Source organism: Gymnoscopelus braueri (genome assembly GCF_963280865.1).
Source record: "Gymnoscopelus braueri genome assembly, chromosome: 11".
Taxonomy (NCBI): Eukaryota; Metazoa; Chordata; class Actinopteri; order Myctophiformes; family Myctophidae; genus Gymnoscopelus; species Gymnoscopelus braueri.
The window spans coordinates 50,304,839-50,376,927 of NC_137613.1; the positions used below are offsets into that span (position 1 = coordinate 50,304,839).

General features: G+C 41.3%; 2 protein-coding genes across 2 annotated transcripts in view; one reads left to right on the forward strand and one right to left on the reverse strand.

Moving 5' to 3' along the window:
* Positions 1-15,399: 15,399 nt before the first annotated feature.
* pkib (protein kinase (cAMP-dependent, catalytic) inhibitor beta) lies at positions 15,400-46,080 on the reverse strand. The gene is made up of 3 exons (XM_080443295.1): positions 45,897-46,080; positions 19,702-19,863; positions 15,400-18,040 (listed from the first exon to the last, which is right to left on the reverse strand). The coding sequence occupies exons 2-3, from the start codon at positions 19,841-19,843 to the stop codon at positions 17,949-17,951; spliced, it is 234 nt and encodes a 77-aa protein (XP_080299421.1). The 5' UTR covers positions 19,844-19,863; positions 45,897-46,080; the 3' UTR covers positions 15,400-17,948.
* A 7,135-nt stretch (positions 46,081-53,215) lies between these two features.
* LOC308094562 (serine incorporator 1-like) overlaps positions 53,216-72,089 on the forward strand; it is a 21,481-nt gene continuing 2,607 nt past the window's right edge. The window contains exons 1-9 of the mRNA XM_080441299.1: positions 53,216-53,378; positions 58,734-58,895; positions 61,095-61,285; positions 62,458-62,537; positions 63,456-63,593; positions 66,920-67,089; positions 69,365-69,455; positions 70,457-70,604; positions 71,173-71,388. Of these exons, the coding sequence (XP_080297425.1) occupies positions 53,340-53,378; positions 58,734-58,895; positions 61,095-61,285; positions 62,458-62,537; positions 63,456-63,593; positions 66,920-67,089; positions 69,365-69,455; positions 70,457-70,604; positions 71,173-71,388 (1,235 nt within the window). The 5' untranslated portion in view covers positions 53,216-53,339. The remainder of the gene's footprint in view (positions 53,379-58,733; positions 58,896-61,094; positions 61,286-62,457; positions 62,538-63,455; positions 63,594-66,919; positions 67,090-69,364; positions 69,456-70,456; positions 70,605-71,172; positions 71,389-72,089) is intronic.

The following is a 72,089-nucleotide window of genomic DNA, read 5'->3' on the forward strand; positions in this document are numbered from 1 at the left end:
ATCTACCTAACTGAGTGTGACCAGGAATATCATCCTCACATTACTGCATGGAACATACCACTGTCATGGATCCCCGAGAGGGGTGTATGGAACATACCACTGTCATGGATCCCCGAGAGGGGTGTATGGAACATACCACTGTCATGGACGAGAGAGGGGGAGTGGTTGTCAAACATTGTCATATCAAGGATCCCCAAATTGAAACGTATTTGGCCGCGCGGACCACCATCTGAGAAGATTTTGTGCCAGGTACCCCCAGAAGAGAATAGTCGTGTTAAAAATATTTCTAAATTATTCAATAAAAAAAAAAAATGTAAGGTTAAAAACATCAAAGAACGTAAAAATAGCAAGTCTGCAAGTTGTGAGCTTATTGATCAACTATTTTTTAACATCCCATGTACTCGTAAAAAAGGGCAATTTTAACTAATTTTGCGGGGTAACCCCTGGAACCCCCTCAAGGACCCCTCTGGGGGTCTCCGTACCCCACTTTGAGAACCATTGCTTTAACCAATTGAACCCCAGCATCTATGTTGTGGGGAAGGCTTTTGCTGAAAATAGCAGATCAACAAGCTCACAAGCTTGTCGATCTGCTATTTTCAGCAAAAGCTTTCCTCACAATAACAGAAAACAGAAAAGATAGATAAGCTAAGATAAGATGTTTATTGTCACGGTATGGAACATACAACGAAATGTTGTTTAGTGCATCCACTCAAACCAAATAGCAGCATCAACAAAGATATACAGATGGAGTAACATTATGCCATAAACTGTTAGTCCGTCATAGTCAAGTCATCATAGTCTGTTGTCAAATAAAAACATCCATAGCACATACAATACATCTTAAGAGACAACATCTTGAAATATCAAAATAAGGGGAACCATCCACTAGGTACAATATTGCACTTGACATCATAAACAAATAGAACAGAGTTTGTGCGTGTGTGTGTGTGTGTGTGTGTGTGTGTGTGTGTGTGTGTGTGTGTGTGTGTGTGTGTGTGTGTGTGTGTGTGTGTGTGTGTGTGTGTGTGTGTGTGTGTGTGTGTGTGTGTGTGTGTGTGTGTGTACATGTCTGTATTTGGAAGAGAATGAGGTTATGAGTCCATCCACGCAGGCAGAGCCCTGAGGGTTTTAAGTGGTTGAGAATGGCAGTAGAACAGAATGCGCTGAATGCTATAGGTTCTTATGTGATGTGTTTTATATCAAACATCAGATGAATAAACTGCCGTGTACGAGTGTCTGTACTATTATGTATTACTGATGAACTGAGTACAAAGGACCACAATGGAAACAAGGCCCCTGTGTTGCTTCCTTTTTGCGTTATCCTCTGAGCATAACATTTAGACTGTACTGCCTGTACTGTTAATAAGCATGCTAATGAAGTATTCAATCAATCAGAAAACATCTTATCAACAATACATCAAACGTGAATTTGTCGCTGTCGGGTAGAGACACCTTGTATGTTTTTTTTTATTATTATTATTTTATAATAAAACAGTGAAAATAGCAGATCAAAGATCTGCTATTTTCACTACTTTTGAGCGACACTCTTGTGTGAAGAAGGCATTCATTTACAGAAAAATATTTAAAAAGTTGAAATATTATACAGTTTCTATGGAGATACAAGGTTTGTGCCCCTGACATCAATCGTGTATTTGTTGATGTCTCCTCTTTGCTCCCATGTCTGGCCCTGACTCCATGCTTTGTCCACCAGATGAATCACAAGGCTGAAAATACTCTTCTACACACACACACACACACACACACACACACACACACACACACACACACACACACACACACACACACACACACACACACACACACACACACACACACACACACACAGGCACACACTCAGGCACACACAGGCACACACACACAGACAGACAGAAGTGACATCACCCAACCGCCGATTGGGGGCGGATACACTGGCATGGGCAGCGAGAGGCTGGCATCAAAACACCATCAAAACATAAGCCATAAGCCCCTCCCCCCCTGTCACACAGCTCAGCCTGGCATCAACTGGGCATCTCTCTCTCTCTCTCTCTCTCTCTCTCTCTCTCTCTCTTTTCTTTTAATCCAATGGTTCTCAAAGTGGGGTCCAGGGACCCCCACGGGTACCTCGAGGGGTTTCCAGGGGGTCCCCAGCCAAATACTATAGCATGAAAATCAGTTGAACAACTTTATCCCTATTATGCATCGGCAACACAATAACAACAGCATAGTGGCTGACATCATAAACGTCTCCTCTCCTCTCCTCTCCTCTCCTCTCCTCTCCTCTCCTCTCCTCTCCTCTCCTCTCCTCTCCTCTCCTCTCCTCTCCTCTCCTCTCCTCTCCTCTCCTCTCCTCTCTCCCCTCCCCTCTCCTCTCCTCTCCTCTCCCTCCCCTCCCCTCCCCTCCCCTCTCCTCTCCTCTCCTCTCCTCTCCTCTCCTCTCCTCTCCTCTCCTCTCTCACATGGACTTCCACGTGAAGGAAGGCCGCCTCGTTCAGCTCACTCCACTGTGCCCGACTCAGCCATCATGGTTCCATGGTCCCAGAGCCAGTCTCATCACCGCCTTTCTCTCTCTTTTTTTTGTTGTATCTCTCTCTCCCTCGCTCTCTCTCGCCCTCTCTCTCTGTCTTTGTTGTAACTCTCTCTCTTTCTTTCTCTCTCTATCCATCTCTGTCTCTCTCTCTGTGTGTGTGTGTGTCTCTCTCTCTCTCTGCCTCTCTGTCTCCCCCCCTCTCTCTCATTCACAGGCCTGGTTGTGGGGGCGAGAGACACAGACAGACTGAAGTAGAGAGAGCAGTGGAGTGCATCAGTATCTTGCTGGTCATTCAGTTAAGTTGGACTGTTAGCAGACGGTCATGGCCTCTAATCCGTCTGTAATTGAAGTGCAGTACATTTATGGTGGCCAATTATACATCACTTTCACTGGTGGAAGAAGTACTCCGATTATCTTTACTCAAGTAAAAGTAGAAATACCACAATCTAGAAATACACAAAGTAAAAGTCCTGTTGGCTATTCAAGATGTTACGTGAGTAAAAGTGCAAAAGTGTTGGCATCAAAATAAACTTACTGTACCAATGTACACATGTTTTTCAAGACATAACAATCTTTTCTTTTTTTTTTTTTTTAAAGACTTTATTTTTCTTTTTTTTTACCTTTGTCATGTGGACAGCAATTGATAGTGCTGTCCTCAATCTACAACCCCACCTCCCCCCGCCCACCCCCACCAAGGCACAGTACAGGGGCTTGGCACATCCATCTACCAAAAAACAAAAGTAAGCCGAGAAAAAAAAACAAAGGGAAGGGAAGGAAATAAAATAAAATAATAATAGTGAATAATAATAATGAAAAAAAAACACACATAAGAGGCACAACACCGACCGTGTTACACATACAGTAGAGCCAATATCAGTCTCCGTACTAAACGGCCACAGTCACATACATTTATATATATACATATATATAAGTAAAAATAATTAGGTAGTAAACCCAACCTCCTGGCACTGTCGCTGGCCCAAGATCCCATCATAGGCCACCTAGATCTGTTTATGTCAGGTGAACGTCAGGTTTGTGACATAATTTATAAATGGAGACCAAATGAGATTAAATTTAGTTAATGACCCATATGTAGTATATCTAATCTTCTCCAATGGTAATAGTTTCATCATCTCCTCAATCCAAACAAGGAATGAAGGTGATGTTGTAGATTTCCAATTCAAAAGAATGAGACGTCGCATCACTAGTGAGGCAAAGGCAATAACATTTGATTCATGCTTTGAGGACTTATATTCAATGGGGAGTACTCCAAAGATGGCAATATATGGATTGGGGTTAATAGTTTTCTTGAAAATATATGAGAATGTTTTAAAGAAATTGTTCCAAATGTTTGTCAACGATTGACAGGACCAGAACATATGTCCTACGGTTGCGGGGCTGTGGCTACATCTTGGGCACTTAGAGTCTATGTTTGGATACATTTTAGCCAGTTTCTCCTTTGAGTAATGTAATCGGTGAAAGACCTTGAACTGGATGAGACAATGTCTTATACAAAACGATGAGGAGTGAATACGTTCAATACTATGGTTCCATACAGCATCTGGGATCTCTATACCTATGTCCTGCTCCCATGCCAACTTTGCACCCACCCAGGATAAGGGGTTCAAATTTTGAATCGTATTATATAGCCTTGAGATGGTGCCTTTCTGTGAGGGATTCCGAATTAAACATTCATCAAACTTTGACTTGGCCGTAAGGTGTGGAAATGAGGGAAGGTGTTGTATCGCAAAACTACGAATCTGAAGATATCTGAAAAAATGAGTATTAGGGATATTATAATTTTCTGAAAGTGTAGAGAAGGCAACAAAAGTATTATCCAGGAAAAGGTCACATAAAAAGTTCAAGCCATTTCTCCTCCAAAGCTGGAATGCAAAGTCAGACTGTGATGCAGGAAAAAGATGATTGGAAACCAATGGGAAGAGATAGCTTATCTGAGTGAGATTAAAATGTTTCCTAAATTGGAACCAAATTTTTATGGACTGTTTAACAATGGTATTGAGGATTTGGGTGCCAGGACCAGAGGGAGAACATAATAGGGACACCGGGGAAATTGTTCTATCTGATTGGAGTTCCATACGAGCCCACGTTGGAGCGTTTCTACTATTTTTAGAAGTAGAAATCCAATATATGCATTTATGTATGTTTGCTGACCAATAATAGAAAAGAAAATTGGGGAGGCCCAGTCCACCGTCGTTTTTGCGTCTTTCTAAAAATGACTTTCTAATTCTTGGATGGGTATTATTCCAGATGAAAGAGGAGATATAAGAATCTAATTGTTTGAACCATGATTTTGGTATAAAGACCGGAATCATCTGAAATAGATAAAGAAATCTTGGTAACACTGACATCTTAATAGAGTTTATACGGCCGGCTAGTGAAATGGGAAGGGATGACCATCTTGTTAGATCTAGCTAATAGTACCTTAAAATTAGCTTGGAACAGATCCTTAAAGGAACGAGTGATTTTAATACCTAGGTACGTGAAAGCCGTTTTTTCTATTTTAAAAGATGATTGTTCCAATTGAGCATCATCTACAAACTGGGTAATAGGGAAAAGCACGCTTTTCTTCAGGTTAAGCTTATAGCCGGAAATTTTACTAAAAGACTGTAGTATCTCTAAAAGGGGGGGTATAGATTGTAATGGTTCAGCTAGATACAGTAGGAGGTCGTCGGCATATAAGGAGACTTTATGGATGATTTCCCCTCTGGTTACGCCCCTAATTCTCTCCTCAGCCCGTAAGGCAATAGCGAGGGGTTCTATAGCTAAGTTAAATAGTAGAGGTGAAAGGCTGCAGCCTTGTCTAACCCCCCTATGCAGACGGAAGTAGTCTGACGTGTTGCTATTGGTGCGTACCGCAGCCACTGGGGTAGAATATAAAGTCTTAATCCATGAAAGAAAGTTTGGACCAAATCCAAAACGTTCTAGCACCGCAAATAGATAGCTCCACTCAATCCGGTCGAAGGCCTTCTCCGCATCGAGCGAGATAATGACCTCCGGAACCGGGATTGAGTGTGCAGAATAAAGAATATTAAACAGTCTGCGCATATTATAGAAAGACTGTCTATTGGGAATGAAACCAGTCTGATCAGGATTTACTATGCCAGAGATCACCGACTCTAATCTGCGTGACAACATTTTTGTGAGAATTTTATAGTCGCACCCTAACAGGCTTATGGGGCGATATGACCCACAGTCTAATGGGTTTTTCTCTTTCTTTAATAAGACAGAAATAGTTGCCTGAGTCAATGTCTGGGGTAATTTCTGGTTTGACAGTGTTTCGCTAAATACTAAGTGAAGACATGGGGCTAGTTTAGAGGAGAAAGCTTTGTAGAAATCAATGGGGAAACCATCAGGTCCTGGAGCTTTACCGCTCTGCATTGATTGGATGGCCTGTGTTATTTCCGCTAGGCTAATTGGGGCATCAATGGAGACCTGGAGTTCCGGTGTCAAGCTAGGAATAGTTAGCCCCTCCAAAAAGCCCTGGATCCTAGATAGATCAGGAGATAACTCAGATGAGTATAAAGAAGAATAAAATAATTTAAACTGATTATTAATTTCTATTGGGTTAGTAGTAGTGGACCCAGATAGAGTACTAATTTTTTGTATTGTACTATCGGCGGAAGATTGGCGCAGTTGGTGTGATAGCAGTCTGCTAGCTTTCTCCCCATGTTCATAATGCGTTTGTCTTGACTTAAATATAAGTTGTTCTGCCCTTTTGGTTGAGAGCATATTAAATTCTGATTGTAGTAGAAGTCTCTCTTTATAAAGAACGGGAGATGGGTTAGCCGCATGTCTACCATCTATCTCTAGAATAAGCTGAGCCAATTCTTTTAACCGTTTATTACGAACTTTATTTTTATGTGCGACAAATGAGATAATTTGGCCTCTTAAATATGCCTTCAGTGATTCCCAGACTGTAGTGTGGGATACTTCAGGTGTCTGGTTAATCTCTAGGAACATGTCAATTTGTGTTGATATATACTGTTTGAATATAAAAACAATCTTTTCTTAACAATCTTTTGAAAATAGCGGATCTACAAGCTCACAAGAGCTTGTAGATCTGCTAGTGTTGTGAAAAATATTTTGACTGTCAATCACCGCCTCTGCGGTATCCATTCCCAAAGGAATGGATAGGGGAGGGGCGGAGAGTAGAGGGGGCGGGATTAATGGACTGTGACATCAAAATCCAGGGGCCAATCACAGATACTTTTCAGCCTAATTATTCAGAAAACCCCAGACCACAGAAAATCCACTGAATGTTCAAAGTTCAGGTTTTTGGGGTCTAATTGAGGTCATAAAACCCCAAAAAAAATAAATAAAAAAAGTGAAAATGAAAGTCATAGAACCTTTAAGACAAAGGACCATCTAACAAAGCAAAAAAAACACATACAAATAAATATGAAAAGAAGGAACTAACAGTATCCAGCCATGAACGAGAAGGTTTAATGGATGGGTAATACAATAGGGCTTAAGTAGTTAATGTATGTTTTGTGTTAATAATCTAAATATGAAAGGTAACTCGAGACAGATTATACCACTGCCTTAAACATGTAGTGTTGTTGTTAATAGGAATAAACACAGAAGCACCCGGGAGGAAGTGGACTAAGAAAGGGGAGGAGCCAAACCGAGTTCCTGTTTTCCCCCTTTTTTTAAAAACCGAATGGGTTCCCAGATTGATACTGTAGTAACTAAAGCTGTCAAATAATTGTAGTGGAGTAAAAAGTACAATATTTGCATCTGAGAAAGCATCTCTAGTGGAAGAAATAATATATTATTAAACAAAAAGCCCTCCATTAAAGTCAAAGTACCTCAAAATTCTACTTCAGTAGAGTACTTGAGTAAATGTACGTAGTTACTTTACACCACTGGCCAATTATACATCACTTTGCTCCATGGAAATCTAACCCGACCGCTTCTGACCAGTCTACTTCAATTATGCAGCCAGACAAGACAGCTCTCCTCTCTCCTCTCCTCTCCTCTCCTCTCCTCTCCTCTCCCGTCCATTAATATTGATAGAAGAAGCTCTTCCGACATGAGTTGTCATCATTTGGGTTTTTGGAAAACCAAAAATAGCCTCGCAGCATCGCCGCTCCAGTCTCATGTCTGTCTGTCTGTGTGTGTCTGTCATCACGTCTCTTAGAACTACTTTTGCTTTTAGACTGCAATCAATGGTGGATGAAGTGCTCAGTGGTTTTACTTTCTAGGATGGCTCAGGGTAGAAGACAGAGTGCAACATCTCTCTGTGGGCCTTGTCTTTAAGATACTCAGAGGACTGGTGTCCAAATTCCTGTCAAACTACTTCACGAGAGTGAGTGACGTACATCAGCATAACACCAGGTCACTATGCTGCCACCAAAATGTGGAATGACCTACCATAAGGTTTGCGACTCCCTACCCAAATTCAAAACTAACCTAAAATAATCCCTTTCGTCAAAATACGTGTAAGTGGACATACAACTCCTTGAACACCTTGATAATAGAGTCCCCTGACCCCCACGTTCTCTGTAAATATAAAATATGATTCTACTTACTGTCGCTTCATTCCAATATGTTTTGTAGTATATTTTGTATTGTATTGCATTGTCTAAATTATATGTATTACTGATGAATTGAGTACAAAGGACAACAATGGGAACAAGCGCCCAGGTTTTTTTATTTAGCATAACCGTATACCTGTACTGTTAATAATCATGTTAATAAAGTAATGAATGAATGAAATGTCAGGCCTGCCAAGCCAAGGGCATTGTTTATCACTGCTGTCGGACAGAAGACTTGTATCTGCATAATTCAACTTTTCAGTTTTTTTTGTAAATTAATGCCCTACTTTGTCATACTAGTTTCACACACAAAATAGCAAAAAAAATAGAAGATCTACAAGCTTACAATGCAACTGAGCTTGTAGATCAGCTATTTGTGCTATTTTTGACATTTTCCTCATCAGGTCAACAAAGGGTAAAACAAAAAAGGATTTTGAAATGGGTAAAAAAAAAAAAAAAACGATTTGTGACATGTTATCCTCAGAGTGGAAAAGTACACGATTGCACACACACACGCACACGCACGCACGCACGCACGCACGCACACACACACACACACACACACACACACACACACACACACACACACACACACACACACACACACACACACACACACACACACACACGCACACACACACACACACACACAAAGCTTTCTCTCAAGGCTGCGTCGCCCTAGCAACAAGTTACGTAGCAACGGTGCAGTGGTGTAGCTCATGAGGAGGGTTGAAGATTGGAGGTTGAGACTGATAATAATAATAATGATAATGATGATAATAATACTATCCATCCCATAATAACCACCCCCCTAAGGCAGGCAAAGGGGACATGGGATGGCATGTTTTTTTCTTTCCTTTTTTTAAATGACCCACATTGGGGGAAAAGGAATAAAACAATTATGAATTGTAATGTTAGTGGCAATGAACATACTAAACAAGACAAAACAAAACAAAACAGTGATTCTCAATGTTTGGAATGTCAAGGACATTCATGTAAAACATGAATATAAAATGGACTCCATATCACTCTCATACATAATCTGTTTTTATATGATTTTGTCCATAACATGACTGACAGACAGACAGACAGACAGACAGACAGACAGTGAGACAGACAGACACTGAAGTGAACACACAGGCTCTTGTTTTGTTTTTTTTACACAGAAATATTCAATTTGTCGTTATCAAGAAAGCCTTACACAGGCAAGAACTATTATTAGGGAGGATTTAACGCAAGATTAGGCTTATAGCAGTCTTAATCAGTGGAGTCTTATTCAAACATTTTCATGTCAAGGACCCCCCAAATTGATACGTAGTAATCCGGCGGACCCTCCATATGACAATATTTTGTGCCAGGGAGGGACCCACCATCAGCACCATGTACTGTAAGAGAAGAAAGAAAAACAAAATCAAAAATAGCAGATCTACAAGCTCAGAATCGCAACCATTCTGAGCTTGTAAATTGGTTATTTTCGAATAGCCGAAATACTAAATAGGGCTTAAGTCCCCTCAAGGACAGCACTTTGAGAACCATGCAGCTGTTTTAATGGTCTATGGGGAGGGGGGGGGGCATGTTCACTCTCTACTAGCACTGGGTGTGTCCATGTCAACACCATCAAAAGCTTTTATATCGTCGCACACGAGGAGAAATCTAATCTCCAACTAATAACCCTTTGAATTATGTGAAATATGACATTCATAACATGGATGTCAAGAGTGGCATTTGTGTCACAGGTGTGGTTAAATCTTCCTGCCAGAGGTTTTTGTTTTTTGTATCTTTCTTTGTGCCAGACAAAACAAAGAGATGCTCCTCCAGACCAGACAGCATGACAGCATGGCGTGGCCATGAAGGAAAACTGAGTACATGTCTCCACCTGGTGTTTGGTTAGAGGAACTGCGTTCTGGAATGTTCCATTATATCAGGCGTCTTCAACGTTTTTCAGGCCCTTAGCTGCAAGGACCCCCTTAGCTGAGAGAGAGATGAAGCAGACACCCCCGCTACAAATTGTATAACACTGCAGAAGATTCAACTTTTTCATAGATTTCATATAGCTTCAATGCTGCATCAGGCTTGTTTGACAGCAACATCAGTGTTGTGTGAATTGATTACAATTAGCAATTTAAGCATTTAGCAGCAAACACTTGTACCCAGAGTGACTTGCAGTGGTGTAAAGTAACTAAGTACTCAAGTACTGTACTTGAGTAACATTTTTAGGTATTTGTTTAGGTATTTGTACTTTAATTGAGTATTTCCAATTTCCAATACTTTTACTTCTACTCCTCTACATCTCAGAGTTAAATTTTGTACTTTTACTCCACCACAATTATTTGAAAACTTAAGTTACTACAGTAGTTACTTTGTAGATTTTGATTGTTATTACAATACAAAACAGTCATTAACCACTTCAGCCCTATGTTTCGGCCATTTGAAAATAGCCGATCTACAAGCTCACAATGCCTCGCGATGCTACGCATTGTGAGCTTGTAGATCTGCTAAACTGAAAACTTGAAATGGGACATTCTGCATAATGAGTACTTTCTACTTTTGATACTTTAAGTACATTTTGATACCAAAACGTTTGTGCCAGACTTTTAACAGAGTATTTCTACATTGCAGTATTGATTACTTAGTAAAACATTTGAGTACTTTTTCCACCACTGGACTTACAATAAGCAAGGTAAATGCAGAGAGACAGTATGCCTCAGTAAACTAGGATCATATGTAAGCCAGGAACCTAGCAAAAACAAATGACCAATGTCTGACTGCATGGTTAAACAATGTTGTTTTTTTTGGTTTACATTATCTTTTCAATTAATAGTTGGATTCATGTTAATGTGTATTTTCAAACATTTAACCACTTAAACCCTCAATACTTAGTAAACTTGACCTCTGTACTTTGTCTGCTCTTTTTTTGGCAGGGGGTTGGCAAATGTTCCCACTAGAATAGGGCTGCTAGGGTTCAAGTGGTTAATGTAGAAACAAAAACAGAACTTCCTTTCCCAAAGAATATTTGGTGGCCCCCCTGTAGTAGTAACTCTGAGGGCCCCTTGTTGAAGACCCATGCTCTATAAAGCGAGAGTACAATTTTGAGGTACTTTTACTTTACTTGAGTATTTCCACCTTTTCAATCATTTATACTTCAACTCCGCATGATCAAGACAGTATCATGGTCAGTATCATGGTCAGTAAAAAGAAAACATTTTTAAAATATATTTTTTCCCGTTATTGGAATATGTCTGCCTGTTCATGACTGTTGTTGAAGTCTGACACTTTCAAAACACATCTTAAATACCTCAGAATCACTAGATCTCATCATTTAGGTTGATTGATTGTGCAGTAATCCTGAACTTAATCCGTAGCTTAGTGGGCACCAGCTCATCTGGTAATCAGAACTAAGGTCACCGGATCAACTACCCACTCGCCCAGTGACCAGGGCACACATTGCCTTGGCCATATTTATTTTTTGGTTCTCTGCCTTTATTTATAGTGTATAGTAGAGACAGACAGGAAACAGGGAGAGAGAGAGAGATGGGAAGAGCCATGCAGCAAAGATCATCAGGAACGGGACTCGAACCCGCAATGCGGTCAGGCTACATTCGAGCCTAAGTGCCCGGACCGCTGGGCTATACCTCCATATTTCAAAAAAGAAAAAATCGTAAATGAATGCCCTACTTCATCATACCAGTGTCACATAAAAGTAGCAAAAATAGCAAATCTACAAGCTCACGTGTCACAATGCGACATGTTGTGAGCTTGTAGATCGGCTGTTTTTGCAATTTTTGAACAACTTTTAAGGAAAAGTGGTCAAGTGTGTCTGTTGGGTTTATAAATATTGGACCAATGAAAAGTATTAAGAGCTTGTGACTAAAAACATCAGCTACTTTAAAAACAACAAAAGAAGAATAGGCAGATATATCTATATACCAAAAAAAACTGTTCTGAGGAATGAAGTAAGAGAGACAAAGGACCCACATGTTAAAAAGTTTGGAATGCTCCTTTAATAACAACATACTATGTACAGCAGCAGCGATAAAACGTGGTGCGATTGTGTTACGTATGCTTCTGTCTCTCTCTCCTTGTTCCCTACTCTGGTACAAGTGTTGATGAGGAGAGAGAACATACTTCATACTTCTCTCCTGAGTCCTGGCTGGGTGTGTGTGGGTATACATTACCAGGCGGGCAGACGGGCCAGCATGCTGTTATTTTTCAGCACTTGAAACCATCGATGGCTAGGGATGTCACGATTACACATTTAAGTTGACGATTAATTGTCACTCAAGTAATTGCAATTAACGATTTAATTGTATGTTTGGCATTGAACATTGGAACATATGAATACAAAAAAAAATCAGCTTGCGTTCTAGGCTTTGTAATCAAAGATTGCACAGGGTAGATATGACAACATAAATACACAAATAAATTATTGACATTCAATAATTTTATACATGTAAGAATAGCAGAAATAGCTGATCTACAAGCTTACAGCTTGTAGATCAGCTATTTCTGCTTTTTCAATATTTGAACACGTGTTAACATTTTTTAACATGGAAACGATTATGCAAAAATAATTGTGATTATCTCAAATAATTGCGATTAGACGATTATGTAATAATTGTGACACTCCTATCGATGGCACACGATGGCAGTGTGAGTGGATGCCCATTAGCGTGCCCAGTCTGCAGTGGGCATATGCTGCTTAACAACCACATGTAAGTATAGCAGCTAACAGCGAAAAGCCAACTAAATGTTACAACTAGTAGACTGCAGCATATCTAATGGGTGCTGTAAGTGATATTGGTGGTTCAAAAATAAAAATATAAATGTTATCCCCTATATCAGGGGAGGGAAGCTTTTTTTGACCAGAGGGCCATACCGACTTTGTTAAGTGAGTGAAGGAAGGGCCACATATTGGACTATTGAAATGAAACGTGAAACACATAGTGTTGAATTGTGTTAAAACAGCAATATTACAATACAAAAGTAGCAAAAATAGCCAATCTACAAGCTCAAAACATGTCTTGAGCTATTTTTGAATTTAAATTAAAAAAAATGTGTTGCTATTTTTCAATTGGAATCCTGAAAAGTAACATTTGTATTTAATTTCAAATGCATTTCGTTATACTTATATTAACTTTTTGAACTTAAATACAAATACATTGGACATAAAAAAGACACTAGCATTTTAATACTAGCCATTAAGCTACTAATATAGACTAGTAAGTAATTAAAGCGGGTCATGTTTGCATGTTTGGAATTGTAACAGCTGAAATCAATAATACATCAGTATTCCGATATTAACCTGCGGGCCGCATTAAGTGAAGGTGGGGGCCGCCAGTTGCCCATGTATGCAATAGACTATTTCCCAGGCCAGAAGGCCTGGGTCCTTGCTTCACAACACAAGAATCGTCTGTTACAAAATGACTTTTTTACAGCTTTGTGTCACTCTAGTGTACTCTGAGGTTACAATGAAAATATTACTTACATGAAACAATCCACTTCAATGCATAATCAACTTTTAAATAAGCCTACTCATTTATATCTTGCCAGCTGTCACTTCATAGGTCACTAGGGGGGGGGGGGTGTTTTGTTTTCCCTTTGAGGACACCGTCGGCCGGATTGAGATGGTCCACAGACCATGCTCTATATTGTGATAGTAACACTTTGTTCAGTAACAGGGGTCTCCCCAGCTCTTTCACTAAACAGAAAATACATTTTCAGGTGGGTTGCCAATTTCATCCAATCAGGAGAGAACCCCACAAAGCTCATTTATCAGCTTGTGTCCCAATATCAATGTTGTATCCCTGTGAGTTCTCTCTCCTGATTGGATGAAAATGATATTCCGACCTGAAAATTTATTTTCTGTTTACTAAAGAGCTGGAGAGGCCCCTGTTACAGAACAAACACTCTGATCAGAATACAGAGCTAGCACTTATCTTAACAAGAATAACAATATCACTTACAGGCAGCTCTTAAAATGGTTGATGAATGTATGTTTCACAAGTGTATTTGTTTCAATCAATGTGCAGTTTATCAATAAACATGTAGTGTGGTACTGTATCAGATACAGTGTATCTGATTTTGAAACTGAAGAAAAAACAGGCTCCTTGCACAGCAGCCATATTGGAAAGAAATTGGGCCTCTTCCTTACTTCCTTCACAGGTCTTACAAATTATACTAATTGGTCCCTACCCGGGGTTGTGCGAACTCAAATGAGCTCTGTTCATTTCATGTGGGACAAAAACTGTTCAATAAATCCTTGATGCCTATTGAAAGGCAAAATTCCATAGAAGGTTTGTTGCGGTGTTGTGTGTTAACGGCATTGATTGAGCACAGCTGGTGAGACAGACAGTGTGGGGAAGCGAGTTGTTAAGAGTGATGATCGTAGGCCAGGTGCTGATGGAGCTCCAGGATCATGTTGAGAGACATATGACCTAACTCTTAACTTCAATCTCCCTCTGCCAAATCCCACTGTCACTAAACCATATCATTTTTGTGAGGCAGGTCGTCACGGTCACACCTGGGGTCCGCAAAGCATTCTGCAAAGCATTTGCGGACCCCAGGTGTAACCGGTGTGCATGTCTGTGACAACCCGGTCATTTACGACCCGGCGTGGAATCGTAGCTACCCACACACAACCGTTGAGTTGATGATTAAGCTGTTTGAGCTAAACTATGTGTGCTAATAACAGAACCTGGATTTAAACAGTGCACATGTTAGTCTGCGTGCTAGTGCAATAAAGATGATATCCAAAGCACCCTCCCGCTCATAAAATGCTATGTGTGTGGACACAGGCTGTAAATGAAAGTCCTTTATAAGTTCTACTGTTCTGTTCTTTCCAGTATGGCTGCTGTGGATAAAGCCTATAGAGCACCGAAGTCCTGACGTGACTCGTTCATCCCCAGGTTTGCGGAAGTAATTTCTCTATGGAGAATAACATTGGGTCATCTTAGAATCGTCTCATATAAGAATTGTGGTCCAAAAATAAACACAGCGTGTCGGCGTTATTGTCAGGGAGGAGGTTCTGTATCGTTTATGATAGTCAGTCACTTATATTTGATACAGTCTGTTTCTGGCGAAAATGTAACTAATTCGGCGGAAGTAACATTAGCGTTTTCTCACCGTCAGTTGATGCTTCATATCCATAAGAGTCAACACGCCGGGGTCATTTGTTTATTTTTGGAACACAGTTCTTATTTGACGCGATATTAAATACGTCTATGGGATTCAGAACGGGGGTGGAAAACTGCGAACCAGGTAGACAAACAAAGGATGTGTAAATTACGTCAGACTTCGGCGGTCTATAGGAGTATATTATCAGTAGCCCAGAATTATTGTAACACAACACACATTGCTCCATTGTAAACGGCCGGCAGACGCATTTTCACAGGAGATAAAGAAAGAAAATAAAGAGCTTTTTAAAAGGCAGCTTTGAGCTGTAGAGAATCTGCAAATACTTGACTTTAGCAACACAATGTAGCAATGTAGGTATAAGCAACTGGCAGTGCCACACAATGTGCTTTGTGTGGAATGTATAAAGATATTCTGAACGGTGCTATCCTGGAGTACTGTTGTCTTGCAAAAAAAAAGGTTGCACAGCACGGACACCAATCCCTGTTCAGCATTATTATTATTATTATTATTATTATCGAAACAGTCTTATGGCAAAGAATCTAAACGGTACATTTACAAAAGCAGGCCTAGATTGCACCATCTGCGCCGCAGGACTCTCAAATATGTCACACAGATCTTCAGCTACTGGCGATTAACCACTTAAACCCTATATGGTTGACCGGCGTCCCTCAGGGCTCTATACTAGCGTGCTTTCTGTTATTGTGGGCAAAGCTTTCGCTGAGAATAGCCGATTGACAAGCTCACAATGAGCTTGTTGATCTGCTGTTTTCTGCGAAAGCTTTCCCCACAATTCGGATGCTGGGATTTAAGTGGTTAAGACCAAAGAGGAAGCCCCGCCCCCGGGCTTGCACAGAATCCCCTGGCCCTATAATATCACACATTGTATTATTATTATTATTATTTACAATTCCACCAGAAAGCTTAAAACCACTATTATAGGCCACTAAAGGACATCTCCGCCCCGATCACTGCCACGGTGAAGTCAGACAGATTATTATGAAAACAGAAATCAGCAGGAAAATGCGAGGAAATAAGCACAGAACGGTTTGACCTGTTGATCTTCCGTTGCCGAGTCTCCATCAGTTGGACCGAATACAATACAAAAGTCTTAACGCGCAATGATACTTTGGTAGAGGTTTGGGTTGTGTAGATTTCTTGTCATGATGATGCAACTCCAATTATTGGCGAGATGTATTGATCCGTTGATTAGAATCCAAAAATATCTAGCTCTCAAAGTCACTCTTTTAGCACATGAATAAATGCAAATAAATCAGATTCTGGCAATATATAACATCACAAAACCCATAAGCCTATGTATGAGTTTTCTGTTACTCTTTGTCCAGCACCAGCGACCAACTGGATGTGAGTGACCTTCACTTTTTGAACTAACTACCAAACCTCTGCCAAAGTGTCCTTTCGCCTTAAGCCCAATTCATGTTCATTCACCTGACGGCATAGAGCACCAAAAACAGCGGGCCTACGAGGTCACAACTCGCCGTGGATGAGCTTGTAGGTCTGCTTTTTTTCCGGCCCGCGATACCGCTGTGCGACAGAGCAGAATTATCTGCCAGGCATCGACAGCGTGCGTCTGTTCATTGTAGTGTATGTAGGTGATCAATCCAAACGTCTCCGTGTACAGTTTCTGCCCGAAGGGCTAGGCAATTTGGAAAATATCGCTAAGTTTTTTTTGCGAAAATAGCCAATCTAAAAGCATCGCGACACATTGTGATCTTTTCGATCACCTGCTTTTAAACAAGCTTTTAGATCGGTTGCTATTTCCCAAAATAATTTAATTTAATCAAATTATAAATTAAGGCTTTAAACGACGAACACCAGAAAAGGACAACAACACACTTGCCATATCATAATCTCCAACATCCCAGTCAGTATATCTAGTGTCATATCAATATAATATTGATATATCCTCCAGGAATTGTCCCTCTGTGTCTGTCATCGTAGTGTAGTGGGCAGGTGGCTCCATCCGTCCATTAAGCCAGTGGTTCTCAAACCTTTTTGGCTCAGGGAGCGCCTGTAAATAACTTTTTTTCATCCTGAATTACATTGTTGCTTTATAGAACCCATCCATTTATGTCATATTACCGTACGTTTTTTTTTAAATCTTTGCCCCCAAGATAAGAGTATGTCACAAGGAAAACTTGATAGAATATCGGTTTCCATTAGGCCAGATTGAAAATAAATTTACACTTGACATTTAACCACTTGAACCCCAGCATCCCTATTCTGGGGGGTAACATTCGCCCAAAATAGCAGATTGCAACGCGTTGCGTGCTTGTAGATGCTATTTTAGGCGAAGATATTTGGCGTAAATGGAAACAGAACGCACCGAGTACAGTGCCACTCAGGTCAAGTACAGAGGGTCTAAGTGGTTAAACTGAAGTGATATTCATAAATTCCAAAGACTACCAAAGTATTCTGCGGCAAACCCTGGACTTGCGTCAAGGCCGCGGCACCCACTTCGAGAACCACTGCGTTAAACCCTGACACCGCGCTCCTTACAGTCAGCTCCCCTCTGTCCGACTGTCTCTGTCCATCACTGTCCCTCGCCAGCTGCCGTGCTGCAAACATGGCCGCCGGTAGGTAGGCACGCACCACACACACACCATCAGTCTTTCGTAGATTGCCGTTCCGTCCTTTCTCTTCAACAGTTCATCTCGGGTCATCATCTTCTTCTTCTTCGCAGGCCTCCCCGGAGGTGTGTAAAGGCGTCCCTAGGATCCCTTTGTATCGTCCGAGCTCTCCGGCGGAGCCGGGGGCCCCTCTGCCGTCGTGGTGGGGGACTGGGCCCCTGATCCGGGACCATCTGTATATACACAAACAAACCCAAAAAAAGGAGCCAGAATGTTGAACCACGTTGATTCATGGTGTGTGTCCCCATCTTGGGCACATTTTCATAAGAAGATTATCAGGCCGCACAGGACTTCTTATGTTGTGCTTATCAGAGCAATGGTCACCGAGTTATGGCCATTTGAAATGTTAAACACTGCTTGGTTAAACCCTGAGGAAGACAACATTGTCGAAACGTTGGTTTCCTGTACCTTTTAATAAACTTTTGTATAGTGGCTAAGAGCTGTACGGCCTCATCTTTTTCAACACACACTGCTGTTGTGCCTCAAATGTGTGCAATCTTGTTTTTTCTATTCTCATGGCAGACCCCTGAACAATGTTTGTGGCACGTTTGGTGCGGATTGGAACAACGGTTTGTCCGTGGCCCCTAGGAGCCACATATGGCTCCTAGGAGCCACATATGGCCCCTGCCTGGTGTGACTATTTTCATGGCAGACACCTGAATAGTGTATGTGCCAAGTTTGGTGCGGATCGGAGCAACGGTGCGCCTCGCCAGTCCAGATGTCACGTTTGTTCCGCCCACCGTCTTGGCAATTTTAATGTGAAATAAGATCACATCGAGTTGCTGTTGCATTGCTCCACCCGGCCCTGATGATTGTAGCAAAACCCTGTATTGTGTGATTGCAGCATTCAGGCATTTAAAAATATTAAATGTGTGTGCATGTAATGTAAGATGCCATTCAGTATTTGTCACTGTAGATTTATTTGCACAAACGTGAAATTTGTCCTCTTTTGTCCTCTTATTTATTTTTTATTTTTTATATTTTCTTATTTTACCCATCCTAAAATCATTAGGAACAGTGAGCAGCCATTGTGCACCCCTAATTGCTCGGGGAGCAATTAGGGGTTAAGAGTCTTGCTCAGGGACACAAATCGAAAACACAAATCGCTGGCGTGGTCTAGAATCGTACCTCGCCAGGGGCTCTGGCTCCCCAGGCGGGCTCACTAACCACTGGCCGCCCCCAAAATATTATTTCCGATGGATTCTCCTTCAGTGTGTGATGCTACTAAATTTCAAAATCGTTTAAGATTTTAAAACTCCTGCAGTGTGAGCCCACCTTCAGAGAATAAGTGAAATTTAGAGAGTAAAGGTACGCGCACACTACAAGATCATCAGGGTATTTGGGGTAGAAATCGGCCCTCCCGATGTTTGGGATTGGGAGCGACGATCAGGCAAGATCCTGTAATTATCCTAAAGACTTCCATCTTGAGGATGGGAGTCGTTTTTCTCAGTACAGTACAGTAGTGGTTCACAAACTGTGGGTCGGGACCTCCAGGGCGGTCCCCAAATGATTTAGGGGGGTCCCCAGATAGCTTAATGTGCAACATTGTTTTCTCACTCAACAGTAAACAAACCAACATACAGTATAAGTGTATACAGGTCCATTTCTAAAGAGACAATTTAAGGACTTTTAAGACCTTTTTAATACCTGTAATACTGCAGCTAAAGTAATCAACTAACTGCAATATAAAACGCGAGGCGTATAGATCAGCTATTTTCACAATAGTTTTTGTTCAGAAAGGTCTGATAACCACTGCAGTACAGTATACAGTACAGTATGCAGTACAGTACATGCACAGCCATGGTGAGCATATGGTACAAAGACCTCGCTGTACCTTTGAGGTTGAGTTCGGCCAGTTTGAGAGGCAGGTCGGTGGGGTTGACCCCCGCTGGAGAGCCCAGGATGTCTGGCAGGGCGTTCCTTCGACCCGAGCGCCCCGACGATGCAAAGTCCAGCACAGGCTCCACCTCGGTCATGTCAGGAACCAATCACCAGGCTGGGAGAGGACACACCCATTTCATTAATGAGAAAATACATTAGTATCACACAAACACACACACACACACACACACACACACACACACACACACACACACACACACACACATTAGATCAGCTTTACACACATTATGAACCAGATGCTCACGTAGGACATAGAAAAACAGAAAGGTGTTTTTGTTTTCCATTGCATTACAGTGTATATGTATTATTATACTTGTGCGGGCATCAGCATTTTAGAACATTTTCACTATTTCCCCCCCACAAAATTTGCAATACCACACAGTAGAAATACTCTGTTAGGGCGCGCTCCCACCAAAACATGGTCGGCTAGCGTTAAACGCAGGTTGTGCGCGGCCACAGTTTTTTGCAGCCAGCGGATTCTAAAAAACGGGAGTGACGCGCCTGTCACTCACTTTCAAGACCCTCCCCGTAGCCCGCACCGCCTTCTGCCTTCCGCCTTCGACTCACCCGATTGGACAGAGGAGGAAAATCTGCTCCTGCCTCCAGCAGTTTTATGCTTCAAATGGACAAGTCGTGTAGAGCGGATAAACGCAAGGTCTGCGTGACATGCGGAAAGATCTGCTCTTGCGTGAATCCACGCATTTACATTGACAAAGCATTGGCAGATTCTGCCCCAGAGGTAAAATAAAAGTGCGGTGGGAGCGCGCCCTTACAAATAAAAGTCCTGTATAAAAATTTTGCTCTAGTGTAATTACTTGAGTAAAATTGCAAGGTCAGATTAAGTAATAAAGTACTCATTATGCAGAATGGTCCAGTTTGTCCCAAGTTTTTCCAAGAAAAATCTAAATGTGTCAGAATCCTTAGAAAATAGCAGATCTACAAGCCATTTCTAACCCCAACTCTGAGGCAGAAAATAGCCGATCTACAAGCTCACGTGTCGTGGCGCTCTCAAGTATAAATCAGGCAAAACTCTAACCCTAATCCCAACCGGAATCTTTTTAGAATTTTAAGCCTACCCCAAAAATATTTTTGACCATATATCAACCATTTATCTTGTGAGGACCAGGTAAATGGTCCTTACAATGCCACACATACAGTAAGTACACAGTTTTTTATAGTGTATATTATTTTAAAGCTTTGCTTCTGGGGGTCCCTGGAACTAAATATTTTGAGATGGGGGTCTGCGGCCAAATACATATCATTTTTGTTGTTTGGTTGCTATATCAGTGGTGCGCCAACTATTTCCACGTCAAGGACCCCCAAAATTATATGTATTTAGCCGCGGACCCAGGGACCCCCCAGAAGCAAATATTGGCAGAAAAAAAAAATAGCAGATCTACAAGCTTGTATATCTATTTTTTAAAAGCCAAAGAAATCTTAAATGACCTGAATTGAGACAAAGGAAACAGGTTTGCAGTGACATTTATTGTCCACTAGAGGGAGTGCCTTTACAAAACATGCATGTACTGTGTGCAGAGGACAAAGCACCTGCTAGTTGTAAACAGTTTTTTACCCAGCAGCAATCAGGCTGCTTAACAAAAGCTAAGTCTGGTGACACTGCACAGACTGAACTGAATTGTGTTTAAAGGGACATTTATATAAGCACATTCGTGACTTTTTATTTATTATGCACTTCAGTCACATTATTGTATTATGTTGTAGATTAGTCATATAATGCACTTTATGCCTCTCCTCTCTCTCTATGAGATGACTCTCTATCTTATAAAACTGTAATGATGAACCTGCACAACAAAGAATTTCACCCACCTTACTTGTAATGTGACAATAAATAAAAGATTGATTCTGTCGGGTGGAAGTCCAAAACGATTACTTTTCAGGAAATGGAAAAATAGAACCTGTGTTCCAATGAGTGTTCATTTTGACAGCGAATATGTATTTAGTTTTAGTCATAGTCTTTTGAACAAGATTCTAGTTTTAGTTGACTAAATATCACAAGATTTTAGTCTAACTAAATCTACAGTTGATTTAGTTGACTAAAATGTTAACGTTTTTTTCTGCGGCCCGTGATGGCGTTTCGCTGCAGCGCTTTCACAAGCTCTTCAGTAGGACCTCCTGGTAATCAGAAGGTCGCCGGTTCGCCCGGGCGCTCATAACCATCTGAGCAACCATCACACACACTACTGACCTGACCATGAGATCAGACAGATACAGCCCCCATTTCAACCATAAATCCTTTCTGTAGTGTGTGTGTGTGTGTGTGTGTGTGTGTGTGTGTGTGTGTGTGTGTGTGTGTGTGTGTGTGTGTGTGTGTGAGATCTCATGAGTCGCTCAGGGCCACAACAGTGACACACACAATTACATCACCTGCCACACAGTATCTCACACATGCGCGCACACACACAGCGAACCGCTGTTGCCATGACAACGAGAAAAATACACCTCTGGCGGGCAAGCATGCGAGTTTGTGTCTGTGTGCGCGCACGTGCATGTTGTTGTCGAGCAAAGACCCATTTCTGGTCCCTCCGCTCCATAAGGGAGGAGACAACGGTCGTCACTGTGCCTTTACACACACACACACACACACACACACACACACACACACACACACACACACACACACACACACACACACACACACACACACACACACACACACACACACACACACACACACACACACACACACACACACACACACACACACACACACACACACACACACACACACCTGGTGTAGAGGGAAAAGGAGTACAGATGGTGGTTCATTTTCTTCATTTCACCTGAATTCATGTACAATTTACGATGCAGGCATTTAGCAGACGCTCTTATCCAGAGCGACAGTGTAGTGCCTCAAGAAACTACACATAAACCAAGAACGAAGCGTCGTCATCAGTGCTCTACATTAGGGCTGCAGGATATTAGAAGAAAACATGCAATATGCGATACATTTGTTGACTATTGTGATGATGACGATATGACTCGCGATAAGTAAACAAATACTGACGTATACAGGTTGTCTTTCAGCCTTAGGTTTGCTGCTAACATGGAACCCAGACAATGAAAAGCCTACTGTATGCACACAATGAAATGAAGAGAAATACATTGATTTACTGCATATTTCCATTCCAACAACGTGGTTTTGGTGAAAACATTGCACTGCTGTTGACAATATATAGCCTACCACCAACTTAGCAATACAGTTTCTCACTGCTCACCTTAAAACGTCTTCTAATCTAAACAAAAACATCCTTTATACCTGGATTTTGATTGATTTTGAAATGAATACAACTTTATAAAAATCTAAACACTCATTTGTTAAAATAAGTGTTAAATAACTATACTGTATATTCTCTGATAGTATTCATTGCTATACTGTAGGATGTTTGTTCAGTAACAGCCTAACAGGGGTCTCCCTGTCTCTCCAGCTCTTTAATAAACAGAAAATGCATTTTCAGGTCAGGATTAGTCCAGTCACAACTATTACATAATCGCCTAATCACAATTATTTGAGATAATCATAAATTATCTTTAACATAATCGTCAAATCTGGGCTTAAAGAATGGAATGAGGAAATGATTAAGATTACATCATACGAATATATGTTGGGTAGAGTGAATGGAGAAAAAAAGATGAAGGACACATGGGACAGATTTTGGATATATATGAACCTTCTCTGATATTGGGACAGCATTTATTTTGTATTTTGTTATTATTTTGTATTTTATTTTTTGGAATGGCTGTATTGTTGTTTTATGCTGTATGCTGATTTGTACCACTGGAGTTACATTTTGTATCATATTAAAAAACAAATAAACATTTGAATTACAAAAAAAAATAAAAAATCATTTCCATAAATGTTCTTTTTTATTTATTGTATCCCATAATGGTGTTAATAGCACATCTACAAGCTCAAAACACATCACAATGCAACATATTTTGTGCTTGTAGATCGGCCATTTCCACTATTATGGGTTATTTTGAAGAATAAAGTAATTCAATATTTGTTATTTGTCATATCTGCCCTGTGAATGGAGGACATTTGTCAACAGCCTATGCACCCTAGAGGAGCAAAGGGCTTGCGTCAAGTAAATCATATCTGCACCGTGCAACTTTTGTTTACGAAGACCAAAAGCCAAACATAAATGTAATTTGTAATCATAATGTTCCAATAATGTTAATCGCAATTAGAGTGACAATTTAAAGGTCAGGTAAAATTCCATAATCGTGACAGCCCTAGTAAGATACAAATTTTATCCAATCAGAGAACTCATACATAATACAAGATTAACAAGTGAAATTGGAAGTGATGACACAAAGAAATCAGCAGACCAAATTGGAACTGGAACAATATAAAATTGAAGCTGATAAATGGGTTCGGTCTCCTTGGGTGAAAATGTGCAGGCCACCTGAAAATGTATTTCCTGTTTATTAAAGAGCTGGAGAGATGGGGGAACTCCTCTTATTGAACAAACACTCTATAGCAATGATTACTATCAGAATATAGCGATTCAACCCCAAAATATCACTTACCCTACCTTTAAACAATATATTTTGCAATAATGATGTAACGTCTTTTGCGATATGTCTTTATTGCACATGTTGACAATGACATTGTGATGATGACGATACATTTTCAACATATTGTACAGCCCTACTCTACTGTAGATCTCACCCTGTGACTTGATTAGTGATGCTTCCCTTAACCCTTTGAGACCGGGAACGCATCTGTGTCATTTTAAGATTTCTTTGGCTATATAAAAATAGCAGATCTACAAGCTCATAGCGCAGCACCGAGTGCCGCTCTACGAGCTTGTAGATCTGCTATTTTTTTGAAAAATCGTGAAAATGTGTGCAAATCTTTAGTTTGAATATATATATATGCTTTTTTAAAGCGAAAGTTTTTAACTCAAATCTTTGTTTCTGGGGATTTTACAAATGTCTTCTAAATCCTTTTTTTTTCATTTTTTTCTTTTTTACTTATGTTGCTATATTATCAATGGTTTTCTAACTTTTTTCTTGTCAAGGACCCCCAAAATAATATGTATTTGTCTACCGTAATATATACAGGGTCCCCACACATTTTTAGCAATGAATTTCCAAAACTTTTCCAAAACTTTTCCAGAATATTTAGCCCAATTTCCAGGCCTATAAAACAATCATTCAGCGCAATAATGTGTCTCTTACTCCTATGTACAATGCCCAAAGATAGGCAGTGTAGCAAAAATAAAGCATAGAATATAAAATAGTACAATTTCATTCAACATTTCGTGCAAAATTAGGGCATAGTGACCCTGCGAGCGAAAATAGGAGGGGTGGACGACGTTGTTGCACGGTTCGTTGTCGCTCGCGGTAGGTCAGGACGGTCTCATTCAAAAACATGTATTTTAATGAGATTTCATCGTCCGCTCGCTTCGCGTCACGTCGCACGTCGGTGTTACACAGCCCGTTCGGCGAAAAACTACTTATGTTACATATTTTGTGTAATGTTATACATGTTTATGAAAATGTTTTGTATTTAAAAAAATCAATAGCCAAAAACAATGCATAGCCAAATATTTTTCCAGGACCCTTGATAAATTCCAGGACCTTTGATCAATTCCAAACCTTTTCCAGTACTGGATTTTTTAATTTTAAATTTCAAAATATTTCCAGGAATTTCATGACCGTGGGGACCCTGTATATAATAATAATATTTTGTTTCAGGGACCACCAGAAGCAAAGATTTTAGTTAAAAATGTATATAAAAGATTTGCACACATTTTCACGATTTTTCTAAAAAATAGCAGATCTGCAAGCTCGTAGTGCGGCACCGCGCTACAAGCTTGTATATCTGCTATTTTGAATAGCCAAATAAATCTTAAAATGACACACATGCGTTCCCTTCCCGGCCTCAAAGGGTTAATGTCACGTCGTCAACTTCCCTGATGAAAACGAGGCCAATGAAAACTCGGGAAGAATTTATTAACTGCAAAAGAAAACAAAAACACTGACACAGCTTTCTGTTTCCCTATGTCCTACTGAGCATCTGTACATGCTGTGCGTGTGTACCAGACATGTCCTTCCCAGGAGATTAAGGCAAGCATGTTTAGGATACAATGCAGTTCATTGAGTATATATCTGCTCTCAGTTCCGTGAATTCTCAGTTCTGTGAATCTCAGTTCTGTGAATTCAAGGGGGAATGAATCCTAGGCTGATTTTATCGTTTGTTTTCCTTTACTGCAAACATGTCCAGGGCCGTGGGAAGGTATTTTAAGTTAGGAGTGCTGTAGTAGGAAGTACATTTTTGCTTATTTTTTTAAATGAGGGGAGGGAGGGTGTCACTGCACGCAGGCACTGCGGACAGCAACACTGTTCTTAAATCATCCATGCCGTGATTAGAAAAATCTATCAAAAGCAGCGGAGACCACTGCTGCTGCTGTAAACATCATCTCTGGGGTCATGTGATCAAGATCTATGAGTTTTTTCATGATCCCATTCCAAACTTGTAGCTATGACCAAAGTTTGCGGGCCCTGGGTAGGCAACCCGGCCTGGCGGAGACCTGTGCTCAGAGGAGCACACTTTTCTCTTTTTTTGTAGAGACCTTTTCACAGTGAAAAAAAAAACATTTTGACACTCCTGATGTAGAGGTTAAAACTGCAGAAGGGTAGGCTAAGCAACACAGCTGGAGCTAATCAAATTGATCATTGTGTTAGATGTATGTCAGAGTGTAGACGAGAGAGTTGCGTCACGCTTTGATCTCGCCGCAAAGCGGGATGTTTGCCTCCTGTAGTTCCAAACATTGGAACTTCCTCATTGAGATGGACAGGGAACTTCCGCATTCCATTCTTACAATGGGAGTCAACGCTAGTGTCGTCACTCTCATAGTTCTATCACGCTGATGTACGTGTGCCCAGAGCCAATGTGCAAGCTTAGACAGCAGACACAATGCATATTGACACACCCTCAATCTAACACACCCGGACTTAAGCCCTATTTTATACAGAATCGCACAACTGTTGTGCAACTAAAATTGTGAAAATATTCCACGATCTTTGAAAGTTTGTGAAAATATTTGGAGATTTTTGCCTATAATGACATGCCCAAAATAGGGATTGATTATTTGTTGATTGTTTTATTAAAATGTACGTAATTAAAAACATGTTAATTGATTTTCATTAATCAATTAAATCAGTTAGTTTGATAAACTGTCGATTAATATATTCCATATCTATATCCAGCCGGTATAGAGCTACCGCTTGTAACAATGGCCCTGTTCCCATAGCAGCCAGCGGGTACACATTACACTTCAGGATTAATTGCGGGGGGGAGGGCGGGTTCTGTCAAATAAACTAATCACAGGGATGGGGAGGACAGTGGGTGGGGGTCTAAAAAAAGAAGCACGTAATCCCCCCCCCTGACATCATGTATTTGTTCACCTCAAAACTTGAGACTCAGGCTCTGTGTAAACATGATTTCCTCTGCAGCCTTTATTACAGGCGCTGTTCCATCCTAATCCCCCATCCCCCACACACACACACACACACACACACACACACACACACACACACACACACACACACACACACACACACACACACACACACACACACACACACACACACACACACACACACACACACACACACACACACACACACACACACACACACACACACACACACACACACACACAACCCGGCTTTACGAGTTTAGGGATGATGATACTCCACACAAGAGGATGACACGCACGCACGCGTGCTTGTGCAGCCTGATCACATGCTCCTGGTGCATGTAAGCTTTGCCGTTAGGCTGGCTACAAAGTCTGGCATATATATATATATGTGTATGCAGTCTATGCACGCACGTGCGCACACACGCACACACAGAGAGAGAGAGAGAGTGAGAGATTATAGTTTCCTAGACAGCTGAATTTTCTTGCATGGAAATCAGGTGACCTTCTATTGGGATGAGCTCATGGTGTGTGCAGGCTGGTGATTAGTGAAGCCTGTCTGTGAGGCTCTGTGTCAGTGGTTCTCAACCTGTGGGTCGCTTTTAACAACATAATAGCATAATATGTAACGGTGGTTTTCAACCCATTTCATATCAAGGACCGTTATTTATTCTGCATTTGAGCCACGGACCACCGTTTGATGAGATTTAGCCTCTCAGACTCAAGACTTAATATTGTGTTATCGTTGGAGAAGATCTTGTCCACAATTCCATGCTGTATTGATGTTGGTACCATAGGAGAGATTACAGGCAAACGTTGATCGAAATAACAATTATTCTACATTAAGTAATGCAGATGTTTAACAATCATTTAACTCTTGAGAGCGTAAAATGCAATTTGGTTTCATTTTACGCTCTCAAGAGTTAAAGATCTATATAAGGGTCCATTTGGTTAGCAACTCTGCATCATTTAGCTGGGGACTACCTGGAATCCCTTCAAGGACCACTGGTGGTCCCCGGACCACTGGTTGAGAACCACTGACATATACCATTGATAAATGAATACCATGGTATTTTTTTCTTTACAACTAGCAATATTGAAGAAGAAAAAAAGAGAAAAAAAGTATACTATGTTAGTTCCATTGATCCACGCCGGAACACAAACAATTGATTGATCATTAAAAATAAACATGCTCTGGAAATGCGTGCGGCCCACCCGTCTGACCATTGGGTGGGCCGCGAACGATTTCAAAGATTTTCAAGTGGGCCCTGATCGGGGCTCTGTGAGGCTCTCTCAGCCTCCGTCCCAATTTACACCTTGTTGCACAGAGGAGCTGTAGAGATGGAGACACTTCTCTGCCTCCTCTCAGGATGTCTGGGTGCTCCTGCTGTTAGATTGATGACAAGCACAGAGCACTGTGGCTCCTTCAGGCCATGCGAGGCTGTGTTGAGTGCTGCCTGCCTGCATCTCTCACTAACACTGTGTGTGTGTGTGTCTCTCTCTCTCTCTCTCTCTCCGTCTAGCCTCAGTACCCAGGCTTTTTTTACTCTGTCCGTCCGTCTCTCTCAAGCTCCGTCCGTCCGTCCGTCCGTCCGTCCCTCCCTCTCCCTCTCCCTCTCCCTCTCTCTCTCCCTCTCTCTCTCTGTCCATTGTGCTGAAACACCCATTCCCACATGGTGAGACCCTTAGGTGAGAGAAAGTCTGTCTCTCTGAATAGAATCCTCTGCCCCGTATTGCAGAGAACCGGTGTGAAGAGCTGTTTTAAAGGATAGGGACCTTATTATGGTGTGGCATTAAAAAGCGAGCCCTGCATTGAATGTGAAGGTTTCGGAAAAGTCTCTTACAGATCGACAGATGTCAGATCTAGCGTTCTATTTATTTATTCTTAACATACATCTGATAGGTCGGGGAGAAAGTAAGTAGCATTCATACTGTACATGAACATAATGTGACGACCATGAAGAGTGTGGAGAGACAGAGGACGGCGACCCGGGGTGGAGAGGGTTGGCAGCCCAAACCACTTCTTCCGTGAGGAAGAACCAAAAGCTACAGGCAGCGGTGAAACCTGCAGGGAGGGTTTAATCCATCAAGGCAGAGTGCGATGTTTGTGCCCAGCAGCAACGATGACGACGCAACGCACAGAAAAGCCCCGACTTCTGGTTAGAGTAGACGAAGGAGGAGCCAGGCCCGGAGGCAATCCACAGTGCCTAGAGTCTAGGCACTGTGTCTAGGCATTATGTTTTTTTTGTGCCAAGGCACACCTGGCATAGCCAAAAAATCCCAGGGCACACCTAGATATACGGTGTATATATATATATATATATATATATAATTATATATATATACGGTACTAGGGGTGTGCTGATACACTAATTTCACGAGAAAAAAAGCAAATGCAAACAAATATTTCTGTTTTTGCATTATTCAGACATGCAAACTTGTAGCTTTTCAGCTTCCACTAGCCGTTTTGAATCCAAATAGGGCAATAGTGTGACACCTGACCCGAAAAAAACAGCATGTTGTCACCCTTTTCACCTCGGGGCTGTTTGCATGCCTGATTATTATTATTGTTAAAAAAAAAAACCTTCTTCAAACGGCGCGGCACACCTCAGCAGTAGCCCCGGCCCAAAATTGGGACGTTTGCCAGGGTTGATATGCACTGGCCTAGACCATTGGTTCTCAAAGTGGGGTCCGGGGACCCCCAGGGGTCCTTGGGGGGGTACCAGGGGGTCCCCAGCAAAAGTAGTTAACATAGCGTCACAATCATTTGAACTATTATTTTATACTTTAGCTATTCAAAAATAGCATATATGCAAGCTCATAGCGCGGCACAGACTGCCGTGCTATGAGCTTACAAGTAGATCGGCTAACATTTTTAACACAAATCTTTGCTTCTGGGGGTCCCTGGAACAGCATATTTTCAGGTGGGGGTCCGCAGCCTCAAGTTTGAGAACCACTGGCCTAGACTATAGGCACTGTGGGTTGCCTCCGGGCCTGGGGTGGCTCTAGGCCCGGGCCTAGAGCCTTCTAGTGTCGCCAACACCAGCTGCAACATCTCAACTAACCTGGCCTGGCATCAGCCGGACTGATGGCGCAGATTCACGTATTCCGTTCACACATGCCATGTGTGAGTGAATCCGTGTTGTCGGTCTGGCTAGTGCCAGGCTAACTCTAACCCCTAATTAGCACTGTCTCTAAATACCCCTCAAGAGACAGTGGGGGCAGTACACTTACAGTAGCATGCAACTTGGACACAGGCCGGGGTCTGATCAGCCTCGGTCGGGTCGCCTGGAGGAGGGTGTCTGTTGCAACACCCGAAACACCCAGTGACTCCAGGTAATGTGTCCAAGTTTGTGCATCAGTTGATGTTTTATTAACTAACATTATAATATTTTTATTTGCCAACTATTTTACACATTGGCACTACTGATTGAAGGAAACATATTATTTGTGGTTTAATTACAGGCCAGGGTATACGGTATATAAATAGCCCAGGTAGTAATTAGTGTCATTAACAAGCGGTTCATCACTGATGAGGGAAGGGAAGATGCAGACCTGTGAACGCTGCGTTCTTTTCTGTCACGCTGTCTTTGAACGACCCTTGACCTCTGGGGCTATTCTTCTATCAAAAGGCTTTCATAACGGCGGGTTGTGTAACGCAGCTCTCAAACTTTTTTTTCAAGACGAAAAAAAGAGGCAAAATCTGATGTCTCCCAGGACCCACACAATTTGTGGAAATAGCAAATCTGCCGTTTTCACTACTTCTAAAAAGTTGTTTATGGAATGTCCTAGATTTTGATGAAATGTAATTACATTATTTAGAAATATGTTTGACTTTCTGAAAATGTTTTTTTGTACAACATCTCTCTTCACATCACTATTAGCCCAGGGTAACAGCAACACTTCCCTAAATAACAAATAATACACACTTGCCTATTCACCACTTAAAACCTACACTCAGTTGACCGGGGTCCCCCAGGGATCTATAATAGGTTGTCTAGTATTTCTCTCTACACCAAATCTCTTTGCCAAAAATAGCCAATCTACAAGCTTGTGTTGCATTGCGACGCAATGTGAGCTTGTAGATAATCAATTGAATAATCACTATGGAAGTGATCGTACTTGCAGCTCTATTATCTTTCATTCATAGCATCATATCGTTGGTATCGGGCAGAAACATATCTCCATATTTCATCTTTTTATGTTTTTTTGGTAAATGAATGTCCTACTTCATCATACAAGAGTGTCTTGAATGACGATGCAAAACTAAACTTTGTATTAACTGGACAATTACTTTTAGAGGACAATGATATGTTTGTGATGACGACGTTGCGATGTCATTGCACGATGACGCTACTCAAACTTAATGGCCATTTGGCAAATAAACATCTTTTGAAATTGTAATTGATCTCGGTTTGATTTGTTTGTCAGTACTATGACATCAGTCATCCATATTAGGGCATATTGAGAGAAAGTCCACAGACCCCCATCTGAAAATATTTTGTGCCAAGGACACTCCCCCATACAAGATTTGTGTCGTTAAAATGTGGGTTAAAGTGGTTTTCTGGGGACCGCCTGTGTGTGTGCGATCATGTGGCCTAATCACTTCTTTTGGGCTTGTTTTCGTAGACCTCACCACCGCTTGCATCTCTTGCACAATCTGGCAACACTAGGCTCTGTCCTTCCGTGGGAAGCACACTAATTGACAGTCCCCATTGAAAAGCCATTTAAATGATAATTGTAGCACTCGACTCCTCCTCTGACAGGCTCTCAACTAAATGAGCTCTTCAGATGCTCGGACAAAAACATTTCTCCGCACGCACGCACACACGCAAGCACAGGCGCACGCGCACACACACACACACACACACACACACACACACACACACACACACACACACACACACACACACACACACACACACACACACACACACACACACACACACACACACACACACACACACACACACACACACACACACACACACACACACACACACACACACACACACACACACACACACACACACACACGGCAGGTCTGTCACAATATGAATTTTTGCTTGACGATTAATTGTCACAAATTATTGTGATTAACAATTTAATTGTGTGACGTTGGCACATTATGAATAAAAATGACATTTCTTTTTGGCTTTTAGGCTCCGTAAACAAAAGTTGCACAGGGCAGATGTGACGATCTAGCATACATATTTAAATGCTTTCCAAAAAACATAAATAGTGGAAATAGCCAATCTACAAGCTCACAACACGTCACATTGCGACACGTTTTGAGTCCCTGCTATTTCCACAATTTTTTAAAAGGTTATACAAAAGATAATTGTGATTATCTCAAATAATTGCAATTGACAGGCCATGCTTTAGGATGGCGATTTTGTGAAAAGGCATCTTTATAACCATAAAGCCAACAAAAAAAAAGCTTGTGAGCTTGTATCTGTCGGTGCATGACACCAACTAAGTCAAATAGGCATAACTCCAAACATGAATTCTAAAACTCACCTCTAAATGTCTAATCCTAACCTTAACCCCAAGCTGAGAAAAATACTAATTATTTAAACATTTTCCAACATGAAAAAAAAAGCTGATCTAGAAGCTTGCAGTGTGTCACTTGTAGATCTGCTATTTTTGAATAGCCAACATAGAAATGTCTAATCCTAACCGTAACCCCAAGCTGACTCTAATAACACAAAACCTCAAAACATTTCCTTGTGAGAACCAGGAAAATGACAAGTATAGTAACACAAGTGTACACACACACATGCACACACGACAAAATAGCCTGTGAGTGGATTGAGTGAAAGAATCTGAATCTGAATAGAATTTCAACAGGTGTTGGATGAAAGAAATGATGTTAATTTACTGAATTATATTTCAGTAAATTTTATTTTATTATTAAAAAATATAGTCTATATATTTCATGATAATGTCAAACGTGCCAGAGCCTCCGCTCTCCCCCATTCCTGGCAGAGTAGTTTCGGACAAGCGTATTGAGTGGCCCTGTCTTTCCCTATTTAGGACTGACCGTGGGTAGCTACCTGGGACGTAAGTCGGGGCTTGATCAACCCTGGCTGGGTCACCTGGGTGAGGGTGTATGTTGCGAGACCCGAAACATCCTATGACCCCAGGCTACAACACTGATGATACGTCCCAGGTGCATCCATGTGATGTTTTTTCGTTATAAAAACATAATAAATATTCACAATCTAATCTTTGAATTCAAATTGGTTTGAATAATTTTGGTGACTCATAAAGTGTCAGGGTGACATGCTCATTAATATGCTGCAGGAGATTTGTGCTATTGTACATGGTACTGCACAGAGGACAAGACAGCTAGAAGTAATGTTTGATAATAGTCTACCTTAATTCCCTGAAAATAGCTAAATATGTGTTTATTCCTTTGTTGGAGAAACCTTTTTTTTTTTAAGACAATGGATTCATGTGTGGTGTGGTCAGACAATTATAAACTGTAGGAAAAGATCAAAAACAGATCTGTTCAGAAGGATCCATTTGCTACAAAAACAAAGGAGGGCAGAACTGGACAAGTAAAGCTGGTTGAAAAATATTTTCACTGTTGAGAGAAAGTGTTTCAAAGTGTCCAAATATAACAATATATAACTATAATAACACTCCACAATCATAATCCGTGGAAACCCTTGATCCACAGCCTGTGGTCCACAATCACCATCAGACCTCCAGCTTAGAAGTTTGCTCACCTCTGATTAAAGTTAGGACCCTTGCATGAAAGTAGTGCATCCTGCAATCCTGTCATGCCCTTTATCATTATCTTCACTCATCATACAGGTGTATGATGTTTTTGACTCTGACCTTTCTTTTTCCATTGCTCCACATATCTTACATCACAACTATGCAAGGTCTAAGACTTTCTCATCATGATAGAAGATTAGCTAGTAGCTACCATACCAATCCAAAAAAAAAGTTTTGGTTTGGTAAGGTAGAACTGGTAGAACTTGATCTCCTCCTGACCTCAAGTAACACTGTCCTCTGAAAAGCCAGCAATCTCTACAATAATCATATGACACGCACCCACTCACCTCTGCACCTACATGGCCCTTTTGCTCATGTAAAGTGCGATGGAAGCACTAACTGTACTGATATGACCCAATTATTGAAATTCCAAATACGGAATAGACTTCCATCATGCCACATTTAATGCTTGTCTTAGCCTCCTGGCAGTCTTAAGGTTTTCTTCAGAATAGGTCACTTCTTTAACCTTTTCTCTAAGCACCTTAACGTCCATAAGTATATCATGCACAGTATACATTGCTGCTATGCACAGGCACCTTCGTCATATTTTTTATCTCAGGTACTAGTGTAAATATGTAGATAACTTGTTTGGCCTTTTTGTTGTTCTCTTGTTTGATCTCCTTCCCACTTGCCCCCCCCTCTTCTTCCTCCCCCTCTCCTTTCTATGGAAATAACGTTGCGATGGGAACGATGTACGAAAACGAATTTCACCCACTTTTTTACCTTGTAAACCTGTGATGTGACAATAAACCTGATTCTGATTCTTCTGGCATCCCCATTTTGGGCATGTCATTATAGGCCAAGTAAATAAATAATACCCCTGTCTGGAGGTCCCTGGCACAAAATATTTTTGAGATAGGGGTCCGCAGCCATATCATTTTGGGGGTCCTTGACATGAAAAGGTTTGAGAACCACTGTCTGTATTATCTAACTATATATTCTACAAACCTCTGTCTGTCTGTCTGAACACGTTTTTCTCCTCAGTGCGTTGAGCAATTGATCTGAACTTGCACAGGGGCATATGATCATTACCATGTGAAGACATTCAGGAACGCAATTTCTCTGTGTGACTGTGTGTGTTGTAACTGTCACAGCTAGGCAGACATCGACTCAAAGAAACACACGCCTTGCCCATACATAACTAAAAGTTGTATGTGTATGTGTGTGTATATATATATATGTGCTACAAACTGACAGCAGACAGTCCCCACTGTATCCATTATCATTCTGTCTGCTGACATTTCTTGGAGTCACAATAGTAGCAGACAGAGATGAAAGCAGCATGGTCAAATGGCAGCGGGCCATAGGTCACGCGATAAAGGCCACAAACACTCATTTGGTGACGGGTTTATGGGAGCCGGTCGATACAGAGCAATAATGACTGACCAGCGCCATTATCTCCAGCCTCCATGTGACAAGCAGTGAATCGTTGTGAATCCATGTGACCTGGATTCACAGCACTGTGGTAAACTGACATGCAGTGGTGGAAAAAGTACTCAAATGTTTTACTTAAGTAAAAGTGGCAATACTGCAACATAGAAACACTATGTTACGTTAAGTTAAGTCTGGTAATCAAAATGTACTTGAGTAAAAGTACAAAAGTATTGGTATCAAAATATACTACCAAAGTAGTACCAAAGTAAAAGTGTCCCGTTTCACAAGTTATGTGCAAAATGTATAAAAATCTTTTGAAAATAGCAGATCTACAAGCTCAAAACGCGTGCATCGCGACGTGTTGCGAGCTTGTAGATCAGCTATTTTCAAATAGCCAACATTTAAAATAGGGCTGAAGTGGTTAATGTAATAATTCAGACAGTTCAGAAACCTGCCTACCAATGACATCATCGATGGGGATTCAAAATGATTGCAAACGATAGCTTTTCTCATCCTCTAAAGTTAGCATGCTGAAGTAGATGACTTTGCTCTGTGGAGGAAACCGATTGTGTCATTAGAGTGAGGTTTCTGAACTGTCCACAGCCCGCCAATGAGACGCAGAGTGACTAGACAGAAATGGTGTCATCTTATAGAGAGCATTAGTGAGGACCAATTATATGCTCCTTTAAGGAAATGTGACAGTGGAACTAGTCAGAGAAAGGACTGAGCAACCACCAGCCATAAGCTGACTATCATTGCAATGGCTGACATCAGCTGACTCAAATGGTGACATACAGTAGCCTGGTAAGACATAAAGTACATGCATGTCCTTTCCTTCTTTACATAGCCTCGTCTCAGACCAGGAATTACAAGAGTGAGAATTAGGGGGAGGCAACAGTGAGTGGACACGTGACATCATCCTGTCTTCAGAATAAAACGATGATGTCAGACAGAGACCACATCAAACAAGGATGGATGATTCACTTAGCAGTGGCAAAACAGGGCTGTGGGTCACAGCTGGTGTACACGCCAATATATGTATAGCGCATGAACCATAGAATAATCTGTATTCTGGGACGAACATTTGGCGAGAATAGCAGATCTACAAGCTAGGTCGTAGATCAGCTATTTTATAGGGAAATACCAACGGATCTACAGCAGTATTATATAGAGTCCTTGGGGACCCCGTCATCTACGTTCAAGGTGCTTTATTGTTACATTTGGTGTACGGATACATAAGAGTTAAACAGATTTACTTTTGGCTTCCTTTCTTCAGAAATTGTAGCAGCATAGGTAATCATAGTAATTAAAGAAAATAAAAAAGTTGTAGTTTAGTACGGTTTAAGTGGTTATAAATGTAAAATATTAAATGATACGTCCCAACAAGGCTTTTTGTAAAAGTGTTTTGTCTCCCAGTCCTCCCAAGCCAAGGCCAGAAAAGAATATTGTCGCTGTCGGGTGGAAACCTCATATGTCCAAAACCGTTACTTTTCAGAAAATGTTCAGGAGTAGTGAAAACAGCAGAGCTACAAGCTCACAACGTGTCGCGTTGTGGGCTTGTAGATCGGCTGTTATAACTAATTTTGCTTTACACTCACAACAAAGTATGTGATGAAAAAAACTAAAACGTTGAAACAGGGAGATACGAGGTGTCTGCCCAACAGCGATGATATATTACCAACTCTAGGCCTCGCTAATGTGATTTATACTGTAGCCTAAAAGGTGGAATTGTAAGAGAAAGAGACACCAGGCTGATAAAGTGAATTACTAGAAGAGTGACGTTGGCATTCTTTTTCCGTATTTGACATTTGGTATATTCAGGGCTCTATTCAGGGCCAGATTTGAATAAAACCACTAATTTCGGATTTCGGACTAGGCAAGAGGCGTTTCCCCGCAAAATTCGGTATTCTATGGCACCCCCCTCACCCGCCAAACATCTGAGCTACCCGTTACATTATGCATAGGTGTGGTTTGGGCGTTACAATGATAAAACCAATCACCGTGCCAGAAGCCATTGCCTTTAAGAGAAGACTGCGCTAGCCGTCATCCCGATCCAATATATGCTCTAGCCCAGGGATGGGCAACTGGCGGCCCGCGGGCCGCATGCGGCCCGCACCGTCACTCAATGCGGCCCCAGGCCAAAATCAAAAAAAAAAAAAAAAAAAAAAAAGTTTTTTTTTTTTTTTTTTTAATAGTTTTTTTTTTTATCACAAAGAAAAACAAAGTAATCTAAACATATCGGAAATGGTGAACTATTGCCTTCAACTGTTCCAAACATGCAACTTTCCATGAACCATTTTAATTACAACAGTCCACCAGTAGAGCGCGCTCTCGTTTATTTTAATAGTTCTATTAAAATAAACGAGAGCGCTTATTAATTAAAAATTATAAATTATAAATTAATAAGGCTTCAGCCTTATTAACTATAATTCTAGTGTTCATTTTTGTATATTTTAAGCCAAGGTTACAGCAATACTCTGAAAGGCATACTCAGAGATGTGAAGTTTTGTTTAGCAGTACAGCTGTAGTAAGTTGATAGAAGCATTACTAAATGCTAAATAAAAACAAAGTTATAACAAATAATAGTTAATATCCCTTATTTATCACATATGTGACTATTATGGGCTTTTTGAGTAATGGGGTACTACTGGCGAGAGTGCTGATAAACAGGAGCGGGCTGGGACCAAAATTCAGCCCTGGCATTTTGGTCCGAACCGGCGCACCGCCCCCGGACCGTTTTGTCAACGGGGGGGGGGGGTCCCTGCCGATAAACAATGCGGCCCCCCAGAGTGATTGAGGACATTTTGTGGCCCTCACCATCTACAAAGTTGCCCACCCCTGCTCTAGCCTATCTACCTGTCTGCACTGTTGCCTGGTCTGATTATTATAAGCCACATTGGGCTTGTTTTCCTTCTTTTTTTTATTTTATCCAAATACATTTTTATATTAATTTGTAGCCAATTGTGTTCACAATAAGCTTGTCATATTAGTCAGATCCGGAATAGTATATGAAAGCCATTTAAAATATGTATACTATTGGTACACACCAGCTGCTCCCAAATAATTAATTACATCATGTTGCGACAACGCTCCTACGTGGTACACAGACAAACAGTAGCACATGGGTATACTAAATTGGACAGTTTTAGGAAAGGTCTATAGATGGGTTTCCGCGCGACGTCATCACAGAGCAGAGTGCGCGATCTGCGCATGCGCGGGGGAGAACGAACCGGAAGTGCCATTCACTCTCTCGTTATTTTCGGGATTTAGATAGGCATAATGCTGCTATTATAGGCATAATAGGCATAATGCTGCTATTATATACAAACAGATCCAACTTTCGACAAATCATTTTTATTGAGTAAAGAAGATATTACAAACTGCATCATTTAATCTACTTTCATTAAACCTGGTGAAGACCATTTATTTTCTGAATGTACAGTGGCCAGAGATGCTGCGGGTAATAGCGCCCTCTACAGGCTCATCCCGCCACTGCGCGCGCATCATCCTCTATGTTTACAAACAGGAAACCCATCTATAGCCTATGTACTCACGTTGGCTGTATTGTTCTATTTCCACCATTCTAATGGATTCCAGGGGTGTGTAAACATCTCTGTAGTAGCTCCATAGTTTCCTCTGAAGTGACGCAGTTAAAGTTAACTTACATCCATATTGTCCCCGTTATCTTTCATCATCCACCTTTGTTCAGTAATCCCGAACAGAGCTAAACTTTAAGTTTACATCAATCAAAGCCTCTCAAACCCAGACACATTGCTGCGATGCGTATGTGCGTCGCCTACCTACCCAAAATAACAGACATACAAGCTATCAACGGCGCTGCGTCATGTCTGTCGACAGCTTACAGATCTGTTATTTTGGACAGCATGCAATGAGGCGCGCGCGCCACGGAGAAGCCTAACACTAAACCAAAAATATTACATTACGTGGTCAACAACATACTAGACATGTAACTTGCTTGGAGCTTTTAATGCAGTGGTTCTCAACCTGTGGGTCGAGACCACAATGGAGCACCCAACGCCTGGCGAGCTTGTAGATCTGCTATTTTCACAATATTTATCTGTGGAACCGAGTCAAACAAAATGGGGGGGTCCCCAGTTCAAATATGGTTATTTTGGGGGGTCATGAACGTAGCGTTTACGCTGGGAATATAATAATAATATAGGCTAATATATATAATATAGGCTATAATATAATATTCACCCGCAGCATGGGTTTAATGAGACAGCAGCCAAAATGAAAATCACACTAGATGATTCTATCATCTTATAAAAAATGTAAGTGCTTAAGATTTTAGCCCAAACCCAACGGGACCCGACCCGGCCCGTCGGCACCGGCTGAGCCGGGTCTACGTTTTTTTTACATCCAAATAAATTCACATATTAATTAATTTGTAGCGTAGGCTATTGTGTTCACAATAAGCAACTTGTCATATTAGTCAGATCCCCAAGAGTATATGAAAGCCATTTAAAATAGTTATATATTCATTTCTTACACAGCTGATGCCAAATAATTAATCAACAGGGCAGCGCAACTCAAAAGTAGGTCAAATCACTCAGCTGTCTTGTCATGACGCAGCAGCAGATCGAGCCCCCTTTAAAGTTTAAACCATAACATGACATCTTCAGACTATTGAGCTTTCTTCATGTCTTTTTCACCTCAAAGTAAATGTTGGATTATTTCTTCAAATGACAGGACAGGCAGCGGCAGTAGCCTAGAAGGTAACATTGGATGTGATTTCTCCATCGCAAAAATGATTACGGTTATTCTATGAAACATATATTTCATAGAATAACCATAATCATTTTTAAAATGGTTTTGGGGCAGTGTATATATTTATATAGCCCTATTTGCTCCAAGCTGTTTTTTAAATAAAATATAGACTGTTGGAAGAATTAACGAATTACCAAGATTTAATGAGAAATAAGGCTTCTTTAGAAAAATGACTGATGGGCTGGGCTGGGTCTAATTTGTCAATTATTAGTCGAGCCGGGCTGAAATATTTAGGGGATATGAAAGCTCTAGTTAGTAGTTTGAAGTGCTCATGTGGCCTTATAGTTGCTTCTTTTTGTTTTCATAGACCTGCGGACTGCGGTTGCTGATTTCTCGCCAAGGCTGGCAACACGGCTCATGGTCCAACGCACAAAGCCATTGTAGTGTCTGTGTGCACTTGGCGGTTGATTTTATAAACCAGCGGGTGGTATTAGATTCCACTATCCCCCCCCCGAAACCCGTACCCATGTGTGTCTGTAGAATTGCAATGTGGGGGATATAGCAACAACACGCCCACGGGCACACCTCCATGCGCAAATAACGGTGTCGGCATAATGGTGACGGGTAGAGCAGGTGCTAGAATAACCTATTGGGGCGGCGCAGGTCCATTATCCGGATTTAACGGGGAAAAAACTGCCACAGAATAGAGCGGTCAGTCTTCTTGATGCACTAATTAATTTGGTCGCTCCTTCAGGGTGTTTTCTTGTCACTGTGCATTTGCACATACATTAAATTAGGAGCAGTGGGTGCCATTAATAATACAGCACCCAGGGAGCAGTTAGGGGTTTAAATGTCGTGCTCAAGGACACTTTGACATAGATCGGGGCTATGGGGGGTGAAACAGGGACCTTCTATTTCCGACCTAGACGGCCTCTCTGCCCATTCAGATATTGCACAGTATTTCACGATTTTTCAATTGTTTTCTGAAATAGCAGATCTACAAGCTATTGTATGATTAACTCATTTTGCTTGGGGACCCCCTGGAACCCCCCTTAAGGACCACTGGCCCTGGGGGTCCCCGGACCCCACTTTGAGAACCACTATGACTGAGTAGCAGTCAAATGAGGCGAGCGTCAATGAGAGATGGGTCACAAACTGCTCGTCAGAAAGCCTGTAGAGACAAACAGATGTCACGACTAGGCCTGTCAAAATGATTACATAATACATATTCGCCTAATCACAATTGTTTGAGATAATCACGATACTTTTGCAATGCATAATGGTCTAAATCATTTCCATGTTGAAAGTTTTCACACGTTGCAAACTTTTTCCAAAAGTAGTGGAAAGATATCGGCTATTTCCAGTATTCTTAAAATATTTTGAAAGTATACAATTACTAAATATGTCTGTCATTATATATTTACGTTTAATTTGTCATATTTGCCCTGTGCATTTTTTGTTTACAAAGCCTAAAAGGTAAACATAAATGTATTTTGTATTCATGCAGTATGTTACAATGTATGCAAAGGCCAAAAACACAATTATTTGTATGACAACCACAATTATTTGTATGACAGCTAATCGTCACCTAAAATGTCATGATCGTGACAGCCCTACGTTGCACCTTTCTTAATTTGGTTCCAGGAGCCTTTTCTGCTCAGCAAACCATGGAGAGACAAGGTTGCTTCAAGGGCCGAAGGAATGTGCACCATCTGTGAGCCATATCACTCTAGAATGCCAATGAAACACTGGCACATAAACAGCTCTTTTCCACCACGAAGGGTAACCTAGAACTTTCCATAACCTGAAACGTTCCAGAACCTTAATGTTTTTTTATTCACGTTTATATTATAATCACAACTCTCCACCACTGAAGGGGGAGGTACATCATTGAAAAGAAAAGAAAAAAATAGCCGATCTACAAGCTCACAACGTATCACGATGCTTCGCGCTGTGAGCTTGTATGGCTATTTTGCTTTTTTAGAAACAAGTATAAGTTCTGAGTTCCCAGAACTCAGGGTTATACCACCTCCTGAGCAGGGCTTAAATTACTAATTAGATTCTGAGAACCTTATCTGAAAACCCAGCTGTAGTGCATGAAACAAATCCAGAACCTTATCTTCAACGAACCATAGCGTATGGAAACCAATCCGGAACCTTATCTGAAACACAGCTGTAGCAGCATAACAAATCCAGAACATTACTAAAACACAGCTGTGCGATGTGTGATGCAAGAGTGTGGTCTAGCCAACACCAACTGAGGACTCCTGAATCACTGCATTCTACACCCTCCTGTCTACAGTCTGTCTAGCATCAGACAGGAAACCCAGCTATAGCATAGGGAAACAAATCCAGAACCTGTAAAATATGCTACGAGACGTGGGACAGTTCACTTAGTTAGTTCTTGTAGTGGCAAACAGCCAACAGAAGGAATAACACACAACATCCATCCATCTATACAGCCTGCTCTCTCCTCCTCAAATGCAGCCTCTGTAAACCGGGAGAGGAGAGGTCATTTGCGTCCGGGGCCTTATAGCACTGGTTCTCAAAATGCATGGGTGCAGGGGGACCAACACGGGTCCAAATGGACCCTTACTGCAGGTCTGTAGTGTAACCCTGAGAGTGTACAGATTACGTGTCCATTTGATTCCATTTGTACACTCTCAGAGTTAAACACCGAATACAGTGTAGATTGGGGCCCCAGAAATAAAATAAAATGAAATGAAATGAAATGAAATGAAATTAAATGAAATAAAATAAAAGCCTGTGACCTAATGGAACCACCGCAAGGAACCATGAGAGTACCTGGCCAATGGCCATCACACTCATGTCACCATGACTCAGCCATAACCATACTAATGAATTCCCAAAGAGGCTACGCCCAAATATGGAGTCTGTTGTCTAACCTCAACGTGTCATGTCATCAGACACAAACAAATCACTCAGCTCCATATATGCCCATTAAAAGGGGCCTTGTCCATATATGGCCATGTACTAATGATATCAGGGATCTCAATTTATGCCCATGAAAGGGACAAGGCCTGACAGAGACAAAGATCTCCATATATGGCTATATCAGTCGGTTCGGCCGTGCAACGTAGCCGTGAGGGCCCCGAACTTCTAGTTAGTATAATTGGTAAGACCTGCGAAGGGAGAAAGGAAGAGGACCAATTTATTTCCAATATGGCTGCTGTGCATAGAGCCTATTGACCCTAATGGGGGGCAGCAGGGGGTTGTAACTCTGAGAGAGAGTGTACAGATGGGAACGAACCACTCTCCTCCTCTAATGCATGCCTTGCCAGGCCGGGATGATGAGAGGTCATTTGTGTCCAGAGCCTTTTACGGCAATTAAATTGTAACAGCTGAGAGGGCAATTGCCTCGTCACCCGTATGGGGGGGGGGGGACAGTAACACAATGCTGTTGATTCATCTCTGGGTGACCACGTTATGATGACAGGTTTGATTGAACACTTTATTAGTCAGAAATGTAAACAGCACGTGGTACAGTCAGACAGTAAGGCTCTATGTTATCATGGGCCGTGGTGGGAGCTCATACAGTATGTTGCAATGTTCAATGCCAATGATCAATGCACTCCGCTACATTTCAGCTATTTTCTTTAAGTTTAAATGTCAATACAGCAATGCATCAGGGGTCATCAACATGTCCGTACAACACGGACACATGGCAAGACTCGTCTATGGCAAACGTTGTCAACAAGTAAAGCTTGTTGAAAAAGGTTTTCACCGTTGAAAGTGTTTCAAAGTGTCCAAAAATAACTATATATAACTATAATTACATTCCACAATCATAATCCGTGGAAACCCTTTATCCACAGCCTGGTGTCCACAATCACCATCAGACCTCCAGCTCAGACGTTTGCTCATCTCTGCATGAAACCAGTTGTTGTGACACTGCATTGCATTCCTTCAAATCCTGTCATGCCCTTTATCCTTATCTAATCACTCTTATCTTTCTTTTTCCATTGTTTCATTGGCATGCCTCATTGAAGATGTCTCATCAAGATGTCACCGTAATGGAAACCACAACTATCAAAGCTCCTTACCAAACCAAAAAATAGTTTGATAAGGTAGAACTGGTAGAACTTGATCTCCTCCTGACCTCAAGCAACACTGTCCTCTGAAAAGCCAGCAATCTCTATAATAACCATATGACATATGGCACCCACTTACCTATGCACCTATATGGCCCTTTGCTCATGTAAAGTGAGATGGAAGCACTAACTGTACTGATATGACCAAATTATTGAAATTCCAACTATGGAATAGACTTTCACCATGCCATATTTAATGCCCATCTTAGCCACCTGGCTTAAGGTTTCCTTCAGAATAGGTAACCTCTTTAACACCTGGCACCCCCATTTTGGGCATGTCATTATAGGCTAAGTAAATAAATAAATAATTAGACCAATTTTGTTTTGAAAATACCGGATCTACAAGCTCTCAAAATATCATGATGTAATGTGTTGTGAGCTTGTAGATTGGCTTTTTCTTTAAACACTTATATTTCTTTGTGGCTCAGTGGTTAATGCGGAAATGCTGTCATTGTAAAATGAGTAGCACATTGGCATAGACACTGTGGCAAATTAGGAATTCATTATGTATTTCTGGTAAAATTATTGATCACTTATTTTGTATATCTGTGGCAAAAATAAAATATTGATGAAAATGTCCATCACAAGCTGGCATGGTGATGACCCCTGCAATGCAGAAAATGTAGCCTTTTAAAATAAATAAAAGATAATAGGCATAGGCCTATTTCATAAGTTCATAAGTTGGTGATTTATTGTTTATTAGATAGATAATAGGTCTAGATCAATTGCTTTAAAACAATAATAAATAGCTAGCCCATGCATTTTGCCAGTTATGCCCCAAACCTAAAGAGAGAGATGACAGCTTATTATAGCAACCAACTAGCTTTATCTAATATAGCTAGTTGACAATGTTACTATTATGTATTAGGCTACTATATTATAACAGAGAGAGAGAGAGAGAGAGAGAGAGAGAGAGAGAGAGAGAGAGAGAGAGAGCGAGGGAGAGAGAGAGAGAGAGAGAGAGAGAGAGTGAGAGAGAGTGAGAGAGACACAGTGAGGCTGAGAGAGAGAGAGACACAGTGAGGCAGACAGAGAGAGTGAGGCGGAGAGAGCGAAAGTGAGACGGAGAGAGTGAGAGAGATAGGGTGAGACAGATATAGGGTGAGAGAGAGAGACAGAGAGAGAGAGGGTGAGACAGACAGAGAGAGAGTGAGACAGAGAGAGACTGATACGGAGAGAGTGAGAGAGACAGAGAGAGCCGGAGACAGAGAGAGAGAGTGAGACAGAGAGAGAGAGTGAGACGGAGAGAGTGAGAGAGAGAGTGAGACAGAGAGAGAGTGAGAGAGACAGAGAGAGCCGGAGATAGAGAGTGAGAGAGAGAGAGAGAGAGAGTTGCGATGTTGTTGATCATAATGTAGACACACAAAAAACGTCACTAATTCTTCCCAATACGTGGTCTACATAATTCATATTCTAAAATGTCAAATGAATAAATTCATTAGCTAGCTTAATTAGGCCATCAGGCATGTAATAGCCTACACCTGTTGAGTGAATAATAAGCGATGGGGGGGGGGGGGGCATTACTCGCACCGACAAGGGCAGATCTCCAAGCTGCTCTTGCCTGCAAGCGACACCTGTACGGCTGTACCGCCGTAAACAAGGAGTAGCTAATACATGATGTTTAAAACGGATTTATGGCATGTGCGCAATAACAATAAAGAAACGACACTCACCAAATGCGTTGCGTGCGCCTCAAGGGAAAAAAAAAACCAAAAGCACGTTCCCAAAAGTTGGAACTATCCTCCGGTCACCATCTCCCCCTATTATTTTTTGCTTGTATTGGGACTCCTTTTAGCATGTATATTATAATGATAGACGGTGTTAACTACGGCTGACATTCGTTAAATCACCTCTAAAATTGAGCAGGGAGCAGGAGGAGCGCCACGCAGGTTCATTTAATGTACAAAGCTCTACAGGAGCGCAACTGGCTGAGAGGAGCAAACCATTATCCTGTTGCAGGGGGGGTGCACCGTGCCACGGAGCAAACGAAATGAACTTGTTTTTTCTTCTCATTTTATCGGACATAAATCACGTAATTTGCTCAATTATTGCAGTCATAAAGCAATTTTTTTGAGTCTTGGGTCGTATACAGTGGTGGTGGAAGAAGTACTTAAGTAAAAGTAGCAATACCACAATCTAAAAATACTGTTACAAAAGGCCTGTGTTAAAAAAAATATTACAAAAGTATTGGCATCAAAATATACTTAAAGTACCAAAAGTTAAAGTACTTTTTTTTTTAAATAGCAGATCTACAAGCTCACAAGGCCTCAAATGAGCATGTCGATCGGCTATTGCAGATCAGATCAGCCTATGTATAAAATAGGGCTAAAGTGGTTCATTCATGTTTTATAATAATAATTTATATCTGCAAAGTAACTAATAACTAAAGTTTTCAAATCATTTTAGTCGAGTAAAAATACACTATTTGGATCTGAGATGGAGTAGAAGTAAAAGTATTGAAAATTGAAAATACTCCAGTATAGTAAAAAATACCTCAAAATTGTACTTAAGTACAGTACTTGAGTAAATGTACTTCGTTACTTTACACCACTGGTCGTATAAAAAGGATGGAGCGGGGACACCCCCCACCCAGGTGGTGTGATGGTATCGTCCCCGTATTGTCCAATCGCCCTGGGCTCCATAGACCTCTTTGGTTTTATTGTGTGAAGTGTGAAGGCTCTTATCTGTCAACAGCAGCGGTGGAAAAAGTACTCACATTTTTTCACTTAAGTAAATGTATCAATACCACAATATAAAAATACTCTGTTACAAGTTAAGGCCTGTGTTCAAAATGTAACTTGAGTAAAAGTAGGCTACTGGCATCACTCAAAGTGCAAAAAGTAAAAGTAGGCTATTGTGCAGAATGTCCCATTTCACAAGTTTTAAAGTAATAAAATGTATACAAATCTTTTAAAAATAGCAGATCTAAAAGCTCACAATGCGTTGCATCGCGAGACATTGTGAGCTTATAGATCGGCTATTTTCAAATGGCCGATATAGGGGGTTAATGTGTGTTTTGTAATAACTATAGTAACTAAAGTTTTCAAATAATTGTAGAGAAGTACAATATTATGCCTTTGAGATGTAGTGGAGTAGAAGTAAAAGTATTGAAAATTGGAAGTACTCCAGTCAAGTAAAAAATACCTCAAAATTGTACCTTGGTACAGTACTTGAGTACATGTACTGTACTTAGTTACTTTACACCACTGCTCAACAGGTTGTTTGGACCTTTTATAATCTGTTATTTCAATTGATTATTTCATCTCACAGTGAGTTACTGTACCTCAAACTTCCTCAAATCATGTTGCCAGGTTCAAAATGGAACTCCATATTTGGGCAAGACTGACGTCCTATGATGATGTCATGTCAATGATGAGGTGAGATTTCAGTCCTCTTGACTTGATACACAGAGTGAATTACTCAAAGAGGATGGCTACCTTCCAGACTGAAAGGGATATCTTTTTATCATAGAAAAAAAAAGCCCTGGACAAAATGTCAATAAGGTTTGGTGAAGGACAAGCAGAGGTGCACTCGATATTATGAGCTTATGTAGTGGGATTTATTTGTACTGTTGACGTCCTCCAATGAACACATTAAGTCAGTAGATGTATTGAAGTTGAATATGGTTGAGAAGAAAGGCGTTGTGAAGTATTTCCTTTGTCTGGTTCCTGGTAGACAGAGGTTTGGACCCTACAGGTTCCTGCCTGTGTTCTTCTGCATTGGAGGAGTGATGGAGTGGGTCATGATCAACGTCAGGATAGGACATGAGACATTCTATGATGTCTACAGAAGGAAGCAGTCAGAACGGGGGTACGAGCGGAGGACTGCAGATGGTAGCTCTTCATAAGCCAGCAGCCTACTGAAGACCCACACACAGGACACATCGTTGGACATCCACCTGTTTCCCTCAGGCTGCAATGGACTAAACACAGCACCCTGACGGGCTAAAAGACTATGCATAATATGGACGTTTGTCATGTTTGCCTCAAAGTTAACAGAAAGCATACAACCATGCAAATATATTCCTCCTACCGATGAAAACAAAACGGTTAAAAGAGTTCATGATAATTTATTGACCCCTTAAACAGTTTAGGATGAGTTTATTCATTATTCACCTAAAGGGGAGAGAAAAAATTAGCCAAAAAGCGGAGAGAAGAAAAAGTAGCAAAGACAGAGGCTGAAGTTCAGCAGATGATCGAGGAGAGACAAGAGAAGAGCACTCAGTAGAGCTCTTCACTGCTCTACTAAGCTGATATTGAGAGAAGCCAGGCTGAGCTCATTGATGTGATTGAAGAGAAGCAGAAAACAACAGAGAAACAGGCTGAAGGCTTCATTCATGATGTGCAATAGGAAATCACTCAGCTCTGAGCTGAAGCAGCTCTCACACACTGAAGATCACCTCCTCCAGAACTTCACATCCATCAACAGCCATCAAATACATGTCAAAGGTCAATGTCCATCAGACTTCATTATGTTGGGACTGTGATGACAGCTGTGGCTCAGCTGGAGAAGACACTCAGTCAAGAGATGGAGAAGCTGCGTGATGCTGAGCTGAGGAGGATCCAGCAATATGCAGTGAATGTAACTCTAGACCCTGATACAGCACAATGCAAACTCATCCTGTCTGAGGATGGAAAACAAGTGAGACACTTCCGGCGGGGCGCCGGAAGTGTCGCAAAAGCGAGACTTATGGTGGGGGACATTCAGGACAAACACGTTGCATAGTGTTCTAACACTATAAACATCAGATCTCACCAAAAAAAAAAAAAAAAGCCCATAGGCGCGGCTTTTTAACTGCGGCGGACCTGGGATGGAGTTATGACATTTTTCTACTGTACCACTCGTCCTAGGATATCATAACATCATAAGAAAGGTAAGAAAAACGTCGGGAGAAATACTCCTTTAACATAGCATCAAAATCAATACAACCACTTTAACCCTATTTACATCGGCTATTTGAAAATAGCTGATCTACAAGCTCACAACTGTATCTTGAAAAGATTTAGCACATTTTGGAATATTCTTTTTAAAATATTCTAACAACACAAATCTTGCATGGGGGTCCCTGGCACAAAATATTTTGTGGGGGTCCGCTAGCTCTGGTCCACTCCCTCTAACACTGGACCAGAGCTAGGGGTCTGCAGTCAAATACATATAAATATTCTGGGGGTCCTTGACAAGAGAAAATTGAGAATCTCTGCCTAGCAATGATTTCAATGATCAGAATCTAAAGCTATTTAAAGGAGAGATCCGGACATTTTAAGTGTTATCTTTGATGTGTCGCTAATCACTCACCATCATTGAAATGGACGTTGAGTTATTCCAGAGAGTCCTGTGTCATGCAGTCTGGCGACCCCCTCCGTGGCATAATGGGAGCCCGTGTAAGAGTGAAATTCGTCTATTATAACCGATGCAAAGTTAGTTTTTTTTTTCAAACATGCACTGAAAGTCGCGCACGAGTTATCGTTCGTGCAGAACTAGACGACGCTGGTTGCTTACTTCTTCCACAGAACCTGGCGTCTGTGGAAGAAGTAAGCAACCAGCATCATCTCGTTCTGCATGAACGATAGCTCGTTCACGACATTCAGTGCACGTTTGGGTATCATGAGACTCCACAATGAGCAGTAGTAGAGAAAAAATCACACCCTGTGTGAAGTGGGCGGTGTCTTGCTAGCTAATCACAATACTGAATGGAGTCAACCAATCATGTACAAAAAATAAATACATTTATTGAAACACTCTTTATGATGGAAGAAACCATAACTTAAAAAAAACAAATTTATGTTTTTTTTAAAGTTATGGTTTCTTATATAGGGCTATGCACATGTGTCATGTGACACTGGCCAATCACAGTCCTGAATAGACTGTGATTGGCCAATCACGGTGCAGGGTTAGGCGGGGTAAATTTTTGGCCAATCACAGCGCAGGATTTGTTGTACAAATATCCAAACCTCACTTATAGGGGCGGTTTCACCGCCCAAAAATGATCACACCCAGTGTGAAGTGGGCGGTGTGGTCACAGTGGTCATCACAGTGATGGAAGTTCACTTAAAGAAAAGTAATATTGTGGACCAACCATTGTACACCCCTAACTTAAAAAAAAAACATAAATGTGCATAGTCCTATTTATAGGGCTATGCACATGTGTCATGTTTCACTAGCCAATCATAGTCCTGAATAGACTGTGATTGGCCAATCACGGTGCAGGGTTAGGGGGGTACACTGGTGGCCAATCACAGCGCAGGGTTGGGGGGGTGCAAATGTCCAAACCTCACATATAGGGGCGGTTTCACCGCCCAAAAACTAACTTTGCATCGGTTATAATAGACGAATTTCACTCTTACACAGGCTCCCATTATGCCAACGGAGGGGCTCGACAGACTGCACGACACGGGACTCTCTGAAATAACTCAACGTCCCTTTCAATGATGGTGAGTGATTAGCGACACATCAAAGATAACACTTAAAATGGGCGGATCTCTCCTTTAACACTGGCAGGCTTCGTTCACAGGTGTGAAATAGTTGCACCTGCTGCGATGCTGCAGGTCATAGCTGGGTGACAGATGGACCTGTTTGTGCTGGAAGCAGTCTGACCTTGTGAGGCCCCCCCCACCCCCCCACCCCCCCCACACACACACACATGCATATTTTGTTTGGTTTGTATTACTATACTTGTGAGGAGATTAACATTTTAGGACAGCAGTTTTATGAACGACATTCTCACAATTTTTTTAACCTGATGCCAAAAAATAGCCGATCTACAAGCGTGGCGCGTTGTGAGCTTGTAGATCGGCTATTTTTCGATCAAATCAGGCAAATCAGACATTAGTCCTCACAAGTACACACACACACACACACACACACACACACACACACACACACACACACACACACACACACACACACACACACACACACACACACACACACACACACACACACGTGCTGCCTGCACAGCGTCACCATCTGCTGCTGTTTCACTGATGCTGCAGCACCAGTGGTGTAAATTAAGTAAAGTACATTTACTCAAGTGCTGTACTTAAGTACAATTTTGTGGCACTTTCACCTTACTGGAGTATTTCAATTTTTTCGATACTTACTTCTACTTCTACTACACTACATCTCAGAGGCACATGTTATTTTTATTCTACTACAATTATTTGAAAACTTTAGTTACAGGTTACTTTGCAGATTAAAATTATTAGACAAAACCCCTAGCTAAATATCTTCAGACATGTGTGAGTACATTTGGTTCTTTAAACACATTTGATGCCAGTATTTTTGTACTTTTACTCAAGTAAAGATTTGCAGGACTTGTAACATATATTCATACATTGTTGTAATGCCACTTTTACTATTGTAACAAGACTGATGCTTGTTCTTCCACCACTGGGAAACAAACTTTGACCATCATACTTGAAGGAGAAACGATGCAATATTTACCCCAGTGATAGAGGAAAGTACTGAAATGTTTTTCTTATTCGTGAAAATGATACTACAATGTAGAAATACTCTCTTACAAGTAAAAGTCCTGCACTAAAACAATTGCTAGAGTTAATGTACACCTATAGGACTTGCCTAACCCCTGCTCATTATATGCTAGGGTAGGATGGCTCAGGGTAGAGGACAGAGTAATGCAATGGTTTTCAAGATACTCAAGGGCCCAGTGCCCATATGTACCTCAAACTACTTCAAAAGAGTGAGAAACGCCCATGGGCACAACACCAGAGCAGGGAGCCCCACTGATATCATTCCCCCCAGATTCGGCACAAACATGGGGATGAATTCATAACTATTATGCCACCATAATGTGGAATGCCCTACCAACACCCATCAAAAAGTGTGACCTCCTTCAAAACCGCCATAAAAGAGCACATGTCTGCAATTTGCAACTGGACCTAAACAAGTCCTCTAGCTCAGTGGTTCTCAAAGTGGGGTACGGGGACCCCCAGGGGTCCTTGAGGGAGTTCCAGGGGGTCCCCAGCTAAATGATAGATAGTTAGGAACCAAATGGACCCTTATGAGTCTATAACTCAGAGAGTGTACAAATGGACCCTAACGGGTCCATTTGGTTCCATTTGTACACTCTCAGAGTTAAATTAACATTGATTTTACAATATAAATTGGGGTCCCAGAGATAGAAATGCCATTAAATGCGGGTCCGTAGCCTAATGCATGTCAAACTGGGGGGTCCTTGAAATTAAAATGGTTGAAAACCACAGCTCGAGCCATAAAAATCTTCTCTTATTGGGGGCCTTGGCATATCTTCTCAAATGTGGGTCCGCGGGCTAATAAGTGTCAATTTTGGGGTCCTTGACATGAAAAAGTTTGAGAACCACTGTTCTACCTTGCCAAAAGAAAATACCCCCCACAGTTGTTCTGTAAATATACTTTTATTGCTCCTAGAAATAGCCGATCTGCGGGGCGTCGTGACCCAAACAGGTCCATTTGGTTCCATTTGTACACTGTCAGAGTTACATACTTGTAAGGGTCAATTTAGAACCCTCTACCCAGAGAGTCCCTGAAATCCACTTTGAGAACCACTGACCTATATAATACATCATTTATCAGCCACTGTATGTTTTTATTTAATTCTTCTGCACATATGTCATGTCCTAGGGAAGGGGATCAATGTCACGTGATTCCTTTGTTTGACCCGGAGAAGGCCTTCTCTGGGTCAAACAAAGGTGCTTATTGGTCAAAAACCCGAATGTCTGTCTCAAATAATTCATTATCTTTGGAACATTTGCTGAAATATTACGAGATATGTTTAAAAAAAAATAATAAAAAAATCCTTTCTTTCTTTCTTTCTTTCTTTCTTTCTTTCTTTCTTTCTTTCTTTCTTTTTTTAGTTGACAAGTTTAAAAACTGAATATTTACTTGCACCCTAAAAATGGGCCGCGGCCTTATGTTTGGGAACCAAATCAGAGTAAAATAATGACGTCATGACGTTACACCAGAAGCAGTTTCCTATCTTAAAACACATACCCAGCTTGCTTGTTTCCAGACCCAGAAGTGCGTCGTCGTTGGACTCTTATAAACTTTAAACCAAAAAACGTCAGGTTTTAGGATTAAAAAACACATTTATTTTAAAAGTTAAGTGTTCCATAAACACCATGGGAGCCTGTATGGCGTTGTGCTCACTGGCCAGCTGTGTAAGTATACGTTTTATTATAGTAAAGTTAACAAAAACATATGGCAAAACAAATCGACCTCACGTCCGTTTGTTTAGATCTGCGCCAGAGCGAACATTGAACACGATATACGGTAGATTTGCTGATCGATTATTCGATTTACACATCGATCGCCTACCGTATTGACACTATGGAACAATCTAGCCTTGGATCAAGATAATCATAGATGTATATATTTTTTTATTATCGATTTTGACATTTGCATATATGATCGATACGAAAGTAAAAGTCAGACTCGATCAAATACATCTATGATCGTCTTGATCCAAGGCTAGGAATAATCGATCTTTTATTGACACTTTCAGTGTCAGTTATTACTTATTTTGGTGTGTTTTAATGTGTGTAAAAACGCTTTGAAAACTTGATTTCCGGGGTTTCACAGACAACCTGGCGGTGTCTTTGTTTGTGTTACTGTTATGATACATGTTCTCCCAGTGGTGGAAAAAGTACTCGATTTGTTTTTACTTAAGTAAAAGTATCCATACTGAAATGTAGAAATACTCCGTTACTATACTCTGTACTTAAGTTAACTTGAGTAAATGTTCTTAGTTACTTTACACCACTGTGTTCTCCCCAGATAGTTAAAGGTGCTGTAAGTAATCAACAAACTAAACTATAAAAACTGGTGAAACATTGGCCAAATTCAAATTGTCAAATAAAAATAATATAAGAAAGAGGCGCAGTGGTGCTGTGAGCTTGTAGATCTGCTATTTTCACTATATCTGTGGAACAGACTCAAACTAAATGTAATGTCTCAACAACTCCTACAATCCAAGTGCTTGTCAGGGTGGGGGGTTCCTAGTTCTAACTTGATTTTTGGGGGGTCACAGTCTGAAAAGGTTGACAACCAATGCTTTAGTCAAGTTTAGTGCACACAACATGTTCAGGTGGATGAAATGTGTTTAGTGTTTATTAAAGAGCTGGATAGACCCCTGTTACTGAACAAATTCTCTATAGCAGGGGTCAGCAACCTTTTTGACATGAAGTGCCATGTTTTCATTATCTGTGTGCATATCAATTATTACGTTTAATTATGACACCACACATTAATCTAACTGACTAAACCTTTTATTTATATTTAATTTAATACTCACACGTATGCCATGTGTGCCAGTGATCACCCTCCCCTGTGCCAATGTTGGCAGTGGCACCCGTGCCTAAGGTTGCCTACCCCTGCTCTATAGAAAGGATTACTAGCACAATATAGAGCCTTAACTATTAACCAATTGTTTTTTAAATAATAATAATCTCTTACGCTACCTTAATATATTATGACAATAACATGAACAGCGGCCATAGCTGAATGGTTAGTGAGTACCAGAGGTCCCAGGTATGATTCCAGCTCTCTCAGCAATGTGTCCCTGAGCAAGACACTCAACCCCTAACTGCTCCCCCCCTCCACGCTCCTCTGTTGCAGCACTCGGCTGGTTGAGCTGAAATTCCCCCGTGGGATATGATAGGTATCGCCCCAAAAAAAGAATCGAAACACAATTTCACTGAATTGCACTTAATGCAGAATGTGTAGCATTGGTTTTGGTCAGGTAAAGACAATGATGATGATGGAACTGTATTAGGGGTGTAACAACAGTACAGTAACTATTGATGCATCAATTTTAATTTCAACGAGCCAATTATATTTATGTAAACAGCAACATATATTATCGTGTGACTTGTATCGATCTAAAATCGCATCGCCTTGCAAAGAAACAATTGTATCGATACTAAGAACTCGTGCCTTGTATTCAGTAATGTTAAAACAAGAGGTGTTTAATTACTTCACGCTGAGATCCATATCACTACACTTCATCTCTATAAATGCATGGAATCTCTGCATGCCTGTCATGATGTGAGTTTGTCCATATTTGGTCAGATCAAATGTATACACATAATAATACATGTTTCCCTTTAAAAGACAAATCCTGCACTATACACATGTACATTTTTCACACAGATGGGTGTGTTAAATCACACGTTGTACGTGCACCGTGGTCGTGTGCTCTGTGGTGCATTACAGTAATTGAATTAAGGGATGAGGGTGATGTCATTATTGTAATTAATTGAGGGATGACGGTGATGTCACGATGTTCCTTTCACAGCTTAGTAAGGGGCCGTGTCTGTCTGTCTGTCTGTCTGTCTGTCTGTCTGTCAGGAGATTTGAACGGGTGCAACATAAAAGTCTGCCTCCTCGCGCTGCTGGCGATCGCGTAACCGTTTCAAAACAATTCACACCCCATGAAGCCTTGAATTCATAATTATTGGCTCAGGAATGCGACAAAAACTAAAACAAATCTCCATGAATTCTATGCTTCATGGGGTGTGTAATTGATAGAAAATAAGTAATTTTTTGGGTGAACTTCTCCTTTTTAAGGTCTGCGTGCGTTCATATTTACCATGCTTGCAGTTACCCTGTGGTGTTATTATGACCCTATTCACAATACAATGAGAGAGAGAGAAAGTCACAACACAGGATGAGAGACAGAGAAAGGGAGAGAGAGACTATTCAGAACACAGCGTGAGAGAGAGAGAGAGACCCTGTTTACAATGTTTACAATACTGGGAAGAGAGATACTATTCGCAACACAGATTGACAGAAAGAGAGCGGGAGAGAGAGAGAGTGAGGCCCTGTTTACAGCACAGAGAGAGAGAGAGAGACTATTCCTAACAGGATGAGAGAGAGACTGAGAGAGAGACTATGAGCTCAGCATCAGTTCAGGGTTGATGTGTGTCAGTGCATCATCAATAGTTGATGTTTGTCTAGAAGGATACAGAGAGAGAGGAGAGCAGACAGGGTTGTCACGGCAACAGCAATACATACACACTGTGTGTTGTGCATGTTATTTGTCGCTGTCAGGTGGAAGCCTTGTATGTGCAAAACATATACTCTATGGGAATAAAGAGCCTGCCTGTGTTCCAATGGATCCAATGTAGTTGTTATTTAAGTCACAGGCTCGTATTAATCTTGTTTCCGAAGATTCTGACACAAATGTTCGTTGACTACCTTTTTTTCACCGATGAAAACTAAATAAAAAGGAAGCTATGATGACTAAAACTATGACTAAATATATTAACAGTTTCGTCAACAAATAAAAACGACTAAAATGTTAGGGAGGGACTAGTTAGTGGAGAAGAGATCCAGTATAACTTTAGACCGATCCACAAGCTCACAACGCGCGTTGCGAGCTTGTGGATCGACCGTTATGACAGCCATCACGGCCCTGCCAAAATCATTTCGTCAACTGAATCCACTGTAGATTTAGTCGACTGAAACATTTCAGATGGCTAAAATACGACTTAAAAAACTAAAATGGAATTTGATCCAAAAGACCATGACTAAAAAACTACATCTAAATCTGCTGGCAAAATGAACACTGACGGAGATGGAAGGTTTCTGCCTGACAGCAACGACGTGTCGGTGTATGTATGCACAGCCAGTGCAGTGCTGCCCCCCCCCCTCCCCCCCAAAGGGCTATCCATCAGTTTAACCCATTCAATCCGGGAACGCATCTCTGTGTCATTTTAGATTTCTTTGGCTATTCAAAAATAGCAGATCTACAAGCTCATAGTGTGGCACCGAGTGCCGCGCTATGAGCTCGTAGATCTGCTATTTTTGAAAAAATCATGAAAATGTGTGCAAATCTTTCAATATTTGAGTTACCAATGTTTGCTTTAAAAATATATATATATTCAAAGATTTGCAAAAATGTTCCAGTTTTTCAAAAATAACGGATCTACAAGCTCATGGTGCCGCGCTATGAGCTTGTAGATCTGCTATTTTTTGCATAGCCAAAGAAATCTAAAATGACAGAGATGCGTCCCCGGATTGAACGGGTTAACAACAGCGTGAGTCACCGTCCTGTGCTGTCCTCCTAAATCTTAATGCCTTGTGTGTGTGTGTGTGTGTGTGTGTGTTACTATACTTGTGAGGACCGAATGTACAGTATATGAGAAATAGATGTCGTGAGGACCATTTTCCTGGTCCTCACAAGAAAAGTTGTTGTTTTTATGGTTGGAAAAAATATTTTTAGAATTACGTTTACAATTAGAAAAAGATTAGGTTGGGGTTAGGTTTAGGATTAGACATTTATAAATTAGGTTTAGGGATTAGAGATAGAGTTTTGCCTGATTTACACTTGCTTGCATGCTGGTGTTGTAGACTGAAAAATAGCTGATCTACACATTGTGAGCTTGTAGATCTGCAATTTTTTCAGCTTTAGCTTACGGTTAAAAATTGCTAAAGATTGCGAAAATTGCATTCATAAATTCTCAGTCCTAAAAGGTTGATGTCCTCACAAGTATAATTGTGTGTGTGTGTGTGTGTGTGTGTGTGTGTGTGTGTGTGTGTGTGTGTGTGTGTGTGTGTGTGTGTGTGTGTGTGTGTGTGTGTGTGTGTGTGTGTGTGTGTGTGTGTGTGTGTGTGTGTGTGTGTGTGTGTGTGTGTGTGTGTGTGTGTGTGGGGGCATCATTTATGCGGCTCAGCTCCCCGTCTCCTGTCCAAATGAATGCTGCCCTAAATCTTAAAGGAGCACTTCACCCATTTTCCACCTTAATATCTTCGTATAATTGGTCCCCATTAATGCTCGTTATAAGGTGGCTCCATTTCTGTCTACTCACTCTGTGTCTCAGAGGAAGGCTGTGGACAGTTCACAAACCTGCCTACCAATGACATCATTAGTGGGGATTCCAAGCTAATAGAAACTACACCCTTTCTCTTCCTGGAAATGTTGCATGATGAAATAGAAGCCATTGTTCTTGCATTAACCCATTCAATCCAGGAACGCATCTACTAATGTTTTCTAAATGAACCGTTTTCAGAAAACCGTATGTTGCTATAATATCAGTGGTTCTCAAACCTTTCAAGGACCCCCAGAATTATATGTATTTTGGTCGCGGACCCCCATCTCAAAATATTTTGTCCCAGGGACCACCAGAAGCAAAGATTTGAGTTACAAATGTTTGCTTTAAAAGATATGTATTCAAAGATTTTCAAAAATTGTAATGATTTCTCAAAAATAGCAGAGCTTATGATAGCCATGAGCTTGTAGATCTGCTATTTTTGAGTAGCCAAAGTATAAAATAAATAATGGCTACAGCTAAACAAATCTGAGTTTTGAAACTTGAAAACTGCTTGCCAGATGATGTCACTGGTAGGCAGGTTTCTGAACTGTCCACAGCCCTCCTCTGTACACAGAAATGGTAAATGGTGCATTTATATAGCACTTTTATCCAAGGCGCTTTACAGTGATTGTGCATTGCATTCACACACACGTTCATGTAATAATTGTGACAGGGCTGTCTGTGTGTGTGTCTGTCCTCCAGGCCTCATGTCTGTGTGGATCAGCACCCTGTCTGCTGTCCTCATGCTGTCCGGCGTCGTTCAGTTCCACCATCACCCGCCTGGCCTTCTCCTTCCTGCTGCTGCTGGGCACCTTCCTGTCTGTCATCATGATCCTACCGGGCATGGAGACACAACTGAAGAAGGTCTGTCTGTCTGTCTGTCTGTCTGTCTGTCTGTCTGTCTGTCTGTCTGTCTGTCTGTCTGTCTGTCTGTCTGTCTGTCTGTCTGTCTGTCTAATCTACCTATTGTGATGCTGCATTAACACATTTAGCTGGGGACCCCCCTGGAACCCCCCCAAGAACTCCTGGTGTACCCGAACCCCACATTTGGATTTGATTGGTCAAGTTTTGCATGACTTAGTGCTCTGATCAAGCGCTACTAGATTCTCAGACCGTGGAACGACCGTAAAATCTATGCCTGGATACTCCTAGACCTGTTGAACCTCAAAGCATCATGATTCATGTTTGACCTGATAACTGCGTTTCTATCCAACCAGATTCCAGGTTTCTGTGTGGGTGACCTGTTGTTTGATTGTTGTTTGATTGATTGAATATTTTATTAGACAGAAATGTAAAAACAGCACGAGAACACTTTGTCTAAAAGGATAACACCAAAAAGGTCCTTGTGGTCTTGTTTCCTTTGGGGTCCTAGGTATTCAATTCATCAACATATAAAATAGCACCGAACAACAAATAAATTTCTGTTCTTAATTACAAAAACCCAATTCCCAAAAAAGTTAGGACGTTGTGGAAAATGTAAATAAAACAAAATATGATCATCTTCGAATCCTTTTTTGACATATATTTAATTGCAAAGCATACCTACCGGTAATTAAACGCACATCCACAGTGGGCCAATGAAAATAATATTAAGAGAGGTAGAGCCTGCAAATCGTCTTATATATTTAATTGAAAACAGTACAAAGACAATTATAATTATGTAAAGTTATCTTATCAACTTCTAAAATATATATGCTTATATGCTTATCCTGAAGTTTATGCCAGCAATAACCTTTCAAAAAAGTGGTGACAGGGCCAGCAAAAGACTATGGATATTCAACAAGTTAATTGGAAACCGGTGATAGTGTCAGGACTGGGTGTAAAAGGAGTATCTTGAAAGGCTCAGTCAGTCGCAAGCAAGCAAGGAAGGATGTGGTCAGGTTCACCACTGGGAAAATAGTCCAAAAGTTTAAGAACAACACAAAATTTCAAAGAATTGTAGGGATTTCACCATCTACAGTCCATAATATCATCAAAAGATTCAGACAATCTGGAGAAATCTCTGCACATAAAGCGCAGGGCCAAAAAACAAAAAATATGGATGGTCCTTTTCCTCTAGCTCGGAGGACTCGACGTCCATAATTTCCAAAACCAATTTCAAATGTGGTCTCATCAGACCACAGCACACCTTTTTCACACGTTGCATCAGTCCTACTTTGTACTACTGTGTTTCCTCATCAGACTCCAGGTTTCTGTGTGGGTGGCGCACACCTGGTATCGGGCATTTTGTGGGTTTCACCCACCTGGTACCTGGCATTAACGCATCTGTGCTACCACTTAAACCATTATTTTATACTTTGGATATTCACAAATAGCAGATCTACAAGCTCATAGCTACGAGCTTGTAGATCTGCTTGTAGATCTGCTATTTTTGAAAAATCTTGAACATTTGTGCAAATCTTTGAATACATACATTGTTTTGAAACAACATTTTAACCCAAATCTTTGCTTCTGGGGGGGTTCCTGGAACAACATATTTTGATCGGCGGCCAAAAACATATAATTTTGGGGGTCCTTGACAAGAAAAGGTTTGAGAACCACTGATATAGTATAGCAAAGACATTTGACCGTTACAAATGTTCACTTTAAGAAACATATATATTCAAAGATTTGCACACATTTTCACGATTTTTCAAAAATAGCAGATCTACAAGCTCATAGCTTGTATATCTGCTATTTTTGAATAGTCCAAAGTATAAAATAATGGTTAGAGCTAAAAAATCACACCCAGTGTGAAGTGGCGGTGTGGTCATCACAGTGGTCATCACAGTGATGGAAGCTCACTTAAATATATATTTTTAAGTGCATAGTCCTATTTATAGGTTATTAATGTCATCATGTGTCTCGCTAGCCAATCACAGTGCTGGATAGAGTCAGCCATTAGAGTCAGCCAATCACAGTACAGCTAGGGGTGTACTAATGAGCCAATCACAGTACAGCAAATGTGTACTAACGAGGTGTCCCAACCCCACTTATAGGGGCGGCTACACCGCCCAAAAATGACACAGTGTGCGTTCCCGGATTGAATGGGTTAATTTAATTACTGCTGTGTTTCCTCATCAGATTCCAGGGTTCTGTGTGGGGGGGACACACCTGGTCCCCGGCATGGAGAACCAGGTGAACTGTGACATCATCGTGGGCTACAAGTCGGTGTACCGCGTGTGCTTCGCCATGACCTGCTTCTTCTTCCTGTTCTCTGTCATCATGATCCGCGTCCGCAGCAGCAAGGACCCCAGAGCCACCATACAAAACGGGTACACACACACACACACACACACACACACACACACACACACACACACACACACACACACACACACACACACACGCTTTGAAAATAAAACGTTACCGTACCTTTATTTACCCTGGGAGGTTTGCTGAGAACAAATTCTCTTTTTCAGGAACGCCCTGCTACACACACACACACACACACACACACACACACACACACACACACACACACACACACACACACACACACACACACACACACACACACAGTAAAACCTGGGAGCTGCCAACAACTGTCTTATACTGTGTGCTAATAGCTTACACACACACACACACACACACACACACACACACACACACACACACACACACACACACACACACACACACACACACACACACACACACACACACACACACACACACACACAAACACAAAAGCATACACAAACACATTATGGGCGTTCCACAAGTGTGGAGAGGACATTGCTTTCTGGGGGTTCAGTGCCTTGCTGAAGGGCACGCTGTGTTGGGGGAGGGGTCATGGGTGGGCCATTCACTTCCCTGCCCAGATTTCTTTTCTGCCGGTCCGGGGAATCGAACCGGTAACCTTTAGGTTACAACTCTCTTCTCTAGCCACCACTGTGGACAGGGAGGCAATGTTGCCCTCTGCTGGTCACACTAGCACAGTGCACCTCTGCAGTTTGTTGCAGGGGTTTTCAAGAATCAGGTGTAAACAAGTGGGTGAATTTTCCATTATTTTGTTGTTTTCAGAGAGCGAGAGAGAGCACAAGCCTCATCAAATGACCACCGATAATGATTAATATTAATTTATTATAATTCCACTGTCCCATATCACACAAATAACAGTTGTGGTCTAAGGTTCTCTAAAATAAAATAAATAAAACAATAATAATCTTCACCGTACACACCTGGAGCCTATTTCATGTGATTAGTGATTAATTCACATTAATTTAAACTGCTGTTTGTGTCATGAGGAGAACATCATGATTTTTCACAGCGAATAAAAGCATCAAAACCTGTATTTGATGTGAAATGTTCACAGATACATTTTCTTCCATTTTCAGATCGCTTATTCGCGACGCTCACTGTATGTAAAGACCCGTATAGACAGAAAAACAGTGGCTGACCGTTTAAGAGGACATGTGTAATAGATCTGTATTTGTGTTGTCAGGTTCTGGTTCTTCAAGTTCCTCATCCTGGTTGGCATCACCGTAGGAGCGTTTTTCATTCCTGATGGAACCTTCACTACAGGTACAGTTATTTAGTTTTAGTCAGTCTTTTGAATACAATTCCATTTAGTTTCAGTCATATCTTAGTCATCTGAAAAGTTTTTTTAGTCTAGTTTTAAGATTTTTGCCAACTAAATCTACAGTTGATTTAGTCGACTAAAATGTATTTTAGTTAGCCATGATGGTGTCCTAATCACTGATTTATATGCCTTGTGTCGCTGCTTATTTTTGGAGTGTGACACCCACACACAACCAAGCATAAAATGACTTGTAATAGTTCTACTGGATCTCTTCTCCACTAGTCCCTCACTAACATTTTAGTCTAGTTTTTATTTGTTGACAAAAGTGTCAATATGTTAAGTCATAGTTTTAATCATCATAGCTTAGTTTTTCTTTATTTGTCGTCAGTGATTCGTCATTGTTTTAGTCTGAAATTAACCCCTAGAAACCTTCACTCAGGTATATACTGTAGCCTTAACCCCAACACCTAGAAACCTAGGCTGTATATCTTTATCTTATAGTAGTTACTTTGTTACATATCTTTAGTTTCTTAGTACGGTAATTCATTGACCATTTACCAGATGTTGTTTCACCAGTGTTCAAACAGTGCCTGCTTAATGCCTCAATCGTAATTGGTATGCCCTAACTAACAAAGGAAAGTCGGCAACGCTTTAAGAATACCGGTTTAGCACCGGTATCGAATAAAACCCAATCGATACCCAACCCTACAATATTAAAAACACTGCCTAAATAAAGTACTGGAGCACTCATTAATTCAGAATGAGTCTTTTTTTTTAAAGTGCCTAGGTAACTCTTCTTTCATATGCCCTAAGTCACATTTGTCTGTTGAGTAGAGCATATTGTACATGATGTTGTAGAGAGATGTGAAGGTGTCTTATCTCATTCCAGTGTTATTTGACGGTGTATTTTCTGGTTGCAGTGTGGTACTACTTTGGTGCAGTCGGCTCATTCATCTTCATCATCATCCAGCTCATCCTGCTGGTGGACTTTGCTCACTCCTGGAACCAGTCCTGGCTGGAGAGGGCCGAGGAAGGCAACTCCAAGTGCTGGTTCGGAGGTAGACCACACGGCGGCGCTGTCCACACACGTGGCCCTCAACAAACACACTGACACCTTAGCCTTGTCCTAACCATTAACACATTGACCGCCGGGCCCGTAGTTCTACGGGCCGTTAAATCCAACGCTTAAGCGCCGATCCCGTAGCCTACGGGCTGTGGTGCTTTTTCCTTTTTTTCGAAAACTTTTTTTTTCAATTTTCCGGTACGGCACATTTCATTGTAACACCACCGGAAACAGAATTATTTGGGATCCGGTTTTGACGATCACGCCGGCTCCCATTCTAAAGTCTACACTGAAACGCCATTTTCTTCGATTGTAGTTTTTCTCCTCGCTGATCACTGTTTAACATAAACCGTTCTAACTCAACAATGGATGCCCCGTTTGACACGTGGTTTGGACTGGTAGACACAGGGAGATGTCCGCGATGTTTACAAACAGTGCACAGATCAATCTTAAGGATTTTAACGACGTCTATGGCGACGTGAAAAAAACAAAAAACAACAATAAAACGTTGGCACTGGTGAGTACATTATGAGATTAACCTCTGGCGGTCAATGTGTTAAGCCAAATTCCAAACCCGAAAATCTCGGCCACTCGCTCACTCCCACTCGGTCACTCCGACTTCAAACCGGAAGTAGTCAGGGTCCAATTATTGCTTCTTGGAGGAGGCGAGTGGAGTCGAGTGGAGGAGCCGAGGAGGCTCTCCACTTCCGCATTTAGCGAGTGTACATCAAGTGTACGCTCGACCACTCTCCACAGCTCCTCCGCGGCAGACTTCCGCATCACGTGTACACGTTTTTTTTGTTTTTTCCCTTCTCCCGTGACGTATACATGGTCCTCCTCCACATGTGGCCACACAAACAATGCTTGAAACCCGAAACCATGCCGAAACACCGGCTGCCCCCCCCCCCCTTCGCCCCCGCCGATCACTCGTTGCGCATCTCACACACACACACACACACACACACACACACACACACACACACACACACACACACACAGTGTAAATTAACAGAAAAGACGCAACAAGCCACTGGCTTTATGGCGTTGTATGATATAAAGCATAATACAATTATATACATTGTAATATATTGTGCACACTTATTCTGTCTCAAAAGCTGATAGTTCATTTCTCTCCTTGCATGCCTCAATGCAGTGCATGGACTACGGTACTATAAATTACTGTGACAAAGATTATGTTTAAAATAATGTATTGTATTTATATATAGACTGAATATAGGAGAGGACACTTTACGCTTTAACTATAGCCGTACTATTTCAATTCTGAACCGATTCTTAAAAATGTTAATTTTCTAGCTGTGAAGGGTCTTCTTTCATGTCTATCAGTCATGATTTATTTCGCTATCAAACAATATCAAGCAAAATCACAAAATCGTCTGAGTTTTTTTCTTTTTTCTTCGTCCCAGAAGTGGGGGGGATATCACCCAAACTCTCAAAACCCCGGACATTTGAAGGATTTTATAAAACCCCCCAGACAGCCCCCCAAAAGAGGATATGTCCGGGTAAAAGAGGACGTATGGCCACCCTGCATGAATGATGTAATTCAGAGTCAGACATACTCTGTAATATACGGTGGCTGTTATAAGCAGCAGTGCCGTGCGGGACTGCTGCGGGGGGTGGGGGGTCTGGGGACTGTACGAGCAAAAAGAGAGACGGGTCAGGATTTAATTCATAAATGTAAGTTTGCTCATCCTGGCGCTTCGTTCACTATTTCAGGAATAAATGGCTTTGCACAAAATGTTAACTATAAAGATAACAATGTGGCCATCCACATTGATGAATTGTCTATTCTTATAATCTGTATTATTCTATACCTGCATATTATTCTATGCATGTATATTTTCATCCACGGCTCTGGTCCAGCTGTTTGAGACGTCATAAGTGATCGCGGAATTTTCCGTCGCTTTGAAATGATGCTAAGTGCAGTCCGATCCTTTGACGGCAACCGCTCGACCACTCCGTCTTCGCAAATAATCCTCGGCTCCTCACAGGGGCGGGGCTTAGGCGCGAGTGGAGGAAGTGAGGAGAGTGAGCGAGTGACCGAGCTTTGGGGAATGGAATTTGGCTTTAGGCTCTATGCACAGCAGCCATATTGGAAAGAAATTGGGCCTCTTCCTTACTTCCTTCACAGGTGTTGCCAATGATGCTAATTAAGATTGTGTTCCATTCGGGTCAAACAGAGTCAGGGTGCTGATATTGTGCATGTTGGTTCACTGGAAACACTCTGCTACACCAGTGGGTCTCAAAGTGTGGTCCACGGACCCTCATGGTTCCTTAAGGGGGTTCAAAATGGCCCCTTACAGGTGTGTAACTATGAGCGTGTACAAATGGAACCAAATGGACCCTTACGGGTCCATTTGGTTCCATTTGTACACTCTCAGAGTTATGGGGGTCCTTGAAATTAAAATGTTTGAGAACCACTGTGCTACACTAAATGGAACAGAGCCTTAATCAGTTGGTAAGACCTGTGAAGGAAGTAAGGAAGAGGCCCAATTTCATTCCAATATGGCTGCTGTGCATACATACAGCCTTTTACATGTATGAAATGTTTTGCCCTGTATGACACCAGGTTGAAGTGGTTAAGAGCGTAGACAGTGACATGGAAAAAAATTATTGAAATAATTGTGACATTTGTTTTAACTCCATCCAGCTGTTTTTATACAGACTATATAATTATGACATTTCTTTTAACTTCATCCAGCTGTTTTTATACAGACCACGGCGAAGCACGTTGGGATTGCATAACCGCTGTACCTGTTGTCAGAGTACTTAGTGCATTACCCATTATCATAGTACCAAAAGACATGCATGTTGGGTACACTCCTGCTTGTGCCCTTGACCAAGGGACTGGCATTTACAACTGGAGTTGGTTGACTAAGCAAAATAATTGTGATTAGCTCAAATAATTATAACTACAGTAGGTGATTATGTGACAGGCCTAATAATAATATGTGGTGGTGTTATTGTATATATTTGGCCGCGGACCCCCATCTGAAAATGTTTTGTGCCAGGGAACCCCCAGAAGAGAAGATTTGTGTTAAAAAAATGTATCGAAAATGTTCAAAAATAGCAGATATACAAGCTTGCAGTGCAGCACGAAGTGATGTGCTGTGAGCTTGTACAGCCTATGTATAAACAGCCTATGTATAAAATACTGATAAAGGGGTTAAAATGTATTAACGCATTTTGCTGGGGACCCCTTGGAACCCTCTCAAGGACCCCTGGGGGGGTCCTCAGCGGAGCCTACTTTGAGAACCAACGCTCTACACCTTTTTTGTAAAAAAAATTGTTGGTTCTTTTCAGCTCTACTGACGTTCACCATCTTCTTCTTCACGGCGGCCTTCAGCGCCATGGTTCTCTTCTACGTGTTCTACACCCAGCCAGAAGGATGTACGGAGCACAAGCTCTTCATCAGCCTCAACCTCATCTTCTGCATCATCGTCTCCATCGTGTCCATCCTGCCTAAAGTCCAGGTCATACACGACAGACACACCCTGACGCTTCTCGTCATAACAACTCTTACCGGACCGATATACTGGCCATTATTATTGACTTTTGTGACGTTCAGTAGTGGCAATTATCAGTGGTGTAAAGTAACTAAGTACATTTACTCAAGTACTGCACTTAAGTACAATCTTTAGATACTTTTATGTTACTGGTGTATTTCCAATTGTCTATACTTTTACTTCTACGCCACTACATCTCAGAGGCAAATATTGTACTTTTACTCCACTACTATTATTTGAAAACTTTAGTTACTAGTTACTTTGTAGATATAAAATACTACATTATAAAACATACATTAAGCTCACAACGCGTCGCATCGCAACGCGTTGTGAGCTTGTAGATCTGCATTTTCTTGTAGATCTGCACATTTCTGAATAGGGCTTAAAGGGATAGTTCACCCCTAAAATTACTTTTTTCCTATCGATTAGTCACCCCATGGAGACTTGAATTCATGGATATTGGATTTTTTTCCCCCGCATTCCTAAGCCAATAATTTGATGACCAGCGGACCGGTAGGCATCGGTTCCGGTAGGAGACACAAAGGAGACTCTTTGTGTCTCCTACCGGAACCGCTGCCGGTCATCGAATTATTGGCTTAGGAATGTGACAAAAAAATTATCCATTCATTCAATTCTCCATGGGGTGACTAATCGATAGAAAATTTATATAATAACACATTCCATGCCAGACGTTAATCTCATAATGTACTCACCAGTGCCAACGTGTTATTGTAGTTTTTTTCACGTCGCCATAGACCTTGTTAAAATCCTTAAGATTGAGCTGTGCACTGTTTGTAAACATCGCGGAGATCTCCCTGATTCTACCAGTGAAGACCACGTGTCAAACGGGGCATCCATGTTGTAGTTAGAACGGTTTACGTTAAACAGTGATATGCGAGGAGAAAAAACTACAAGGAGTTTCAGTTTTGTCATTAGAATGGGGGCCGACAGGATCGGCAAAACCGGATCCCAAATAATTCCGTTTCCGGTGGTGCTACAATAAAATGTGCCGTACCAAAAATTGAAAAAAGTCTTTTTTTTCGAAAAATAATAAAAAGCACCGGTGCGTAGATCTACGCGATTGGCACGTGGCGGCTTTAAATAGGTTCGCGTAGATCTACGCGATTGGCACTCAATGTGTTAAGTGGTTAAAATCTGGCATCAGTTAGGTTCTAATTATGAGCAAAGCTGCAAAATGAAGTAGCTTAAACTTTCATTTTATAATTTGCATTCACATTTTGGTGAAGTTGAAGACGGCTCATTATACAACAGGTATTTCCGACCAAGCAATCTGATTGGCTGAAATAGCTATCTAGCCGTGCTTCAAACCAGCATCATAGCACATAATCACATTAATATATCACTCCGCACTGCAGTCTGCACCTGATTAGACCATATATGGCACAGCTGTGCTGTGAAGTCACGCTGTCCCACGGTAGGAAAACAAACAGACAGTAGCCTGACCCACCGCCGCCACCGGAGAACAAACAGCTATGCAAAATGGACTATGTTGTTAATTTTGACTTATTTTGTGGACTTACGGTTGATCAATGGTTAGAAGGTTATAAATACCCTCCTGTGTTAAAGTAAAATTACTCCCATTTCGTTAACAGTCCAGTGTATGTTATACTTTATCGTACGAAGGTATCGCACGGCGAAAATAGCCGATCTACAAGTTCACAACGCGTCGCCAGCTTGTAGATCAGTTATTTTGGCCACGTGACACGGTCGTACGACGGAGCATATAGCCTACTGGAATTCATTCCACTGCGCAAGCGTTGATAGCTCAGCTGTGTTGATGAGACGGTGCCTCAAACTCAAAGCGCTGCTACAGGGACTATTTAATGTCTCAGTCAGAAACTCTTCTCTTTACAGGGAAACGGATAATAGCGAATTTTTTTTATTATTAATTGCCCCACAATATGAATACATTTGGATGTGTTTTGTTGGTAACTGTTGTATAATCGCAATATTACACTCGAGGGTGTGCTTTACCTTACATTATTGGCACTTCAGTGATGCTTGCGGAACTCGGCTTCACCTCGTTCCTGACCGCATCACTGGCGTGCCAATAATGACGGTAAAGCACACCCTCTCGTGTAATATTGCTTAATTAGAACTGTTCACGTATAACATCACTAAACGCATTATCCAATTCTTAAAAATTGTATCCAGTTAAATTGTCTGTTGGATCGAGCGATGTTAACGGGATTAATGGTTTCCCCCGTTATGTTATCAACAGGAAGCTCAGCCCAGTTCCGGTCTGCTCCAAGCGTCCCTCATCTCTGCCTACACCATGTACATCACCTGGTCGGCCATGTCCAACAACCCCAGTGAGTCACATGACACTCATGGAATGTATGGATTTAAGTTCTCAGTCGCCTCGACTGATTTCAGCCATTTGGATTCCATAGAAGCCAGCATGTCTTCTATGGAAGTGGTTCTCAACGTGTGGGCCGGGACCCAGGGGGGGTCCCCACATTATTTGGGGGGGGGGTCCCCAGATGACAGTAAAGTGCAATTTAAGAACTTTTAAGACCTTTTTTTTTAAAAAGGAAAATAAATGAAATTTCCATTTCTGCATCAAAAGTAATCAACAAACTATACTATATAAACTGGTCAAACTTTGGCGAAATTGTCAAATAATATAAGAAAGAGGCAGAAATTGTGAAAATAGCCGATCTACAATCTCACAACGCCTCGCGTGTGCTTGTAGATCAGCTATTTTCACAATATTTATCCGTGGGAACTGAGTCAAACTAAATGTAATGCCTCAACTCCTACAATTCCAAGTGCTTGTCAGGGTCGGGGGTCCCCAGTTAAAATATGATTACTTTGGGGGGTCGCGGCCTGAAAAGGTTAAGAACCACTGTTATGTCGAGCACCAAAAAATTGCCGATCTACAAGCTCGCTGTGACGTGTTGTGAGCTTAAAGATCGGCTACTTTCGGTTATTCGTTATTTTATAAGATGAAAGAGTGTTTAAAGTGGTCAAACTAGCACTCATCCATATAAACATCAATGGTCTGAGATACTTCATAAAAGCAAAAGCCTCAATCTGTGATTTCTTCCACTGGTTGGCTGTATGTAGAACAGCAACGACATAGATTTGGAATGACAATTGAACGGCTTTATTTTACATACTGTGTTAATCGTTTAGGAAACGCTGTTTCACAAATCACAGACTGGGATTTGGCCTAACAAAATGGTTCAGTCTTGACTCTTGAGATTATTACTTTGCTTTATTCCATGTGTAAGGTCATATGATGTTATTTGTCTTTGAATATACCTCATTAATATCCCATTCATTATTTCATGACTGCCTATTTGTCCAGATCGTCAGTGTAACCCCAGCCTGCTCAGTCTGGTCAGTAACAGTCCGACTCCAGCGCCGACCACGGCTCCAGGAGAAGACGTCCAGTGGTGGGACGCGCAAGGCATCGTGGGATTGGTCATCTTCTTCTTCTGTACGCTCTATGCCAGGTATGCGTTATTATGGATCCCACCAACGTTATGGGATAGACCCGCCTTACCTGTGTCTGATTGGCTCCCTGGCAGGCATAGTTTTACTGAGGTTAGGGTTAGGTTTAGGTATTGTTTTACTGAGGTTAGGGTTAGGTTTAGGTATTGTTTTACTGAGGTTAGGGTTGGATTTAGGTATAGTTTTACTGAGATTAGGGTTAGGGTTAAGGTTAGGTTTAGGCATAGTTGCAAAAACGAGAACTGTCAATCACAGCGACTACTGGCCAATCACAGCGGGTCTCCCTAGAAAAGCAGTGGTATTCATAAGCACGCACCAGGTATAGGATCAAACGTGTGTCAGTAGCTCTAGTAACATAGGGAGGTAACAATATTGTCATTAATCGTGACATTGCATTTGGAGTTGTAACGATAAAGACACATTCACGAAGTAAAAACGGAACTAATCTAGCAAACTTGCTTTAAAAACAAATTTAAAACTAAAAACAAGAAGTCAGCACAAAAAAAAGAAGAAAAAACTACTGAAAAATGCAACACTATAACAACCTTGGTCCTACCCCCCACTCCGCAGCATCCGCTCGTCCAACAACTCCCAGGTGAACAAGCTGATGCAGACGGAGGAAGGCCAGGGTCTGACGGCCGACGACGACGCCGCCACGGGCGAGGACGGGGTCCGGCGCGCCGTGGACAACGAGGAGGACGGGGTCACCTACAGCTACGCCTTCTTCCACTTCAGCCTCTGCCTGGCCTCTCTGTACATCATGATGACCCTCACCAACTGGTACCAGTAAGTGTCGTCACTCATTTAACCCATTAAGACCGGGAACGCATCTGTGTCATTGTATAGATTTATTTGCCTATTCAAACAATAGCAGAAATATATGATCTGCAATCTTTTTGAAAAATCGTGGAAAATGTGTGCAAATCTTTGAATATCTATGTACATTTTTTACTCAAATCTTGTAAACTCGAATCTTCTGGGGGTCCCTGGAACAACACATCATTTTGGGGGTCTTTGACATGAAAAAAGTTTGAGAACCACTGATATTATAGCAACATAAGTGTTTTCCAAAAAAAAACCTGTTAGGATTTAGAAGACATTTGTAGAATCCCCAGAAGCAAAGATTTGAGTTAAAAAATGTTTGCTTTAAAAATACATATTCAAAGATTTGCACAAATTCTCACGATTTTTCAAAAATAGCAGATCTACCAGCTCATAGTGCGGCACTTGGTGCCGCTCTATGAGCTTGTATATCTGCTATTTTTGAATAGCCAAAGAAATCTAAAAATGGCGTGGATTCTTTCCCGGTCTAAATGGGTTAAGAAACATGGCTAAGGTAAGAGAAAGATGCAGAAGTCCTTATCCATGCTTTTATAACAAGCCGGCTAGATTAGTGCAACTCTCTTTTTACAGGACTACCAAAGAAATCCATTAGAAAATGTACAAGTAATCCAAAATGCGGCAGCTAGAATTTTAACCAACACTAG

What these genes read in the sequence shown, in the direction of transcription:
- pkib (XM_080443295.1), bottom strand. Translation starts at nt 19,843, where the DNA reads ATGACCGAGGTGGAGCCTGTGCTGGACTTTGCATCGTCGGGGCGCTCG. An exon ending in GGCCGAACTCAACCTCAAAG is followed by an intron (nt 18,041 to 19,701) that starts GTACAGCGAGGT and finishes GTGTATATACAG; the next exon opens with ATGGTCCCGGATCAGGGGCC.